The following is a 72089-nucleotide window of genomic DNA, read 5'->3' as shown; positions in this document are numbered from 1 at the left end:
GTTGATTTAAAGCGGGTTGGGAAGTTATGTGGGTTTTTTAGGTCGTTTTAAAGGACTTATTGCTTTAAAGCGATGGCTGTTGCAGACGATATACCTACAGTTTTCTCTTGTAAGTTATTAATGTTTGAACAAGTTTGGGAACAAATCAAATTATTTTATTAAATATTTTGATTTGTGTTTTTTAAGTAGTCACACTACTATATATAAATTAAAAACTGTAATAGATGTCATATATTAAAGAAAAAGTGACGAAGCCCTCCAGTGGTGAAGGCCGGATTCGAACCGGCGTCTTTAGCTATCGCAGCTAACGCCATGAACCCCTAGGCCACCCCGCCACACAGTTACAGTTACAGTTTTTTATTAATGTTTATTATATAACTGAAAATTTGGAAATTGTTCTAGCGGACATGAGACACACTGTAAAATACACTATAATACCTTATTTCAACGGTTCTTTGTACAAATAAAATATATCCATGTCAAATGGCAGCTTTCTAGCACTAAATTAGGTCCAAATATGGTATAGGTCATAGACATAGTATATACAAGTAGTTATAGACGCGCCACCGAGCGACCGGGGGTAAGAGAAAGAATATTCATATAAAATGTATACTACGCAATTTATCCGGTTTGCATGTCCATGTCTTTTCTCTTTCACTCTTATAAATTTCGGTATTTTGCCATCGCCTCCTTGCTATGATGCCATAACCATAAAAAAATGCCAAGTCGGTGAAAAAGACAAAGCATGGCACTATTTTCTCTTTCTCTTATAGGAATCGCAATAAGACGATCTTTCTCTATCAAAGAGTGTCAGGCCCTTGGTATAGGTATCATAAGTGCAGTTCATTCAGCTCATTCAGCTGTAGCACATGCAAAAGCCATACATCAGAACATTACTTGCCTTTTTGGTCAATAAATGAAACTAAAGTCACCGCATTTTCTATTAAATCCGCACTCACTCGTGCGTGTAACTCAAAAAACCCGAAGATTTATGTCGGACCCGAACCCGGGACCGGGCAAATAGACCGTTAATCCTCTAATGGTCCCGACGAATGGGAACACGATTTGTACTAATAAAATAATAAAGAATTTGCGGTTGGGGGTCGATTCGATCCCAAAAATAAACGACTAAACGTTTTAGACACTTAATTTGTGTAAAGCAGCCTTTATTAGTTAAGGCATAAAATAACCAAAATTAAATTTTTAATACTTAAAATAAGCTCTTATCGCGGACCGTACCTACTTTTCTTTCAACGGCTTTTCTTTCAATCCTCATGGATACATTCTACATAGGTTGTTATAATTTAATTATTTATATGATATGTTAATGTAACTTAGTTATAATTATTTTAAATTGATATTATATAATGTGATTGTGTGTGTCGTCCTGAAATGTATTGTACGCCTGAAAAACAGGGCTCGGAATCGGTTTTTTTGTAAAACCCGAAATAGCCCTATATTTTTCATAATCATAATCTTTATTGTCTGTGAAAAATGGGTACATTGCACAGTAATTACTAATGTAACAATTTAATTATTTTATGCTCTTTACGTAGGACTAAATCATGTATTTAGGTAACAACTTCGTATTATTAGATTGTCTCATTAAAAATGAATAATAAACCAAAGAACGAAAAAGAACGTACCTAATAATAACGGTATTTTTTGTATGAAGAAAATACCGATTCCGAGCCTTGCTGTAAAGGTAGAGATTGGTGAGACTACTAGAGTAGCAATTTAAGCTTAATATGTAATGTAACCTATTTTCAACATACATCAATAAATTTCACTTCATTTCATTTCAATAAGAAAACTGTACAAAATCAATCAGTTATTTTACTTATTTTTGCCGTCGACCCATAAAATTTTCCAACGCGTTGAAAATTATCTCCAAACGAGTATTTTACGAATTATTCTCAATCGTAAACTACCCTCATTTTAGAATGATGGCCGTTGTCATAAACATAAAAATAATTACATACTGTCATTCATATTACATTAGCGATTTTTTATACGTCGATGGTGGCAAGCAAGCATACAGCCCGACGGGTTTAAGAACATAGTTTGTTTTATTCAAAGCAAGAGGAACAATGTTTTTCTTACTTTTATCTAACCTTAATTTAACATTTAGTCCATTTGGATGTTTTTGTGTAAAACAAGTATTTAACCGTCAAAAATATTTTTGATACACACTTTTATGTGTCTGTACTTTTTCCTTTTTTCAAGAGTTTCTTTGGTTACCTTCCGAGTGCATCATCAGATCAGCTCTACGTTAGCATATTATTGCATAGTCATCGGAAGTATGCCAAATTTCAGCTCAAGCAGATACAGGGAAGGGGTTAAAATTAAAGTTACAAGATTTGAATAACATTAACATACTTAAATATATACAAAAGTACGCGTTGAAGGTAAATAAAAGTGTGTACTAAGTATTTGTAACCGGATCGGAACCGGTTTTTTTTTACAAAAACTTCGAAATAACTATATATTGCGAATTATTTTATTTATGTATGTATATACTAGCGAATGGTAGCAATTTACACAAAACCTTAACAAATTATACATATAAACCTTCCTCTTGAATCACTCTATCTATTAAAAAACAGCAACAAAATCCGTTGCGTAGTTTTAAAGATCTAAGCATACATAGGGACAGACATACATACAGAGCGGAAAGCGACTTTGTTTTATACTATGTATGTATTTATGAAAGACAACAAATGGTCCAATCAGCGTTAGTTGATCCTAGCCTACATTAGTACTTAATAATAAACATAGATTTTGTCCTTTGACAAAGTTTCCACATCAAAGGACAATCAAGTTTATACTCCAAATGTGTACTCAGTTGTGTTTTTAGGTAACGACTTCGTATTATTAGATTGCCCGATTAGAAATGAAATATTTAACAAAGAACGAAAAAAATACCGGTTTCGTTCCCATACAAAAAATACCGGTATCCGATCCCTGATTTGTACTTAAAATCGCGAACAAAACTTACCTTTAAGTTTAGACCCACAGGTAAAAATGCACCACAGGCAGAGCATGCATTTTGATACTGTACTTACCATGTGTCTGCTTTTTAGGGTTCCGTACCCAAAGGGTAAAAACGGGAGCCTATTACTAAGACTATCATATTATATCCTCTTTGCAATGACAGTACCGCTCTATCCTATTATATCCTCTTTGGTTAAAACCAATGCTGGTGCCATCTATAAAACCATAAAACTAACATTCGTAGCTAATGATTTGTATAGCTCTTTTTCTAAATTTCTGTCAATCCCTGCCATATTGAATACAGGACCTAATATAAGTCCTGGACTACAGACAACAACCGGCTATAAACTATGTGGCCTGCAGACGGCAGCGGAGCGGACACGCCCGCTTGTTCCCTATCACTGCATTGCCCATTACTGTGGTACGAGACTCGTGAGATTTAGCGAATATGATATCCGATATCCTACAATAATGTTTATATCCATGCAGGGCTCGGAACCGGTATATTTTAAAAACCCCGAAATAGCCCAATATTTTGAATTTTTTTATGCTCATTACGTAGGACTTAATCATGTATTTAGGAAACAATTTTGCATTAAAACGTCCCATTAAAAATGAAATTATAAACAAAAGAACGAAAAAGAACGTAATAATACCGGTATTTTTGTATGGAGCAAATACCGGTTTCCGACCCCTGTATCCATGTGAGCATACTCATGGACAAAAGAGGAACGCAAAAAATGGTTTAATTACTGGATACAGCACCTAAAGTAATTTCAACATTAGTAATTAAACTTTTTTTTTCGTTCCGCTTTTGTCCATGAGTGTAGTTTGTTATATGATAGTCATTTTTACAATTCTTGCATTGCTTTTTAAGGTTCCGTACCCAAAGGGTAAAAACGGGACCCTATTACTAAGACTCCGCTGTCCGTCTGTCCGTCTGTCACCAGGCTGTATCTCATGAGCCGTGATAGCTAGACAGTTGAAATTTTCACAGATGATGCATTTCTGTTGTCGCTATAACAACAAATAGTAAAAAGTACGGAACCCTCGGTGCGCGAGTCCGACTCGCACTTGGCCGGTTTTTTTGTAACAGTATTTGTACCAGGGATAAGCAAAGTATTGTTGATCTAAGCCTAAGCAGCCAAGTAACTACACTATTTTACAATATTTATGTTATGGTGCATTTAAAGGCGGGTGAAGTGGCAAACTCGATTGAGAAGTTTTTGCATTAGGGCCTTTGTTGCGCTGACTTGTTCACTTTCACGTCACGCAGACATGTAGGATAACTACAAAGATAGATATAAGATGGATACAGTCTAAGGAAAAAACGTGCCTCGAAAATCACGAAAATTTGATTCTCGATCAGATGGCGCTACTACCTTTGGCCTACACTCGTATAGAGGGCGTTGACGGCTTCGTTTGTTATTTAACAATTTTAACGCATATCAGTGAAAGGACATAGGTCAAATCATATAAAAATAATTAATGCAAATAAAAAAAATCATTTATCCACATTATAAAATCTTCATTTTTAGTTTTAAAGGGTGTGGATATTGTGGATAGATCCTACTATATCCTCTTTGATAACTAGAATGTTTACTAAAAGAAGGCGAGGTATCGTTAAAATCTATCGCAACAAAAACATAAATGTGAAATGAGAGCCAAGTTCAATATTAATAATATGTGTCGTTGTTGACTCGCCGACAAAAAAATTGAGATCTATATGGCTGCCAAGTTTTGTGCTGTGTAGAAAATCCTGAAATTTTAAAACTTTGAGGTCTTGTATTTTTTTAATAACCCCATTTTAAGTTTCCAATTTATTGTGATAAATTGCTTTTTTTCTATCTATTTAACTAGATTTAGTTAAAAAATTCAACATGTGTCAACAAACCTATTGTTTTCCATCGTATTTTCTCGGAAACGTTCATATTTGTCATGCCACTTGAAATAACAACGTACGAACACGTTTCCGTGAAAATACGATGGAAAATAATTATGCACATCTATATTTCCATGTGTGATATGTTTGTGTGCGTCAAAATGAGAATGTGATAATTTTTATATAAATGTGCGTCTCTTCGTGTTTCCACACAGATCCTTTATGAATGTGTGAGTAATTTTTGCAGTTTTGTACAAATACGACATAATTATAACATTATAAGGCTACTGCAGTAATTGTATGCTCCCCAGGTAGCATTTATACGTCATTATAACGTCAGCGACGTTTTTATGACGTCATTCTTACGTCATTATGACGTCGCTAACGTCACTTTGCTACTCTCAGGTCCGAAGTAATATCGAAACTCTTATTTCTTCCCTGTACACTAACATAGTCAATGCCTGTCCCAAGGGAGACATTTAATAGCAAACACAACTCAGTTACTCACCTACACGTCAAGTAACAGCCAAAAAAAATCAAATCAAGACACACACGAATTCCCAACCTCCGTCCATTCATTAAGCAACAAAACCAGTTACCCTCACCTGAATTATTAAACGCCATTTTGGGCCACGGATAGCAATTTCATGATACACCACCCTGGGACTGTGTTATGATGCTGGGAATAAACTATGCATGTTCGTATTGACGTTGGGAGGTTTGATAACAGCGCCGCCTGGTGGCGAGTAGTTGAGGCTGTGGTTTATGGTGTGTGTGGAAGATGGCGTTTTGATTGATGTGTAGAAAATAATTGTTGTAGAGTATAATAAAATTATTTAACAAATAAATTGTTCAATTAACAATATCAAAGTATTATTAGATTTTAAATCTTATATCATAGAATTATAGGCTATCAACATTATTTGTCCGTTTTTACTAAACAAAAAAAGAACTAAATTAAAAAATTTACAATAAAAACTTGTTTAGATAAGCCTCAAGGCTTATCTAAACAAGTTTGCAGCCAATAATTATTAAAACTATTTTTATTTGTACCTAAAAATGTATATGCTGTAAAGTTCAATGAAATTATAAATATTAACTCAAGTTAATAAAATATACTTTTCAAACTTTTATAACGTCCAATTATGACATGTCTGAAACGGTAAGGTTTCTTTACAACAAATTTAACGCAAGAAAAATCTAAACAAAGAGGATATAATAGGAGTTACGGAGTTATATCTATCTTTGATCTGAAATGGGGCATTTTCTATGAAAAGGGACCTTATTGTCGATGGCGCTTACGACGCACAGCGGCGCGCGGCATTGTATTCATATCGGAGCATCGACAATAAGGTCCCTTTTAATAGAAAATACCACAACAAATATACTTTACCAACATGTCAGTTCTGCTATTCGCCACTACGCAGCGCTGCAAAGCGAATCTCATCAATCGAAAGTCATTATTTTACTTTTTAAAAGCATCCCTCGAAATTATTTCTGCAGTTTCAATACGCTGTGTGTATTTTTTTAAACAATAGAGCTTTGTCTCTCTTTACCAGGAAAACGCTTAGGTCCTATCGCGTTCTGCAAAGGCACGCAAAGGTGAGTAAATATGAGGGAACCATGAAAGTAGAGAAATGAACTGACTTTGATATTTTCTTTAATTATTAGCATAGATTAACTATACTAGAGCGGTACTGTCATAGTAAATTTTGTAACCCCAGTAAATTCACTGCCACCTGTCGACACACTTTAAAACTAAAAATGAAGATTTATAAAAATACGATAAAATGTATTTAAATATGGATAAATGATTTTTTTTATTTGCATTAATTATTTTTATGATTTTGACCCATGTTCTTTCACTGATATGCGTTAAAATTGTTAAATAACAAACGAATCCGTCAACGCCATCTATACGACAGTAGGCCAAAGCTAGTAGCGCCCTCTGAACGAGAATCAAATTTTATTGATTTTTGAGGCACGTTTTTTTCTTAGACTGTATCCATCTATTACGGAGTTATATCTATCTTTGTTATTAGGTACCTATAAAATGAATAAGCCGAGAAAAAACTTGTGTGAATCTTTACTATTTCATATCTAGTGAATCTCTAATTGATTTCCCGAATCGCGCCGATATTTGCTTTATTACTTCAGATTTTTTTAGACCGGACCTGGCAACACTCCTTTTTAGGGTTCCGTACCCTCAAAAGGCAAAAACGGAACCCTTATAGGATCACTTTGTTGTCCTGTCCGTCTGTCCGTCAAGACCATCTATCTCGGGAACGCGTGGAGGAATCGAGTTGAAAACTAGGTATAGCTAATAATTATACATTTGTAAAAAATAAAAAACGAAATAAAACTAAGTTTAATTCGTACGGAACCCTGGGCGTGTCCGACTCGCACTAAAGTACAACAAGTATACCTAGCACTCGTTTTTGCTCTGCAACTCCGTAGGCTGCGGTCCCACATAATTACAGCGACCAGACAAACAAGGGGACACCTGTGTTACACTGATTCCGTACACTAGGTTTACATGCAACTTGAACTAAACAGCTCCATTTGTCCTTTTAAAAGGACATTGGGACTTGGGCATACCTAGTACTTTTTGCTCTGCAGCTCGAGGCTGCGGTCCCACATAATTACAGCGACCAGACAAACAAGGTGCCACCTGTGTTACACTGATTCCGTACACTAGGTTTACATGCAACTTGAACTAAACAGCTCCATTTGTCCTTTTAAAAGGACATTGGGACTTGGGCATACCTAGTACTTTTTGCTCTGCAGCTCGAGGCTGCGGTCCCACATAATTACAGCGACCAGACAAACAAGGTGACACCTGTGTTACACTGATTCCGTACACTAGGTTTATATGCAACTTGAACTAAACAGCTCCATTTGTCCTTTTAAAAGGACATTGGGACTTGGGCATACCTAGTACTTTTTGCTCTGCAGCTCGAGGCTGCGGTCCCACATAATTACAGCGACCAGACAAACAAGGTGACACCTGTGTTACACTGATTCCGTACACTAGGTTTACATGCAATTTGAACTAAACAGCTCCATTTGTCCTTTTAAAAGGACATTGGGACTTGGGCATACCTAGTACTTTTTGCTCTGCAGCTCGAGGCTGCGATCCCACATAATTACAGCGACCAGACAAACAAGGTGACACCTGTGTTACACTGATTCCGTACACTAGGTTTACATGCAATTTGAACTAAACAGCTCCATTTGTCCTTTTAAAAGGACATTGGGACTTGGGCATACCTAGTACTTTTTGCTCTGCAGCTCGAGGCTGCGGTCCCACATAATTACAGCGACCAGACAAACAAGGCGACACCTGTGTTACACTGATTCTGTACACTAGATTTACATGCAACTAACCAAATAGCTCCATTTGTCCTTTTAAAAGGACATTGGGATTTGGAGGGCATACCTAGTACTTTTTGCTCTGCAACTCGAGGCTACGGTCCCTCATAATTACAGCGACTAGACAAACAAGGCGACACCTGTGTTACACTGATTCCATACACTAGGTTTACATGCAATTTGAACTAAACAGCTCCATTTGTCCTTTTAAAAGGACATTGGGACTTGGAGAGCATAATTACAGCGACCAGACAAACAAGGCGACACCCGTGTTACGCTGATTCCGTACACTAGGTTTACAACTTTACATAGGTCCACTTGCTTTGACATTATTCGTCTGATCTGACCTGGGCGCGTAGCCAACGTGCCAATCGTTAAAGCTCCGTAGCGTATCGTAGTCATCTCTCTTTATCACACTCTTCCACAATAGTGCGACAGTGACAGTTGCGATTCGTTCGCTAACGTTAACGATTGCACGTTGGCTACGCAGCCTTCTAGTATGAATTGTATTATACTATATTGACATCATTTTGACCAAAGTAAGTATTTGATTTATATATCTCTTCAAATCTCTGAAACGCAGGAGCGGCATGTAAGCCCACCCGGTATCAAATTTAACCCGATTTACTTAGGACGGTAACTTTGTTTGCAATTAACCTAACCTAACAACATATAACACCCCCTTAAAAGCGGGTCACTGCACTATTCTGTAGGTGTTTTTGCACCTATTTCATTACAATAAGAGGTTTAAAAAAAGTTGCATGGACTAGTATAAAATGGCGCATTATGTGTGCCGTTTTCAATCAAAAGGTACCACATTGTCGCTTGCCATACGGACACTCTAAGGAAGTGTCATGTTGTAAGTGAACTTACTACTAAGTTCACACCTTTATATCATAGTTAGTTTCTTTCAAATAAATATTTCATCTTTAAAAAAATTATCCAAATATGTATGCCATTAACTTTTATAGGGGTTTAGCTTGAGGAAGTAATTTTTATATTCGTGATTTGTGTTTGATTTAGTGTACAGCATATTACTTTGTATATTGTATATTTATTTTGAAATAAAGAACATAAAAACAAACAAACAAACATAAAGACGCTCTGACAGGTTATTCGTATAAAGATACTATCCAATTTTGTCCTTATGGTAAGTGACACTGACAATCTACCTTTTGATTGAAAACGTCACATGTGGGCAATTTTCCCGAAAGCTTTGGCTCTTTTACGCTGCGTCATACCAAAGAGGATATATGTAATAGAATAGAGCGATACTGTCATAGTAAATTTTGTAACCACAGTAAATTCATTGCCATCTATCGACACACTTTAAATCTAAAAATGAAGATTTATAAAAATACGATAAAATGCATTTAAGTATAGATAAATGATTTTTTTTATTTGCATTTATTATTTTTATATGATTTTGACCCATGTTCTTTCACTGATATGCGTTAAAATTGTTAAATAACAAACAAAACCGTCAACGCCCTCTATACGAGAGTAGGCCAAAGGTAGTGGCGCCATCTGATCGAGAATCAAATTTTCGTGGATTTTCGAGGCACGTTTTTTCCTTAGACTGTATCCATCTATTACGGAGTTATATCTATCTTTGGTCATACGTAAGCGAACAGCTCGCGAACGCAAAGCGGCGCGGCGAGCCCACGGCGTTCGCGTTCGCAACGAGATCGCCCACATAGGACACTTCTATAGGTATCAAAGGATTGATTCACCCGCGCCGCATCGCTTCGCTTCGCGTTCCCGTGTTGTTCGCTTACGTAATACCATAGAGTAACTTATACTATACTAGAGTGGTACTGTCATAGTAAATTTTGTAACCCCAGTAAATTCACTGCCATCTGTCGACACACTTTAAAACTAAAAATGAAGATTTATAAAAATACGATAGAATGTATTTAAATATATAGGTAGATAAATGATTTTTTTTATTTGCATTAATTATTTTTATGATTTTGACCCATGTTCTTTCACTGATATGCGTTAAAATTGTTAAATAACAAACGAAACCGTCAACGCCATCTATACGACTGTAGGCCAAAACTAGTAGCGCCCTCTGAACGAGAATCAAATTTTCTTGATTTTCGAGGCACGTTTTTTCCTTAGACTGTATCCATCTATTACGGAGTTATATCTATCTTTGGTAATACGCTGTTACTGTACTGAGGGCCGGTTGCAAGTGTTGCAACAACCACATTTAGAAGACTTAGTCAAGTCACACTTAGCCGTGAAGTAATGAAATTTCCCATACAATAATTTGTTCGTTAAATTATTGTATGGGAAATTTAACGGTGACAGATGGTTTGGTGCAAGTGGTGCAACCAACCTTTAGATTTTTAAAACGCATAAGAATGTAAGCGCTATTTTGAAGTCAGCAAAGCTTTAAATCGAGGGACTATTATAATACAATTTCATGCTGCAATTTTAAAAGATCGTGACGCATACCAACAGAAAACTACAGTAGGTCGGTTTAAATAGTCATTAACATCTGGGAGACCATATAAAAACTCTTTTGACATTTCGTTGGGACATCAAGGCACAGATTATATAATAGGGTGTTTAGACAAGATGTCAATGGATAATCTGTCGCACTAATATGGAAGAGTGATAGAGAGATAACGAAGCTACGCTACGAAGCGTGTACGATTGGCATATCTTGTGTACGCACCCAGTTGTCCGCGACCATGACCAGTGAAACCTGCGTCGAAACGACGGAAATAAAGGCCACCATTTTTTTTAGAAATATGTTGTAATATGTTTTTTTAAGTAATATGTATTCAAAACGTGAAAGTTTTAAATGTTATAGACTTCTTCTTCTTCGTCGTCGTTCTCTCATGACTGAGGATCGTGACCAACAACTATATCCCGTCACGCAACTTTCACTCCCCTCGTCACATCCGTCGATGGAGTCTTCGCTCCGCAAATGTCCACCTTCATCAAACATCTCGGTGAAGCCATCGCTGACCGGTGGAACAGATCCCTTAGTGTAGTAATGGGCTGGCTAAGACCCAAAATTATGATTTCGATAATCCGAGCCACCAGCATGTGTATCCGTGGGACACGGCACAGATTCAAATCCATCCGACATTTCTTCGGTTTCAATGACGGTGCAGCCCTACCCAACCCGTCTACCTCTAACCTGTACTAGCGTCGTTTTCTTGTCGTTGCTCATTTCTGTTTTTTTATTTTATAATTTTACATTTTGATCAATAAATGTTATACAACTATATCCCTCCATTTAACGCGATCAAGGGCTATGTGGGCTGCCCTCTGCATAGAAAACCACATGCTTGTTTAATGGAATCCGACCATCTTGCAGGGGCTTGGGGGTTATAGACTTATAGTAGTACAAATGATTTGAATGTACGCCAGCTATTTAAAATGGGCCCAAATAGTCTTGTCACCATTTTCAATAAGTCGAATCAGACCTACTGTATCTATCTCCGCTGTGACAGGAGCGAAGGGTTGCGGAAATTTTTAATGACGCGAAATATTAAATTGGAAAGTTCGTGACACTTTCGCGCCACCATTTTTATTTTAACAATTTTGACGCCTGCCGGTTATTGTTTTATATTTTTTAGGGTTCCGTACCCAAAGGGTAGAAAAGGGACCCTATTACTAAGACTCCGCTGTCCGTCTGTCTGTCTGTCTGTCTGTCACCAGGCTGCATCTCATGAAGCGTGATAGCTAGACAGTTGAAATTTTCACAGATGATGTATTTCTGTTGCCGCTATAACAACAAATACTATAAATAGAATAAAATAAATACTTTGGACCAATGTCATAATTGAAACAAATGATTATTATGTCGAAAGAAATTATATATCTTCGCTGAATCTCGAATAGGGGTCGACTAACACTTAACCGATTGTACAATTTGTATCTTGTTCACTGGTAATAAGGTCCATTTTTTTATTTATAAATTATTTGTGCTCAGCGTCCTTACTTTACGAGAACAAATCTGTTCGAACTAACTGACGACTGGCATACCCTATGTAGTATACATTAAGGTTTATATTTGGTCAGCAACACGAGATATGAGTTCAATTATCAATATTGTGTTGCAGGAATGTGCATTAATGTATAATGGATGCGAGGGTGGGATTTAAGGGGATGCGCGTTGCATTTCTAAAACTTTTTATCTACCTACACTCACAAACATATATCATAAACCCTCACTGATGCGTTCAGAAACCGCAAATTACGTCCAGTATAAAGACAAACTGTTTTTCCCCTCACTAGCTCGGAAAGCCGTCTTTGATTTTATATAAATACATAGACAACATCCATAACTCAGGAACAAATATTTGTGATAACACACACAACAGAAATAAATGCCTTAACCAGGATTCGAACCCAGGACCTCCTGCTTCTAGGATCACTACGGACTTAGGCTTGAAGGCCGTCCATTGCCCAGATACCGGTAATAAACTGACAATAGTTATTTGTGCAACAAGAGAGGAAAGTTGGTTTTTCTTGCAAGTGTTTATTTTGAGTCCCGAGAAAGCGAAAGATTCTAAGTTAAAATCTTGAGCGTAGCGAGGGACTCAAAAACACGAGATGTAAAATAACTTTGCTCTCGTGTTGCACACATAATTTTTCACCTCAGTAGTGAGAACATATTAACGGTTAAAATGTATTTCGAATTACACAGAATAATACAGAAACAAAAAAAAAACTAATTTGTAATAGAAGTATAAAGTGGCAGTTCATGGCCTTCACTAAATTAAAAAACTACTTTGTTTCACTCCCTGGAGTGAGAAAAATCGCACTTTCGTCACTCCCTGGCGTGAGGAAAGCGTGACTTTCCTCCACGGAGTGACGAAAGTAGGCTTGTTCGAGCTGCTGAGGTGAAAACATACATTTCTAATCACTTATTTCACCCATAGCGAATTTCGTGTGAATCTCAATGTGAAATAAATGGAAATAATCAATTTGGTCGTGTGCCCCCTTGAGCTACCCCAGGCACCATGTGGGCCCGCATTTTAAAAGATTGGGGGCGGGTGACTCATCACGACGGACGGACGGACGGATCGGAGTTTAGTGTTCCTGTTATCTTTCTATAATCGATTTCTGGTTAGTATAAGAGCATTTTCAGATTGCCCGATCCGATGTCGGATGGTAAAATGTGTATTACATTTTAGCATCCATGGCCCGTATTTTAACAGATGGCGAGTTTCATCAGCGGGCACGGCACGGTTCCTTTTTTATCCCCTGTCACTATGCCCGTCACTTTCGCACTGACATACTTGTTAGAACGTTTTTTTTTTTTTTTTTTTATACCACGTCGGTGGCAATCAAGCATACGGCCCGCCTGATGGTAAGCAGTTACCGTAGCCTATGAACGCCTGCAACACCAGAGATATTACACGCGCGTTGCCGACCCTTTAAAAACCTGTACACTCCTTTTTTGAAGAACCCCATACTGTAGCCCCTCGGGAAAACCTCGGCAGGGAGCTCATTCCACAGCCGAAGCGTACGCGGGAGGAAATTCCTCTTAAACCGCACAGTACGCGACCATTTAGGTGCTAGGGTGTGAGGATGAACACCCTGCCGATGGCGAGCGGTGCGGTGATAGAAAGCGGCCGTTGGCATCATGTCAAACAATTCTTCAGAGCACAGCCCATTGTACAAGCGGTAGAACACACACAAGGAGGCGAAGTCTCTCCTTAGACTTAAAGGTTCGATACCGCTTGTGAGTTTGGGATCGTCGACGATTCGTACAGCGCGCCTTTGGACTGAGTCGAAGGGTCCAAGCTGGCATCCAGGTGCTCCTGCCCAAAGGTGACAGCAGTACTCCATATGGGGTCTGACTTGCGATTTATATAGCAGCAGTCTTTGCCCCGGAGTAAAGTATCGCCGTGCTTTATTGAGCACACCGAGTTTTTTGGATGCCAGATCAGCCTTCCCTTCCAGGTGGCTACGTGACAGGCATGGTGACAAGCGATAAAAATACTTCCGTGCTAAGCTCGCTGTACACCATATTTTAACAAAACAACACCTGTATTTTAGAATTAAGTATTCTTGCAAATAAAGAATCTTTATCTTTATCTTAAAAGAAAAAATGTTTCAGCACACCCCTCCTAAGGGATTTTTTTGAAGGAACTCCGGACGGATTGGAGTTTAGTGTTATCCTGTTAGTATCATAAAACTTCTATGATTGCAAAAAATTGGATGTTATTTTAAATAGTATTAGAATGTAAACAACCTTTTCATTACACTTGCTCGTAAAAGGTGTTTACACGAAGGCGATGAGGTCCGTAAATCCTAAATTTAGACCTAGGGCCTAACGTCCGAAATTAGGCAGATTTTTTTTCCTTTTTTTCCTTACAAGTGTGAAGAAAAACATTGTGTGTGTCACGGGCGCGGGCGGTAGGTACAGGAATTACGAACCGTGCTGTTAGTAAAGCCCTCGCCATCGGCTTCGGTCTTTAATACACACTCGTTCGTAAATTCTTGTTTACCGCTCTTAATACACAATGTAGGTAATATTCTGAGTATTCTGCCCTAGCGGTAAAACTATGTGCAATGATAAGGGCGAGTCCATTTGACGTGAGGTCATCACACCCTTGACCCGTTACACGCCCATATAGCGCTGGAAATGACTATTTAATTCAATAGTAATTCATGTACATACATATCTTACTTTGACCAGTTCGTATAGGTATGTATCTCTCAGTTGCTTAAGGCCGTTTCATCGGTTTGCCGCTATCACTGTCACATTTCGCAAGAAAGAACGGGAAAGACCATGCGCGTCGAGTGATGATCGAATTTTGACGATTTTTATTTATTTTAAAAACGTTGCCTTACAATATCGAAATTCGAAAGCTGTCAAATTACTATTTAAGTTAAGATTGTTTTTCTACTTTTTTTTGTTTATATTGTCACATAATAAATAACCGAGTAAAGTTTAATTAAAAATCCGAGTTGGAGGTTACTTTGGTGGTGGTGGTTTTGGTTTTATATATTATATATATATTTATATTTAATATTTATTTAGTACTTATGTATGCTAGTACATATTTATTTTATTGTATAATGCTATTGATGTATTTTAGTTATTCGTAGACGTTAATATTGTAGTTTTCCTTTTTAAATATTATTGTACGTTCTGTAAGTTTGTCTATCTAATTCGAATTTTCCACTCATTCACTCTAAGGTTAGCTAGAAGAGATCCCTTATAGGGATAAGCTCGCCTTTGTACCTAAATTTATATGAATTTCAAGTTAACAATTTTTTTTGTACAATAAAGTGATTTACTACTACTACTACTACTTTGGTGCTTTGGGCATTAATTGTATCGAGCGAAGTGTCATTATTCGTGTATTCATTAGCTGTGTTATTAAAGATAATATAATCAAGAACTACATATATTTAATCCACGTCTACGAATATCAACGTCTCTTAGAAAAATATGATCATATAAGGAGATTTTTCTCCTTCTGGCTCAGGGAACGGCCTTAACCCCTCGAACGCCCGTGTCAAAAATTTGCTACCGAATTAATAACCTTGAAATTGTAAATTAAAGTTCAAATTGTCTGTGACGTATACGGGACAAGGCATTCGAAGGGTTAACCTTAGGTATACCTTTTGTAATAAGTTTTACGAACTGTCAGTTAACAGTGTGGGCGATGGTACAGAAAAGACAAATTATAACCAAAATGTGCCCATTCCAGGCCCCCAACATCCATGCGCAGGAAATGCCTGTTTTGTCGGCCAATAAACGCGGGATTGGTTCAGCCCCTCCGCAATTATAGCCATTGCTGGCGTCCACAAACTGTGATGTGTGAATTTTGTATTATTGGGTCATTCTGTCACACCTTTGTGTGCCGTCGTCGTGTCGTTTGTGTTTATGTGTAACGCTGCGTAATAAGCCAGCAAGGTTCACATTTGTCTGTCGTGTCGTGTTGTGTTCGACACAACACAACACGACACGTCAGACAAATGTGAACCGGGCTTTACATAGGCAACACTCGCGGAAGCGAAGTGGCGCGGCACGGCGGGACCACGGCGTTCGCGTTCGCAACGAGATCGCCCAAGTAGAACACATATATTAGGTCTCAAAGGATTGATTCACCCCTTCGCGTTCGCCTGTTATTCGCCTACGTAGTACGCTGCGTAACCGCGACCCTGAGCGTTGGGAGGAGCTTGCTACAGACATGTCATCTTGACGGTCTACCTTCCTTAACCACATCAAACCGTTTGAGGAAAACCGCCTCAATACCTTAGATGCCAACAACGTAAAGAGAGACCGAAGCCCTCCTACGCGAGTACGCGTATACAGGCGTAATCCATAATTGCTGAGGTCGCTGTCATTGAAATCGGTAAGGAGGACCATATACAGAGAGGCTAAAAATAAGTGCATTCCCGTTGCCAGGGAGGTTTTGGGACTATACTGAGCAAATTTTACTATGGGACCAACCACGAAATCGTGAATAAAATTTACCCTCTCATAGAAAATGGACCAGCCAAAATGTATGAAATAGCCAAACTTTTTTTCGCGATTTCGGAGTTGGTCCCATAGTAAAAGTTGCTCAGTATAATCCCAAAACCTCCCTGGCAAGGGGAATGCAGTTATTTTTTAGCCACCGTGTATATGTGTTACTAAACCATCCAAGAAAAATAAAAATGTCCACTTGTCATTCTTTGGTGTGATATTTATGAAGGTAGCAATTAAAGGTGAATATCATAAATATTATAAAAAACAGAGTAAACCAATTTTTATCAAGCAGATACGTCTGCGAGCGATACCCACGACCGAATTTCACCTTCCCATACAAACGGAGTTTCGTTCTCATTTTAAAACTTCGTGTTGAATTGTAATGAAACTGCGCATACAATGACATGAGGATGCTCAAACGAAATAGAGCATAAACAAGTTTTGTATGAAAAACTTAAATTGGCTGTATTTTTTTTACTATGGTATAGCTGAAGCTACATATACTAATTACAGGCATAGATATATTCAGAGCAATCTAGCAATTCGTATTAAAATGAGAGCGTAATAACTACGTTTGTATGAAAAACCGTGCTTCCCTTGGACTTCAAGGAAAAATTTAAAAATTTAACCCTTCCGGCAATAATTTATAGCAATAGAGTAGAAAGAAAGTTGAAAACTAACCTTGGTATTTCTCTTCTAGTCGCAGTTAATTCTTGAAAGTAGGCAAAGGTGTGTTCCTATTGCAATCGCACCCTCCCGCGCTAATGATGTAGGCTTGTCAACAAACTACTATTATTCTAGGCGGCTCTTTATAGCAAGTAAAATCACTAATTATAGTGTGGTATTACAATTATGGTCAACAAATTCAAGACATAATTAAAGGGTTAAACAAAGTTATTAGAGTTAATTTTGGACCATATAATTAGTAGCTTTTGGACTTTAGTTGATATGGGTGGTTTTACGGTACCTATTAGATAGTTTTATTTTTAGGTAATATTCCCTTTGGAAAGTATATATTATTATAAGATATTCCATTTGGAAAGCTTATGTATTATTATATTTATTACATATTATATCTGTTAAACCTATTGAGACAAATAGTCGATGTTGCTATCTAGCTATCTACGCTGTTCGAAAGCGCGTTCTATTTTTGAAATTAGAGGTTTCAATGAGGGCTAACGCGTATGAATTCGCCGCTAGGGGCGCTAGTGTAGATGGTGGTCTTTTCCATAGTTCGAAATGTCAAATGTCAGTTGTCACTTCAATGACTGACAGCTGTTCTTTAGTCTTTTGGACCACCATCAACAGAGGCGCCAACTGGTGAGCAAAAAAACGATAGCCCTCATTAAAGAACGCGATATGATCGTTGTTTTTTAAAGCCTAAAGCTTGACGACCTATAGTTTGTCAAAGGACTGTTTTATTTCAAACATAGACAGAGAGAATCATACTATCTTTATCTTACACTAGTACTAGCACGCGAAAGAAAAGGAAGAGTTTTTTTTGTTCTTATTTACTGCCAATTTGGTTTGACCAACTATAGGTATAAATCATATTCGTTGTAATAGGGACACATCTGTGCCTCGATCACAACTCGATCGCTTCTCGCCTCCGAGTTTGCACGTGCTCTGCGGCCTCTGCGAACAAATAAAAGGGTAAGTTAGTTTTTTGTTTATTATATACAAAGGGCTTGCAGCTGCCGGCTTAAAATAGGCTAAGATGTTTAAAATGTGCGCTTGCACATGCATTTTAACGCTAAACAACGTCGTTTTTGGAGTTTTGAGATCATTGATCATTATAAAAACCCCGAAAATTTGTTTTGAATTTTTTTATTACTTACACATCTAATTAGAAAATGGTATTAAAATTTTAATCAAAAAATTAAAACAAACCGAATTATCTTCAAAATATACTCCTTTTGCTTTGATACACAAACGTATATCTTGTTAAAATTGTCAACAATAATTATGCCGCAGTGAAATTTTTAATACTTACAGCACTTACTTGTTGTAGATGCGGTAAATTTAGCGTTAGATTGAGTTTAAATTTAAGGCTGTTCCCATACCCAAATGAAATCTAAAATCGAGCCCTCCTTACGCCACCCGTCCCAACCCTCGGTACAATGACGATACAACAGCGCCACGTATGAAGTGGCGACTTAAATGAACTAACACTTTTTTCTAGGTGTTACTGTTGACTTAATGTTTAAATTAATATAATAATGCATGCTGTGATTGCCTGTAAGTGGGGGATCAATAAAAAATGTGCCCTTTTTGTAAGTTAATACTAGTATGTAAATTGTATCTTCTGTTGGTGATCCTAATAAACAAATAAACAAATAAATAAACACGACACTGATTTGTAAAACGTTATTACTAAAGACCAAAAAAAAGCATGCTGGATCTCATAGATGGCGTTAAAGTTAAAATTGAATAATAGAATAAAGCATAGTGATTATTTGGAAATTTCTGGACTATTATAGATCTGCTTATGAGCTTAGGTATATTATATTATTAGTATTATTACCTATAATACACACCAAGTATCAAAATCATGTTAGTGAACTGAACCTGCGATTCCTAAATTTTGTCAGCCAGAATGTTGCCATGTTAAGATTTGTTTTTCAAAGGTAAGATTCCATGGCCAAACTATAGATTCGGAGCAAGCTGGCTCTGCATGATATTTGCAATGACAAAATGTGGCGTAGGCATCATTCTCTTCTCTTTTATTATTAATCTAACGCATTTGGTTTTATTGTCTTCGGTTACCGCGATAGTTACTCATGAAATAAAACTATGAAAACGGATTATATCATTTGGTTTTACTATAATAATCTGATATCTGATTTAACATTATTATTGTTTTTTTTATTACATAGTTTTTATTATTTGTGATCCTTATATTAATGTATTATTGTAAAACTTGCCTGTCTAATTTTAAGTTATGTGTGTGTGTGTGTGTGTGTGTACTTTTATTTCTAATATGTATTGTTGTGATCTCTGTTTTTTTTAAATTCTATTTGCATGCATTTTTATGTGTTTGACGCAAATAAATAAAAGAAATGAAAATGAAATGAAATTATATCATTAATATCAAAATTATATGAAAATATGCCGTTTATATAGACACTCCCTCAATTTGTTAGATCCAAGTCGGCAAAAAGTGATTTAAGAGGCCTTGACATAATAAAAAGGAAATAAAAATACTCGGTTTACAAATAACCACTAAAATTCCTTTGACAACAAAAAAGCACAATAGGCACTGTACAAACCCTTAGTACAATGGCTTTAAAAAACAACGATCATATCGCGTTCTTTAATTAAAACCTCTAATTTCAAAAATGGAACGCGCTTTCGAACAGCGTAAATAGCAAAATCGACTTTATTGTATTAAAATTAGGGTGCTATTGAATTTGGCAACGGTTGTTCGAAGTTTAAATTATCTGTCAACTGCCTTGTAATTAAGAGCAAGTTTTTGATGTTGCCAGTGTTTTTGGAGTTTTGATATTTTAATCTGTAGTACATTTTATTTGTGTCTTCGCGTAAATTATAGAGGTTATATTTGTAAATTTTAGTTTTTACGATAATTGACGCGACTTACTGCAAAAAAGTAATAGTTATTTACGATACAAGTGCGGAAAAGAGGAAATTCGAAACGAGTGGCGATAAATTAAAACACGACCGCAGGGAATGTTTTAAATCGACACGAGTTGCGAATTACCTTTTCGCACGTGTATCGTACAACGTTTTACAGTACATATGATATAAACTTTCGACATATGCACAAAAAGTGCTCATTTTCGCACTAGTGCGAAAAAGTAGCACCATATGTACTGTAAAGTCCATTTTACTCTATAATTTTAAGCAGAGTTTAGCAGAGTACTCTGCTCATCTTCATCATCATCAAATCATCTTCTGCACATAAAACCCTAAGAAAGCAGTCAAAAAAATCTTTACTTTTGGTTAATAGTGATAGAATATCTAGTTATCTCGTTCTAAAAATAATATTGAAAATTAATTATTGTAAAAAAAAACAACAACAATTCTAAAAATCCCACGTCAATCATTTAGCCAACTATGAGGTAAATCATTTTTCATTGGTTGAAAACTCGAAATTCCTAATCAACTGTAATTTTTTTTAATATTTGAAGCTAGTAGAAACCCTACTAATATTATAAATTGCGAATGTAACGAAAATTTGGTTCATCACGAAACGAAATACTAAGATTTTTCACTTCATTTCCAAATGCTAAGCAATTACTAACCTTATCAAAAGGGAATAATGTCCAGAATATCCATTAGCACACAATACGGAATATGGGGCGACATAAATAAGAAGAAATGACGTCATTATCGTGACGTAATGCCTCTTGGATCGTCATTTATCATGATTTGCAGGATGATAATGTTTGTTTAATTTTGATAAAAACTTGAGAAGCTTTATGCCTATAGGTTCTGTTGGAGTCGCGGCGCGACTTCGTCTGCGACGATGATGATGATTACTGACAATAAAAACCCGGCCAAGTGCGAGTCGGGCTCGCGCACCGAGGGTTCCGTACTTTTTAGTATTTGTTGTTATAGCGGCAACAGAAATACATCACGGTTCATGAGATACAGCCTGGTGACAGACAGACAGACGGACAGCGGAGTCTTAGTATTAGGGTGCCGTTTTTACCCTTTGGGTACGGAAGCCTAAAAACTACCCCGGACATTAAACGGTCTCCATACCAGGGCTCGGAACCGGTATTTTTTAAAAACCCCGAAATAGCCCAATATTTTGAATTTTTTTATGCTCATTACGTAGGACTGAATCATGTATTTAGGAAACAATTTTGCATTATTAAAACGTCCCATTAAAAATGAAATTATAAACAAAAGAACGAAAAAGAACGTAATAACCCCTGCTCCATACCAAATTCTATCTAAATTGGTTCACCAGTTTAAGAGTCCCTGTCAAGCTCGGCCGAATTTCACCTTCCCATACAAACGGAGTTTCGTTCTCATTTTAAAACTACTTGTTGGATTGTAATGAAACTTTGCACATACAATGACATAAGGCATATCTAATCTAGGTCTGACATTAGTTTATATAGCTCTAGTATGTATATACCTATACAACAAAAGAAATAGAGCAAAAACAAGTTTTGTATGAAAAACTTAAATTCGCTGTATTTTTTACTATTGTATCTGAACCTATACACGGAGCCTAAAAAATAAGTGCATTCCCGTTGCCAAGTACAAAGTTTCAAAGCAATCTAGCTAGTCGTTTTAAAATGAGAGCGTAACTACGTTTGTATGGAGAACCGAGGTTGCCGGGGACTCTTAAGCGTGAATGTGTAACAGACAGACCGACGGACAGTTACTTTCGCATTTATAATATTAGTATAGATTACTAAGTTTTCTAACGCCTGGTTAATACGTCCATTTACTGGCGTGCCCCGCAATGGCTCCTCTACAAGATGGCCCAGCGTAGGCCAGTCCAAGGGACGCATTCACGCGTTAGAGGGAGCAAGTGATATTGCTATCTCATTCCACCGCATAGCTGCGTTCCTTGGACTGGCCTACGCTGGGCCATCGTGTAGAGCCACAAGACCGCATCACTTCTCGGAGCTGAGGGCTTACCGCGAACCACGTTCGTCGTGTTGCCTCCCTGTCACACTTACATACGAATTTACAAGTGCGACAGAGAGGCAACACGTCGAACGTGGTTCGCGGTAGGCCCTCTGGATCTGAGCGACGCGACAGTCAGGGCTGTCAACACCGCTGCTTACTGGGCATCCATCGTATGAAAAAAGGAACCGCGACACGAAAAGAAGTAACGATAGATTCCGATTTATAATAGGGTATTTCATTAGACCCGGGTTTCTATATATGCTACTAAATCATGGCTTACGTTTTTAGGAGGCAAACGAGCAAACGGATCGCCTTATGGTAGGGAATTAACGTCGACCATGGACATCTGTAACACCCAGGGACGTATTTACCCTAAGGCCAAGAGGCCATGGCCGGCAGACAACCGTTCATTTCACAGTTTAACTGTGCCAGGCAGGAAGTTTCTGGAGAAACGCACAGTCGATGACTGCCAACCATCTAAGTAAAGTCTAATCTTTGGGTTTTTAACCCGATTTATCGAATGACAGCGCAATCGCAAGTTCAGTAAGTCCCACAACCACAATTACAGTACATATTTCGTAATAGGAACGCGTCTGCGGCGGACGTCCGCGTTCAATTTGCGCCAGGATGCGACCAATCGCGGCCCCGCGCTTGCGCGCAGGGTACCGGGGACGTTCGAATTTTAAATCTTCATATTATTTTAAAACATAGACATAGTATATACAAGTAGTTATAGACGCGCCACCGAGCGACCGGGGGTAAGAGAAAGAATCATATAAAATTTGGGCAGCATAGGCTGTCCATGAGCTGTCCCGTACAACGCATTTTAGAATGCCTAATAAATAAAGGAAAAGTGGAAATGGGCTAGTGACTAATCTAACCTAACCTAATATAGGGCCGTAGTCACGTAGTCAGATGACAATAGTTATATCGAGAAACGCCATCCGAAAAGTAAAAATTCATCGCGATGACAGATGCGACGAATAATAAAGATAGATTCAAGATTCAAAGATTTATTTGTTCAACAGTGGTTACATAGGTAAGATACAAGATGTTAAATAAATATAAAGAGAAAGATAACGAATTTTAAATTTTCGTGTTTCCCGGTAGGTAGGTACCGTATACCTTACCGCTTGAATACCCGATGAATACCCGATCTTCTATCCATAGTCCATACTAATATTATAAATGCGAAAGTATGTCTGTCTGTCTGTGTGTTTCCTCTTCACGCTTAAACCGCTGAATCGATTTAGATGAAATTTGGCATAGAGATAGGTTGAGTCCCTGAGAAGGACATAGGATAGTTTTTATCCCGAAAATCATCCCTTGAGAAAGTAAAAAGCGGGGTGTTATTGAGATACTTAATGAAGTGCCTGCTAATTTGTGTGCATATTATGCCCAAATTGAATAATTGCTATGATAATTTTTCTATGGCTATACTTACTTTAGCTGCTGTTACTAAGTCCACGCAGACGAAGTCGCGGGCAAAAGCTAGTAACTAAATAATCTTAAAACATTTCGTACATATATGTACCAATATATGTATTAACACTGTATTGATAGTGTAGGTATATTAAAAAAGATAAACTTAATCACAGTTTTTAATTATAAGCCAATGGGTTATCATTATCCAAGTAAATACACAGACTCATTATTTTGATTTATAAGTCTTCGATATTAAAGAAATCTTTCATGATCGTGCACATCATAATATCTAACTTAAGGCTTATTTTGATTGTAATAACAGAGATTGTTATGGATACTGTCAAAAGAGACGTTTCTGGTTGAAAACATGTCAGTTTTAACACCGATAGATTAAAATATGTAGATCAGATCAGAACGGTTTCACTCACTTGTATTTTTAGTCGCTTTTGGCGACATGTTTCGGATTCTTTGGGAATCCTTCCTCAGGCACGAGTCAAAACAACACACATGTCGCCAAAAGCATGTGAGACATGTCGCCAAAAGCGACTCAAAATACAAGTGAGTGAAACCGTTCTAATCTAAATATTTTGAAATATGTCTCACGATAGTTTAAGTTCGATTACCGATAGATTAAATAATTAAAAAATCTAGACCAATTTAAAACTTGTTATTACAATTAGAATAAACCTCCAAAATTCATTTAAATCGTTCTTGTTATAATAATATGATTTAATCAGCCTATTCAAACATAATTTAATTGCATAGGTGCAAATCTAGAGGACCTAGAAGGGTACCTTGCGGCACATACTTTTAAAAGTGGATAAATACACTTATTTTTATAAAAGTTCAAATCCAACAGTCAACAAATAAGACAATAGTTTAAATGTAATGGCAAATCTATTATATTTTAGTTTTAAATGCATATATTGCCAAAGGGACTATATTGGGCCGTAGGTCAATACGACTCAAAAGCCTGTGTAAAAATAGCATCGAGAAACAATTTAAATTTTATTGTGCAACCCAGACTTGCTTATAAGACCACCAGTTTAAAAATAAATTCAAGCAGCCATCAAAAAACAATTTGAATTTCCTATGGGACATTTAAAATCATTGCACCAGAATTATTCACTGAAGAATTTAAATTCAACGGAAAAAACTGTTAACAACTTGATTTTAGATTCAAAACAATTTTAAAAACAAATTTACGAATTTTAACACTGTCTTCATCTATTACAAAAGCAACCGTATTTGTAGACTACTAAAGTCCATATTGAGTAAATCTAAGAAACGTCAACGTCAAAGTAGAACCACATCAAAACGTAGTAAACGCAATTTAAATTAATTCATTTTCAATCTTAAGACTTGGTGTAAAGCGTCCAAAATCGCGGGACGTTTTTTGCCACTTCACCCTTTTTCAAGCGTTTCAAATTTAAAATTCAAATATAGAACGATGTCGTCACCGATAAACAGGGCAGTATTGTGTTCTATTAGGTTCTTTACAGTACACATTGTTGTTTAGTATCTGGGCTTGATTTTTTAAAGGTCTTTTTAGAGAAACGAAACACGTGTAGATTATCTATGGAAATCTGAAGGATATCTTAGTTTTGAATAGATTTTAAAAGTTAAAAGACGAGTTTGTAAAGCACTTTGCTTTAATAAAATACGTATTATGAAATCTAAATAAAATGTTTTGTTTTCTTTTCTCTTTTATAAGTTTAACCAGGTTGGGGAATATAGCCCAAAATCTTTCTAGTCAAAGACTTTAGTTCTGTTTCCAACAGATAATTTGGTTAGGCGTCCTCCTATTTCCTCGTAAGGGCATTTATTTGTGTGATTATTACAAGTATGTATTTTATGTATAAAAGTATTTATGAAAAACATAATCGTCGTCTAGGTACTCACAATATAATCTTTATTGAGCTGTGTTAGGGAGTAGGGACTAGGTTGATCTGTGTAAAATTGTTCTATAATATTTATAGAACAGAATATTCTTCTATTGAGGTGTGTTTTAAAAAGTATTTGTATTGTAAGTATTGTAGAAGTTATACATTATCAAATTAAAAGGGACATGATTTGTGTTAAGCATTTCAATTAAATAACTGACCCTCTAATTATAGGTACAATGGACGAGTTAAATTGTGTCGCCATTTTAGTGATGCCCAAACCAAAATGTAGGTCAAACCATTAGATAAAGATACAGACTGTTATTATTGCTGGCCCTTTGGCAATCATCGAAATATCGGTGAAGAGCGAGTCGGACTTGCGTATTTATTGTTCCCTATCAATTCAGTAGAATTACTCAAAGATATGTAACCGTATAAATAAAATGAAAAATAAATAAAAAATAAAATAAAATTCATTAATTCAAGCTGCAAGGCTCATAATCAGTTTTTACACATGTCATAAAAATAATAAAAACAAATATAAAATTAAAATTGAAATTGAAATCGAAAAATTGGTACCTATTAATAAAACAATAAAATAAATTTAAAGTATAAGATAAATAAAATCTAAACAAAAAACGTGCATCGTAAATCAAGAAAAAGTCAGTCTCGAATAGATAGCGCCACACCTTTGGCCTACCTAAGATAGTTTATTATTAAGTAGACATATTAAAATGCGCTTATGAACGTCAAATAAAGCTACGCCCCTAACCCTACACTACACCTCTACCCCGAGAAGATTTAAATCCCCCCTCAGTTGGAGGAGGGTATCCCAATATGGGACCGACAACAACAACTTCGGCGGCTAGATGGCGTTGACAACCGTTTGATTAACAATTTTACATATCAGTGAAAGAATATTGGTCAAAGTCATATGGCGTTCGAAAAATAATCGAAATTCATATACCTATATATATATGACATTTGATGATATTTTTATACATTTTCATTTTGTTTTGACAGAAAGTAAAAAGACGAATTAGTTTTTGGTGGGGGTGGGCTCCTGTTTCCTAAATTGCGTCCATTAAGTTGTTGCAGACGTTGCAGTCATGTAAATTCCAAGTAATATTGTGCGACCATCCTTAATCTGATTTGTCAACATTTAGCATAATATATTATTCTGTCTTAAACTTATATCTTAAAAATCCTTATTATGTAACTATTGCATAATACTACGATGTTACAATGTAATTTACTTACAGAACCCTACAAACCGTTCGTCGAACACTGCCACAATTTGAATTTAGAATCATATTCGTTATCGGCCGGGTCAGAGCTTCCTATCTTCACTTCCCGTTTTTTGCTGGCCGGTGACAGTTTCTTTTTTTAAACTGTTGAATTCGAAATTCAATTTGAATTTAATTTTAAGTTTTTTGGTGATAATCTTTTTAGGTTTTTTCGGTTCTGGGGTTGTATGCAAGTGGTAAGCTAACAGTTTTTTTAACTGTACATATCCTGCACAATATATCTCATAAATGGGCATTTTTACTTAAAAGTGTACCATTTAAAAATATGTCCCAAAAATATGTCAGGTTTGTTACGCATTTTCACATACTTTTTGTATGGACCGTTACAAAACTGACACCCAAAAGTATAAAAAACTAGGGACACTTTTTTTTCTTTGTCTCATTCAATACTCGTGATTCTGAGTCTAAATAACCCAAAAATTGATGGTTTCTCGAAAAAAAGTTAATGGTAAGTACCATTTTTTCTGAAAACCTAAATGCATAAGTCAATGTTCATTTATTTTACGCCCAAAAACAAAGTTTCCAATAAAACTTTGAAAGTAAGACAAAACCAAGGTGTCCCAAAGTCCCAAGAGAGCAGATACCTTACTTTCTGTGAGAAAAGTTACCTAATAGTGATATGTCTTTTATTGGCTTTTTCTATGTCTTAAGAGTCCCCAGCAAGCTCGGTTCTCCATACAAACGTAGTACAAATACAAAAATATTAAATTCGTTATTTCTTAGTAGAAAAAAACAATCCATGTACCCAAGTAGTCAAGATTTTTCTAATGTCAAGTGTAAAGTTCTCAAAGGAAACCAAAACTATATTTAACAAATAAGTAAATAAAGCTACAAACATCTTCCTAGATTGTATCTGAAGAATTTAACTCCAAATTGCAAGAAAATATCAATCTGATATCTCATATCGAGATTCTGCTACGGACTCCGCCAATCGCTATCTGATGTATTGCCCATTCTAAATTAAATCCGAAATCAAAGTACATAAAGTTCAATTTGGCCAGTTATAAATGTGAGATAGGAGGTTGTAAAAATGGTGGATATAGATATAAGTGTATCGGATTGATACGGTGGAGCTGGGAGTGACAACAATGGATTTTAAGTTAGTTTATCTGTCGTAAGAGAAATTGGAAGATTGGAGGCATGCCGAGTAAATACTTGGCAATTGGACTTGAAAGGTGATTTTATAGATTTTGTCTGTTACATTTAAACTATTATGGGTCATATTGATATTATAAAAATAAAAACCCCGAGCGTTCGCATTTGCGTTAAGTCTATTTTTGTATGGGATTTTAAACAGCGCGCCAAGCGGAACGTTTTGGAAACTCAAAATCCCATACATAATTACACTTAACACAAACGCGTATAGGTACCTCACGTCACGCTATCGAATAAAATTTAAGGGGTTCTGAATATTTTACATATTTAACTTATTTAATTTTTATTTATTTTTGTTTTTATTTTTAATGTATTTACTAACACAACACATAGCTATAACGATGGTACCATAGAGTAACTTATACTAGAGCGGTACTGTCATAGTAAATTTTGTAACCCCAGTAAATTCACTGCCATCTGTCGACACACTTTAAAACTAAAAATAAATATTTATGAAAATACGATAAAATGTATTTAAATATGGATAAATGATTTTTTTATTTGCATTAATTATTTTTATATGATTTTGACCCATGTTCTTTCACTGGTATGCGTTAAAATTATAAATAACAAACGAAACAGTCAACGCCCTCTATACGAGTGTAGGCCAAAACTAGTGGCGCCATCTGATCGAGAATCAAATTTTCGTGATTTTCGAGGCACGTTTTTTCCTTAGACTGTATCCATCTATTACGGAGTTATATATGGTACTAACAATATTGCATGGAGTTTTAAACGTTCCGAAATAAAGATATTTTATTTTATTTATTTAACGACGATGTAGGTACTTTCACACTTTTACTCACCAATATAACCAAACATACACAAGTAAACACACACTACATTAAATACTACTTATAAAAAGATAAATTGCACGATAAGACAATTAGATCATTGTTAGCCGGAATAGTAATCTCATGACGACATTGTTCTGAGTTCTCAGAATGGTTAACTAAGGAATGTTTCAGTTAATATAGGTACTAGCTTTTGTTCATCTTCAAATACATACTCTGATCAAAGATAGATATCTCCGTAATAGATGGATACAGTCTAAGGAAAAAACGTGCCTGGAAAATCAAGAAAATTTGATTCTCGATCAGCTACTAGCTTTGGCCTACTGTAGTATAGATGGCGTTGACGGTTTCGTTTGTTTTTTAACAATTTTAACGCATATCAGTGAAAGAACATGGGTCAAAATCATAAAAATAATTAATGCAAATAAAAAACTCATTTATCCATATTTAAATACATTTTATCGTATTTTTATAAATCTTCATTTTTAGTTTCAAAGTGTGTCGATAGATGGCAGTGAATTTACTGTGGTTACAAAATTTACTATGACAGTACCGCTCTAGTATAAGTTACTCTATGCTCGGATTAACCTGAGACCCAGAAGCATTTGTTTTGTTTTTGAATTTGGAACCCTTAGTTACTCAAAAAAAGTTCAAAATAGATTGTGGAATATGTACAAAAATTTGTACGCGGGGTCTTAGGAGGATGAGTCCCCGGCATGCTCGGTTCTCTATACACGTAGTTTTAAAATGAGAACGAAACTCCGTTTGTATGGGAAGGTGGAATTCGGCCGGGCTTGGAAGCTAAACTTCTAAAAATAATACCTATTGCGGAATCTAGCGGTTTTCCATATATTAACTAGCGAGTGAACCTTTGGCGGTTATAAACGTGCAAGTTAATAACCTCCTTATTATTCAACAACGACGGGACTTAATCGCGTAAAATAAGTTTTAAATTTACCCCCGACGTTTCGAGGACGGCGTTGTCCCCATGGTCTCGGAGAAGACTGGCTAAAGTTGACATCAACATCTTCTAGGCGCACGAGTTTTTCAAACTACCCGCACTTGGTCTTGTTTATTAACTTGAACGTTTTGCGCACTAGGGATGTCACCGGGTCGACACACAACACTCACAATATTCGATTTTTCTACCTTCGATATTTGTTTTCGCTTACACTTACTAATGACTCCATGTGGATGAGATCTTAAAACCTTCGTCTTGATTGAAATTTCTATGTTTTTTGATTTCAATGTCGTTGTTGAATAATAATGAGTAAAAATCGTGAAAGTTTAAATCAGTGTAATAACCTCCTTTTTTAGAAGTCGGTTAAAAAAGCTAACGGTCCTCCAATTTCGAGTGAAATTGATTATTCCTAAAATGGCGATTTTCAGAGTTTGTTCTGAACAGTTGCCATACTAAACTGTTGCCATGTTTAAGCATTTACGTCAAAAATGTGACAGTTACGGAGTTATGTAGTAAGTGGCGCCCTCAATTTTCTACAATTTCGTGTCGGACTATACTGTGCCGTCTTTTATTTAACGACAACGAAGCCAAAATGGAGAGTTACCAACCAAATGACCAATGAGAGTTAGACAAAGATAAGTCTGCAACGATTTTATTAGCACACGCAGTGCAAGTGACACATTATACGTCATAATTCTGTAGTGTGCGCTACGTACGTTACACACACCTTCATACTGTATCTCTATATATTCCGTAGGTTAAGGCTCATATTTCATTATTAAACTATACTTCCAACCAACAAGTTGTATTAATTGACGCCTCACCTCACATGGCGACCTTGCCAGTGCGGCCTCGTGCTGCGCTGGTAGCGCGCTGCGCTTGCCAGTCAAGGACGTGGAAAAATTAAAAATTTGAATTAAAGGATATATATAAAGTAAAATTACATCGGACATTGGTGATTTATAGTGCGTAAGTAGTATTAATTGACGCCACACCTCACAATTCCATAGAAGTTTGACGTTTAAAATAACACTTGCACTGCGTATGCTAACAAAATCGTTGCAGACTTATCTTGGTCTAACTCAAATGTGTTCTGTGTATAATTATTTTATAAGGTGACCTTAGCCATTGGACAAACCCTGAAACATACTGTATTAATCATTGGCAGGTGTTTAATCTGTGTTTTTGACAATTTGTTCTAAATGTGCGGCAATTATGACATTTGTCAAAAGTCAGAAACTTATTAATGACATAAATAAAATAAAAAATCAATAAAGTCGAAGAAGTTTTCATACTATTTATTACCTCAGGAGCTACTTACTAACACATACAGGCTGCTCCGAAGTAAAAAATCGTTATTTGTTAATTTCTTCGTAACCGCTACACCGGTTGTTTTGATACTTTGTATACTGATTCTAAATACCCTAATGCATATGTACATTTCGGCTTTGTGCAATGGCTAAGGACACTCTGTATATGTGTTGCCGTAAAAACCATTTTTTTGCGAAAACGCCTTTTCACTAGTTTTCCGAAACGTCTTGATGAAAACTATTTTTAACGGAGATTTTTCAATCAAAACAAGTTTTCGCAAAATGTCGCAAAACTAATGTAGTACTTGGTTAAAATTTTCAGTGGAACATGCAGTAGATATGACATTTTCTTGAGAATACTCAAATAACACACAATAGTATGTTGTATGTATTCCTCACTTATTTCACTCACGAATTCATCAAATTAGAACACCGGCAAAAAAATTAGCCCCTTAAACAGAGGACGTTACTGTTATTATATCAACACGCTGGACAATATTCCCATGCCGCGTCCCATTTCCGAATATCCAAGATGGCGGCTAAACGACGGCAAACAAGTGAACAATTGACCCCAATTCCCCGTTAATGGCGCGAAACGATGACATTGGTGTTTTTATAACACAAACAAGCATACTGGCCGGTTGATGGTAAGCGGTTAACGTAGTTTGCAAGTCCAGGGGTGTCAAGTCAAAGCTATTACAGATGTCTGATCGAGCGAAGGGAAGGTCTCCCAGTTTAGGCAAAATGCTTCCGTTGGTCTCTAGAAATAGTAGAAATACAAGACGCTTTTTTCAACTGATTGTCGTGAAATTTTGTGAGCAAGTTCGACAATTCCTTAGATTTGTTTTGTCGAATTAGTTAAAAAAAAACACAATGGCAGAGTCATGGGGGTTCGCGAGCTACTCTACGTGAGAGTACCGTACGAGTATTAACATTAATATAATAAGTTTGAAAACTTCTTTGAAAGTTTATATACTTACCTATGATGAAAATTAAAAAGTTGCAAGTCTGTATACTATAAGTCTTAAAACTAAGACTCGTAAGCACCAAGTTTATAAAGAATGGTTGAATTTAAAAAAAATGTGAAAACTAAATAATGTAAGACTATGTTCTCTCGGGCCATTAACACTTAACGGTCAATACTAAAAAATATCGATTCAAGCCTCATGGACTCCTTAAAGTCCTAAAAATTCTGCATAAAAAAACCACAAATAGAGGGTGTTAAAGAGTGGTCGTTTTTGCCATATAATATAGATAGATAAGTGTCTCATATAAAGAGTTAAACAGCAGAAAAACCAATAAATCTAAAAAAAATCGAATCATTTACAAAAAATACCAACGGCACCTCATTATTGAAAGCTCACGGGCACGGCAAGCAAGATGGCGGAACTTCCTAAAACGTTACCCCATTGTTACGAAAAAAAAACGGAACTTTTGTCGAAAATCCTTTGTTACCGGCAGCTGACAGTCTTTGTACCGAGTTTCTTTCGAGTTGGTCCTATGGTTACGCTTTAGGTTCTACAATTGAATTTGAACTTTACTGCTTTGTGTTAAAATTGAGTTTAGCTGGTATTCGTAGCAACGGTTAGTTGTAGACGTTGTAGTTCTGAGTTATTGCCAAGTCAAATTAAACCATAAATCACTTAGTAATAGAGTCGATCTCAGAATGAATGCTGAAAGTGTGGTTTGCTATAATACTGCCAAATCGATTTCAGTCTTAATATACCGTTTATAAGGTTGATATTCACCTGTATTTTGTTTTATATTATGAAGTTAATAATGTAAGGGCAACTACAAGATTAGTGATTTCTCCAGAGATTGTGGGAAAAGTTTTGCACAAATCAAGGGATTATTTCCGGTAGGTTATGTTTCACCTTTTAAGTAGTTTTAATATATTATAGTTATATATAATAACGGTTTCGTATAAGGTTATAAATGTCAAGGTATAAGGTTTATTTACCCGTAAATTTCGTTTGCCTTGCGTTTGGTTAGTTGCGTTTCGTGACACTTTATTTTCACTCATGTTCTTTTAATGTAGTATGTCTATTTCTGTGTGTTTACGAATAAAAACTATTCTATTCTATTCTATTATTATTTTAACACATTGGTTAACCCAAGAAATATTAAAGAACGTCAATTCCAGCGCTTCCACCATATTTTTTTGATCTTTATATCAATTTTAAGTTTAAAGGAACTACATATATATGAAAAAACTTAGTTCTGCTAGTCAATAGGGCCTTGCCTTATTTATTGTAAGTGTACCTAAGTAGTAAGTAAATTCAGTTGCCATTTACAAAAATTATAAGATAAAAATGTCTAGTTTCTAGGGACCGTTTTTAGGGTTTAAAACTTTAAAATTTTCATTGAATTAATTTTATAATAATACATACGAGTATACGAGTTAGAATTTTTTACCGTCAAGTCAGGCTGATCTTGTAAATGTTTTTAACATTAAATTTAAGCATTTAACTTGCAGTATTAAATACATTCTTCTTCTTTTCGCCATCGCCCTACGCGACAACATTACCATCCTCACCACTTAGATGGTTGGCAGTCCTCAACTGTGCGTTTCTCTAGAAACTTCCTGCCTCGCACAGCTCAACCGTGGAATGAACTGTCGCCTGCGGTATTTCCGGACCGATATGACCTTTAAACCTTCAAGAAAAGAGCGTATTCCCATCTTAAAGGCCGGCAACGCACTTACAACCCCTCTGGTGTTGCGGGTGTCCATGGGCGGCGGTAATCGCTTACCATCAGGTGATCCGTCTGCTCGTTTGCCTCCTATTTCATAAAAAAAAAACATAATTGACTTGAAATCTGACAAACTGTTATGCCTCCTACTACGCTAATTTATTTCATGCATAGAAATTGTATGGCGTAGTACTTTATAGTAAAAAAAAAACTCACTCATCCCTTGAAGGTAGAACTTTTAGTCACACTTTTTTTACATTTTATAATACCTAATTTAAACTCAAAGGGCATTAAATTTTTGAATTTAGAAACAAACTGAGCAGTAGTATCGCTTGTTATCGGGTCGTTATCAGCGGGCGAAGGCCGGGCTTATCTGTCTACACATGTTTTAGGGTTCTGTATACTAAACATTAAATAAATCAATTTTGGATTGATTCTAAGGCTGTCTTTCCTCTTAAGTGGAGAAGAGGGAAGATGTTCGGAATTCAAATAATAGCGGCACAGGGCGGACACGCTATACATCAAAAATCACCTGCGTTTCTATGTGTGAACGGCACGTCTGTACACGCGTAGTGTGAGTAAGTTGCTTAAAAATAGTACTGTTCTGTATGACAATACTATTACCTATTATGTGGTATTGGTTGCGATCCAGCGGAGCGGAGAAAAGAACCAATGCTATTGGTTGATTCCACTCTCTGCGTCAATGGAAAGACACCCTAATCCTTAAACTGAACTGATCTGAAATAGATGTCATAAACTAAAGAAAAAGTAATTTAGCCCTCCGGTGGCCGAGCCCGTATTCGAATGTATACAATATAATACATAAACTGAAATATATAACATACACTAAAGAAAAAGAGACCAAGTCCTAGTTGAATATAATACATATTTATAATAATAATAATCCTTGCTTTTAGATTAAATTGTCTTTAATGGCCTTTGCGCTGTTGGCTTCGGCCCCACGCACGCCTCAGAAAGGTCCGGGACCCCATAGTCCCGGAATATGGAAATGACAAACAAATAATAATAATTATAAGGACAATTAGTGTACAATAATAGTAGATTTTACAACAAGGGCATAAAGCGATTACGAACAAAGCGATTAGTGAACTTTACGAGCATGAGAAGTGAAAAGTAGAGTGTATAACTCAGGCATAAATGTCCATTTTTATCCTCGACTATATTGGGCCTCGCTGCGCTCGGACCAATAATTTCCCTTATATGCAAAATGGATTGCTTTACGCTCTTGCTGTAGTAGATACTATTATATGTACATCACACATTGAAAAGGAGAATACACACAGAACAAAAAATTACAATTATGTAACAACAGACGAGACGGTCTTATCGCTGAAACGCGATATTAATTTATTTATGTCGTTTTCAAGCAAAAGGTACCACATTGTCGCTTGCCATAAGGACGCTCTGACAGGTTTTTCGTATAAAGATACAAGCAATTTTCGTCCTTATGGTATAAGCAACAATGTGGTACCTTTTGATTGAAAACGTCACATTTATACTAGTTTTTGAATACTAGTAAAGTAACCCTAAGATATTAGTAAGGCATCGAACTACAAAACTTCATTAAACAATGTTAATGTTGTTATCTCACTGACAGTGTGAATTGTGGCAACATTCACTTTAGATCAGAGAATATGGAATAGAGGGTTACTGTCATAGTAAATTATGTAGGCACAGTAAATTTACTGCCATCTATCGACACACGATTAAAAGTAAAAAGTAAAAATGAAAATGTATAAAAATACCAAAAAATGTAGTGAAGTGATTTTATAATATTTAGGTATATAACCTAAATGTGATTAAACCTACCCGAAAATGTTTTAAATACATCGTGGTTGTACTTACATTTTACAGAATTACGAAATATATGACTTACCCATTTTTGTTTAGATCAATGATGTTTCAAAGTTCCAATCTGAAACAAAAAAAAATACAATTTATTGTTAGGTAACTATTTTCGGAAAATTTGTTGAAAACATATAATAATTATTCTGTTTTAAACAAACATTAATTAAGCTTTTAGATAAGTGATTTATTGAATTAATTGAAAATAAATCTATAATTACCCACGTGATATTAGCGTCTGTCCTAAAGCTAAACCACAGAATAAGTAATAGTATTGGCTAAACTATAGTTATAGTCCAATCAAACAAGTTTTTAAATTATAGGAAAAATGGAAAAAACCGGCCAAGTGCGAGTCTGACTCGCGCATGAAGGGTTCCGTACCATTACGCAAAAAAACGGCAAAATATCACGTTTGTTGTATAGGAGCCCCCCCTTAAATACTAAAATGTACGGAACCCTCGGTGGGCGAGTACGACTCGCACTTGTCCGGTTTTTTCAGTACTTGAGACTCAAATATGAGTCGTTAACTTTTATTGTACTGTCTACAGAAGTGACCTTTTACTAAAATGTGTGAAACTAATGTATTATCGCTTACAACGTATTTAATTTATAAAAAAATCGAATCGAACAAATTGACCAAGTCAGTTTTCAACAAAGTACTTCAAATAGCCACTGTATTAATTATGAGTATGACCATAATGACCCTATTGACCATACATAACTATGGTATGGCGCCATACAAAACATGGTATTATATTACGTCTGGGTCGTCAGCGGAAATAAGATGCAATTTCATAGATTACTGTCAACAGACTCCACATTAAGACTCTTTACTACACATAGACTTTTTTATATGAAAAATGATGATGAGTCTTCTTACTGATTTCGGCCACATTAGACATTTTTATTTAGCGTTAGTAGAGTGCATAGAAAGAAAGAAGAAAGAAAATACATTTTCATCACACTCGCTCAGTAAATGTGGAATTGCACGCAGGCTTAGCGAGAACTATAGAAAAAGCGTTTTCCCTAGGGAGTTATGAAGTTTCTAGTATTATAATTAACAGTTTTTTGTATTTATACTTCATTTTTGTATCACAAGTGTGATGAAAAACATTGTGTGAAACTTGGGGCGTAATGATATTGCAAACTCAAGTATATAAATCGCTCCGGCAAGCCGTCGCGATTTAACTATACTCTCGTTTGCAATATTTAACTTACGCCCCATGTTGCACAATGTACTATTATTTACCGCCACAACAGATTGCATATATGGAAAACACGGAAAAGGAAACATACAGACAAAAAATACATTGGATGTTAAAACAGGACCCCACTCAGCATAATGCCGCGGTAATCCGTGGCGCTGGTTTTCAGTGGGGACCTGACTTAAATCTATGAGTTGGTGTATTTGGTTTAATCTCTGGTTCGTCTTTAGGTGGCTCGCGTATCTATCTTCTTGCTAAATATTCGAGCGCATTTAGGGCACGTTAGCACACCGCCTACTTAAATGTAACGAAATTGTGAGCTACATACGACTTGTATTTTAGTGGGCCCAATAGCGAATTGGGTACGCTGGCGCAAGTTTGGCTTGTTTTTTTAGGGTTCCGTACCCAAAGGGTAAAAACGGGACCCTATTACTAAGACTCTGCTGTCCGTCTGTATGTCTGTCACCAGGCTGTATCTCATGAACCGTGATAGCTAGACAGTTGAAATTTTCACAGATGATGTATTTCTGTTGCCGCTATAACAACAAATACTAAAAAGTACGGAACGCGAAAGTGCGCGAGTCCGACTCGCACTTGGCCGGTTTTTTTACATCAACATCATTAGATTTAAGACTAGATAGAGACGAATAAAAAGTATTATTTGAACGTACTGTGGGACTAGGTTGATTTGAGTAAGATTGTACAATGTTAATTAATTTATTTATGCACCATCTTATAGGTAAGTGGTCTGGTCACTGTTTAGACTGAGGCTAGCCAGAATTAGGAGTCAGCAAATAGCTCTATATGTGTCATCAAAAGGGTACTTATTGTCGCTTGTCAGTAAGGCGCTATTTCCATATAGCTTCAATTAGAAATCAACCTTATCAACAAGCGACAATGTGGTACCTTTTGGTTGAAAACGTCACATATAGTCACATATGTAATCGGTATAATAAATGTAAATGTATTAATAGGTTTTAAACAGGTGTTTGTTTATAGTTTACATAATAATGTTAACAGTTCAAAGGTTCACTGAAAGATATCCCGTAAAGGGATAAGTTCACCTTTGTACTGCCTATCCTGTGCCGTATTTGTGTTTTGTACAGTAAAGAGTTTATACACACATACAATAGGTCGACTTCGGATTCTATGGGGCAAAATTGTATGACAGGTAGGGAGTTTCTATATTGATAAACTTAATTATTTATGCTTTTCCTATATACTAGTGATTGCTCCAAGTTTTGTTTGTAAGTGCAAATACTTTGAATTCTATAAACCTCAAACTATCCTGATACCAAATTTCATCTTAATCGGTTCAGCGGTTTAAGCGTGAAGAAATAACAGACAGACGGATAGTTACTTTCGCATTTATAATTTTAGTTGGGATGTGTCAGATGTGTGTAAGTGTCACTTTAAACGTGTCATTTTTCATAGCTATTCCCTTTTTTGGTGGCGCTCCCATACTCTGTTACATTTTGTTTTCTACCATTCAATTTTCAAACATTACAGAATAAACTTCATATGTGCCGTTTTCAAGCATAAGGTACCACATTGCCACTTGACATATGAACGCTCTCACAGGTTATTTGTATGTAGATACAAGAAAATTTCGTCCTTATGAAGCGGCAATGTGGTACCTTTTGATTTTTATTTATTTATTTAATGGAATGGCATAAAAAGTCACAAATAAATCGAAAATATAGCAGGTGTGTCACAGGTTTATATCCAAGGTTCTCAGCCATTGGGCTGCGTCAGAGGTAAGTGAGAACAGGTCATCGGGGCTTCCAGGGTAGGCTCTGAGGGGGCACTCCTGGACAATATGTTGGTACTTACTTACAGTAAATTTCAGTAACAAATTTTTAATTTTTTCGACTGGGCCTTAGGATACCTCAAAAAGGTGCAATAAACGCAGCTATACACTTCCTCGTCAATCGGATTAGCTATTTGTAAACTCTAAAGTGTCCAAGCTTATACCCACTCGATCCAAATCCTAAAATGGTCGTCTTTGTGATTCGTTTCTTTGACATCCCCGAGTCTTTGCAAGACTAGCTTTTTTGGTGACAAAGTCCAACACACGCTAACCGGGTCGCCCAAAAACATGTTAAAATTTTCTTTTATTTGTGGCTTTCCATTAGAAGGGTCCTTAAGCTTCATCTGGAATAAGGTTTTTTTTTTTTCAGAATTTCTATTGGAATTTGAGAAGGAAACGTGCTTATTGCACTTGAAGCATAAGGACCCTTCTCTGATGGAAAGCCACATATTTTTCTACGCTCTCAAAGTCCTCGTTTATCGGGGTACATTTTAATATTAAAGTGGACCACATATGGCCTCGCCCGTATACTGATAAAATAAAACCAAATTAATTTACTTTCAATTTGTTTCACATTAATATTTATTACCTAGGATGGTATCGCACCCTTCATTACCAACACTTCACAAAATGTAGGTGGTTTGTGAAGTTGAGAGAATTTATATTCACTATTTACGATAATAATATGTGGCTTTCCATCAGAGAAGGGTCCTTAATAAGGACCTTGGCCGCTCTGATATATCTCATGGCAGTGCATACCACTCGCGAACACGAAGCGAAGCGAAGCGAAGCGGCGCGGCGCGGCGGTCCCAACTGTCCCAAGGCGTCCGCTATCGCAAGTATCGTAACGAGATCGCCCAAGTACTTCTATAGGTATCAAAGGATTGAATCATCTCGCGCCGCGCCGCGCCGCGCCGCTTTGCGTTCGCGTGTTGTTCGCCTACGTAGTACCAAAGAGGATATAATAAGATAGAGCGGTACTGTCATAGTACATTTTGTAACCACTGTAAATTCACTGCCATCTATCGACATACTTTAAAACTAAAAATGAAGATGTATAAAAATACGTTAAAATGTATTTAAATATGGATAAATGATTTTTTTATTTACATTAATAATTTTTATATGATTTTGACCCATGTTCTTTAACGGATATGCGTTAAAATTATAAATAACAAACGAAACCGTCAACGCCCTCTATACGAGAGTAGGCCAAAACTAGTGGCGCCATCTGATCGAGAATCAAATTTTCGTGATTTTCGAGTCACGTTTTTTCCTTAGACTGTATCCATCTATTACGGAGTTATAATTATCTTTGGTAGTACCAATAAAGACGTATCTGCTTGGTAAAAATAGTTTAGTAACATACATACTGACAGACAAAAAAACATGCAATACGCACAGCACTCACAGCTAATGTCTTAATCCCTAAAATGGGAGTGCTGGCCACACCCGTCTGTTTGCCGGTGGCGCAAGTTATAAGATTTACACAAAGGCCATGCCAGGATAAGCTAAGTGAATCTGCCCCCAGCGAGTTTCGGCTTACATTTTTTTTAATGATGTGGCTTTCTAATATTAACAATTTAACAAGTATCCAATTTTTTTTTGTATAGCAATATATCCAATAATTGATGCCATATAATTGTCATTACTATACACACAACATACCTACATGACGCACGTCAAAATCGGCTGGCTAGAAAAAAAAATATCGAAGAAAAAACATACTTATACGTTTTTTGAAATTTTGCATACTTGTTACTAGTTGTTACTAATAGAAAGCCACATCATCAAAAAAATTACACGCCAAAACTCGCTGGGGGCAGATTCACTTAGCTTAACCAGCTTATTTGCGTAATGGTACGGATTCCTTAGTGCGCGAGTCCGACTCGCACTTGGCCGACTTTTTTCCGCTTTAAGCTTATAACATGGAAGTTATCGATTGCGGCCAAAGAGATTGTATATTAGGTAGTGCTTTTTACGCGTCGTATCTGACAGGTTTCAGAACTCTGGCGAGATGTTACTTTGTGAAGCTTATCACTTGTCATTCACATGGGTGCAATACTGGTATTATACATATAAACCTTCCTCTTGAATCACTCTATCTATTTAAAAAAACCGGCCAAGTGCGAGTCGGACTCGCGCACGAAGGATTCCGTACCATTACGGAAAAAAACAGCAAAAAAATCACGTTTGTTGTATGGGAGCCCCATTTAAATATTTATATTATTCTGTTTTTAGTATTTGTTGTTATAGCGGCAACAGAAATACATCATCTGTGGAAATTTCAACTGTCTAGCTATCACGGTTCATGAGATACAGCCTGGTGACAGACAGACGGACAGGGGGACAGACGGACAGCGGAGTCTTAGTAATAGGGTCCCATTTTTACCCTTTGGCTACGGAACCCTAAAAAAACCGCATCAAAATCCGTTGCGTAGTTTTAAAGTTCTAAGCATACATAGGGACAGACAGACAGCAGGAAGCGACTTTGTTTTATACTATGTAGTGATTTCATTTTTCCGCTTTAAGCTTATAACATGGAAGTTGTCGATTGCGGCTAAAGAGATTGTATGGGTAGTGCTTTTAACGCGTCGTATCTCTGATAGGTTTCAGAACTCTGGCGAGATGTTACTATGTGGAGCTTATCACCAAAGATCTTTGTAACTCCGTATAAGATTAATACAGTCTAAGGAAAAAACGTGCCTCGGAAATGAAGAAAATTTGATTCTATATTTTTAGTTTTAATCGTGAGTCGATAGATGACAGTAAATTTACTGTGTCTACAAAATTTAGTATGACAGTACCCCTCTATCCTATATATTCTCTTTGGTCATGGTCGCTCGGTAGGGTGCCCAGTAAGCTGGCCGCATTGTCTTGCTGGATAGGAATGCTGATCCGGTGATCGACATATTGGCCAGCCCTCTGGTCAAAAATTGTCAATGTTGAACAATCAAGGGCAGCTTTTAGGTTTTTCTCCAAACTAAATGGTAAGTACTAAGTAGTAGGTATACACAAATAAAGGGGTGTCACAAGCGCATTGCTAGCCTTTTAAAATATTTATTTTGAACCCCGAAATCGCTCAAAATTGTTATTTACTCCTTAGTACACTCACGCTGCGTCTTACGTAAGCGAACAACTCGCGAACGCGAAGCGAAGCGGCGCGGAGATCGCCCACGGTGGACACTTCTATAGGTATCAAAGGATTGATTCACCCCGCGCCGCATTGCTTCGCTTCGCGTTCGCGTGTTGTTCGCCTACGTAGTACGCTGCGTAAGTACCTAATAAATTTAAGATCGTATTTGACATTGAGTACCTCTACACTGTATTCAAATTGTATGTAGTTGTAGGTACCTATGTATATATCTACCTTTGATAAAAGGTACCCTAAGTACACTTAAGAGCCAACAGGAGCTTAGCGAATTCTCAATTTTGAGATTTCAAAGTGATTATTGCCGTCGCGCTGACGGAGGCGGCGCCGCCATATCCCCGTGTGTGTGGTGCACGCACACAGACGCGCACGTCATTTGCGGTCGCGGACCTTGTGCTTGCAAGTCGCGTCGCGGCCCGCTATATAGGCATATCATAGGCTATAGGTACCTAGTTCTTACAAACTTTTTCTTCGGTTAATAACTCGTTAGCTTAGCTCGCTACCACCACTGAGCGTTTACTTATTTCTTGTTATTGTGATTTAACTTCTTGATTTTAGGTAGCTGAATTCAATATCCTTCTACAACCTGCAATCCAATTAACATTTTGAATTTTACAGGAGAGTAAAAAAACAATCGTTTCTTTTCTGATTTCCGTGCGGAAAGTATCAACTTTCGGCACGCTGTGCTATTAGTACCTACATTGTGCAACGAGGGGGTAAGTGAGATTTTGTAAAGGAGTTTACAATATTCTTACCCCCGGAGTTACACACAATGGTTTTCGTTACACTTGTGATGAAAAACTAAATTTTCAGGGAAATAATTTTAAAATACGGTGACATTTCAAACATTCGTCCGCCATATTGTCATTTCATATTTTCATTTTCATATTTATTTATTGCATCCATGGTACACAGGTGTTACATATATAATAGTTTCACATGGGCCCTGGTAGGGCAAGGCAATTATCTTAAATCTAAAGATTAATTTATATATGTACAATATATTTGACAGTGTCTTATTTAACTTTTAATAATTTCATAGTTGTATTATATATTTCTAAAGTCCATAACTGATTTTATTTTACCAAAATTTATAAAATTAAAATTAAATATACAATAATAATATACATGCTTAAAACGATTGTAAGTTTTTATTGACAGGTTAGGCATCTAAGGCACAGACCTTCGGCATTCAGCCGCGATTGTTTTTTTTTGTAAAAATATTTTAAACGGCTATTAAATTAATCCAATTAAATATTATAAAAAAAATACTAAATTATAATTTTTAGTATTTTAGAAGTAAAACTCCCTTACACACCCTTATACTTTAAACAAAGTATTTTACTTATAACTTACTTGGTTCGTACTTCGTATGAATTAGTGACATATCTAATTAAAAAAAGAAAGCTATAACTCCCGCGGGAACAATATAGGCCTTTTCCCTTCAGTACACCTGCATGAAATAAGATCTTTTCGAGCAAGTGTGATGAAAAACAAATTTGCCGCTCTCCGGCTTCGTTGAATAGAAAAAAAGAAAGCCTCAGGTTAGATAAAATTATCATAACAAAGAAATATGTGACATTTCTTACGTTGATGTAATTATACAGTTTTATTAATGGTCCGTTTTTTATTTATGAGTCAGATTTTGATAAAAATAGGTATGTTTGAAGAGCTCCTAATCCTCTTCGGAATAAATATGAAACCCCAATTTGGGACAATAGTCTACAAAACGTTCAAGGTGGTGAAAAATATAGTGCACGCTGTTCGCATAAAAAAACCGCAAATCGATGTACAGGTTAGCCGTTTGGTACACGTATACTAGAGGTCAAAACAAAATTTTTGACCCGCAGTTCCTAAATAAAAAATTCCCTTGGGAGGGGAGTGCTGAAACTTTATTTTGTATAAAAAAAAAATATTTTTTTAAAACCTATCGTATTCTTCTCTTATCTATCATACGAAAGGGCTTTTTGAAGCGATCCTGAATACCACAATTTGTTTCAATTTAAGAAAAATGGCTAAAATGTAATGATGTGGTATACTTTTAATCGCCTCAAAAAGCCGTTTCGTATGATACCACACCACACGATAGGTTATTGAGAAAAAAATGTTTTTTTTCCATACAAAAAAAATAATGTTGTAGCACACCCCTCCTAAGGGATTTTTTTAGGAACTGCGGGTCAAAAATTTTGTTTTGACGTCTTAGTATGCGTGTGCCAAACGGCTAACCTGCACATCGATTTGCGGTTTTTCTTTGAAATTGGGCTTGTACGGCTGCCACTTATAGAGATACTAACAACTCCGAAAAATATGTATGATACCTCATTAGATTCGGAATGCTGTCTAGAAAAATGTATTCGAAGCGTTTATTCCCACATAAAAAAAATTCAAAAGCTATTAACAAAAAACGGCCAAGTGCGAGTCGGACTCGCGCACGAAGGGTTCCGTACCATTACGCAAAAAACGGCAAAAAAATCACGTTTGTTGTTTGGGAGCCCCACTTAAATATTTATTTTATTCTGTGTTTAGTATTTGTTGTTATAGCGGCAACAGAAATACATTATCTGTAAAAATTGCAACTGTTTAGCTATCACGGTCATGAGATACAGCCTGGTGACAGACTGACAGATAGATTGACAGACAGACAGACAGATATTATTTTAAAGGTATTAAATATTCTTTTAAAAATTAGAAAAAAATATGGTGTATTTAAAACATATCATGGAATATACTACGGTTATAAGTTGATATTATGCAGTTATTTTTTCAACAAGTTAGGCAATTATTAAGTAACCACATTTTTCTCGAACTTTCCTCTTTGTTGTAAATTAAAAAAAAGAAAATAATTGGCGTAAAACGTATTTCGCCTCGTGGAGCCCTTTTCATATACATACTCGTACTTAATAAGATCACGTCATAAACGTTTTAATAAAATTAATACTTTGTTTAAAATAAATTTTAGAATAATACTGAAAATTGTAAAATATAAAACAATATTTTAACCAAAGTATTACTAATTTTTTTTACAATCAAATGTATGAATACGTACTTAGAACTGATACTTTTCTAAATAAAGAATAAATTGACTAAATTGTGTAATTAATTTTTAGTGCAAATCACCACAATTTGCTTCTAAAGAGCAAACAGTGACCAAAAATTATATATAATTTTAATGTTTCGTTTATATATTCAGATTTGTGTATAAAAATGTAGAACTATTATTTCTAAAATAAATTATTTGTCCCTAATTTACAAAAAAGTTATACCAAATTTGATCTCATAGCAACAGATATGTAGAAATAGAGGCAAACTGGGGTAGCCAGGACTTAATCTCGTAGCTAGTGCGTCAGCTCAGCTTTGTATGAACCAAGGAATAATAAATCGTGTTAAACGATATCCCCTGAGGCCAAAGTGCATACTCACTTTACTTACTTCGCCTACTAAGAGGCAAATCGCGACTTTGTTATGGTTTATCGATCTTATCACATCACTAGATTATCGACATTCAATGTCGACTATTGCCCATCACTTTTCTGTCTGTGTACGTATTTAGAAACTTGACCCCGCCCCTAAAATTAGTGCGATAAGGACAACTGCAGCTGTGGCGAAAAATCCTGCGTAAAAATCTCAAAAATCGAGGTTTTGTACTCGACTGTTTCCTCCTCCAAAACTTAACCAATCGTAACCAAATTTGGAAATCTAAATGATTATGAAATTGTCTGTGTCGGACTGTTTTGATTTTTTGGCTAATTGATATCAGTTTTGAATACCACGCCTCTTATTGCGGCATAGTCAGTGAGGCCATTTTTGGCCATGTTTGAAGGGCTCTAGCGCCTTAAAAAACAAAAATATCAAAAAAAGCAAAACACACCGACACAGATATTGACAATATTAATCTGTGTTGAAAAAATCATTGCTCTAGCTTGAAAAACCACGGAGGAAACAGTCGAGTACGTTTGTATGGAGAAATGACCACTCCTGTTGGCTCTTAAGGGTCCTTGATCAATCGATCTTTTCAGCCGAGGACCCTTCGCCTATCGATTAAATTCGATTTCGGACAAAAGGTCCTTAATACAGGACCTGCTAATCTGAAGGTGTTTGACTTTGGTAACTTGGATGCTAAATTTAGCAAGTTTTGAAGGAATCTGGCACAAACTATTTACCATACGTTTTAGCACTGTAAATGTTAGAATATTATAAATTATAATATTCTAAAGATCATCGCAAAACCATCAAAAATCATTTATATCTCAAAATAGGACAAGATTTATTAAACTCGTATTATGTACAGTATTTTTGAATAAAATTTCCAGATTATAGTCAAAACTGCAGTTCAAAAGTGTTAATTTTTTTATCCTGATCCATACCATATTTATTTTTACGATAATTTGTCCGAACTCTGATTATAATATTATGCTTCACGTCTAGCATGTTTTTAAATTATGCACCACAGACCACGTATTCTAAAGACATATCATAGTCCCGCTACCCCCTCTGCCACGCATACGGTAGCTTTACTCGATAAATTTTCGAATTTCGAATCACGCCGCCAATCCTACTTCAGTCGGCGCCATGTCTTTGAACGGACCAATCACGGCACAGGATTCGCTCACCTCGTCCCCCGCACCCCTGTATTTTTGGTAGCATCGGTTTCATGTAATAATTGCTCTATACATAGACATAGTTATACAAGTAGTTATAAACACGAAACCGAGCGACCGAGAAAATAAAAACCGGCCAAGTGCGAGTCGAACTCGCGCACGAAGGGTTCCGTACCATCACGGAAAAAACAGCAAAAAAAATCACGTTTGTTGTATGGGAGCCCCATTTAAATATTTATATTATTCTGTTTTTAGTATTTGTTGTTATAGCGGCAACAGAAATACATCATCTGTGGAAATTTCAACTGTCTAGCTATCACGGTTCATGAGATACAGCCTGGTGACAGACAGACGGACAGGGGGACAGACGGACAGCGGAGTCTTAGTAATAGGGTCCCATTTTTACCCTTTGGCTACGGAACCCTAAAAAAACCGCATCAAAATCCGTTGCGTAGTTTTAAAGTTCTAAGCATACATAGGGACAGACAGACAGCAGGAAGCGACTTTGTTTTATACTATGTAGTGATTTCATTTTTCCGCTTTAAGCTTATAACATGGAAGTTGTCGATTGCGGCTAAAGAGATTGTATGGGTAGTGCTTTTAACGCGTCGTATCTCTGATAGGTTTCAGAACTCTGGCGAGATGTTACTATGTGGAGCTTATCACCAAAGATCTTTGTAACTCCGTATAAGATTAATACAGTCTAAGGAAAAAACGTGCCTCGGAAATGAAGAAAATTTGATTCTATATTTTTAGTTTTAATCGTGAGTCGATAGATGACAGTAAATTTACTGTGTCTACAAAATTTAGTATGACAGTACCCCTCTATCCTATATATTCTCTTTGGTCATGGTCGCTCGGTAGGGTGCCCAGTAAGCTGGCCGCATTGTCTTGCTGGATAGGAATGCTGATCCGGTGATCGACATATTGGCCAGCCCTCTGGTCAAAAATTGTCAATGTTGAACAATCAAGGGCAGCTTTTAGGTTTTTCTCCAAACTAAATGGTAAGTACTAAGTAGTAGGTATACACAAATAAAGGGGTGTCACAAGCGCATTGCTAGCCTTTTAAAATATTTATTTTGAACCCCGAAATCGCTCAAAATTGTTATTTACTCCTTAGTACACTCACGCTGCGTCTTACGTAAGCGAACAACTCGCGAACGCGAAGCGAAGCGGCGCGGAGATCGCCCACGGTGGACACTTCTATAGGTATCAAAGGATTGATTCACCCCGCGCCGCATTGCTTCGCTTCGCGTTCGCGTGTTGTTCGCCTACGTAGTACGCTGCGTAAGTACCTAATAAATTTAAGATCGTATTTGACATTGAGTACCTCTACACTGTATTCAAATTGTATGTAGTTGTAGGTACCTATGTATATATCTACCTTTGATAAAAGGTACCCTAAGTACACTTAAGGGTCCTTGATCAATCGATCTTTTCAGCCGAGGACCCTTCGCCTATCGATTAAATTCGATTTCGGACAAAAGGTCCTTAATACAGGACCTGCTAATCTGAAGGTGTTTGACTTTGGTAACTTGGATGCTAAATTTAGCAAGTTTTGAAGGAATCTGGCACAAACTATTTACCATACGTTTTAGCACTGTAAATGTTAGAATATTATAAATTATAATATTCTAAAGATCATCGCAAAACCATCAAAAATCATTTATATCTCAAAATAGGACAAGATTTATTAAACTCGTATTATGTACAGTATTTTTGAATAAAATTTCCAGATTATAGTCAAAACTGCAGTTCAAAAGTGTTAATTTTTTTATCCTGATCCATACCATATTTATTTTTACGATAATTTGTCCGAACTCTGATTATAATATTATGCTTCACGTCTAGCATGTTTTTAAATTATGCACCACAGACCACGTATTCTAAAGACATATCATAGTCCCGCTACCCCCTCTGCCACGCATACGGTAGCTTTACTCGATAAATTTTCGAATTTCGAATCACGCCGCCAATCCTACTTCAGTCGGCGCCATGTCTTTGAACGGACCAATCACGGCACAGGATTCGCTCACCTCGTCCCCCGCACCCCTGTATTTTTGGTAGCATCGGTTTCATGTAATAATTGCTCTATACATAGACATAGTTATACAAGTAGTTATAAACACGAAACCGAGCGACCGAGAAAATAAAAACCGGCCAAGTGCGAGTCGAACTCGCGCACGAAGGGTTCCGTACCATCACGGAAAAAACAGCAAAAAAAATCACGTTTGTTGTATGGGAGCCCCATTTAAATATTTATATTATTCTGTTTTTAGTATTTGTTGTTATAGCGGCAACAGAAATACATCATCTGTGAAAATTTCAACTGTCTAGATATCACGGTTCATGAGATACAGCCTGGTGACAGACGGACAGACGGACGGACAGCGGAGTCTTAGTAATAGGGTCCCGTTTTCACCCTTTTGGTACGGAACCCTAAAAAATACATATTCATGTATTGACAGTTTTATGTATGGCAGCATAATCCTTTTTCTCTTTCACTCTATAAATTTCGGTATTTCGCCATCGCCTTGCTATGATGCCATAACCCGACCATGAAAAAATGCCCGGTCGGTGATAAAGACAAAGCATGGCACTATTTTCTCTTTCCTCTTATAGGAATCGCAATAAGACTATATTTCTCTATCAAAGAGTGTCGGGCCCTTGGCTCTAAGATACGAGTTCTTTAGAAATAGGTGTTCTGTGTTATATACTAACACACATACATACTAACAGGGCGAGTTAAATAAAAACTTGTAAATATACAGCGAGTAGAAGATTTAATTTCTTTGTATTACAATTACTAGCAACTATCCTAATAGCCCGTTCATTTTAGATTATAATCAACTCCCAACCCAATATGGTCCATACACCCTGGCGGGTGCTGCCTCTGCGTGCGTCCCATGATACGGGCAAGGGCAGGTGAAGGGCAGCATCCGCCCGGTGTATAATTATACACCTTAATATTAATTTTACCCCTTAGGTACATTTCATTAAAGTGTCAAAAGGGCTCTACGTGTTGGCTTCGGCTCCGCGAACGCCTCCCTAAAGTCCGGAACACCATTGTTACATGATGGGAAAAACATACAAGAATTATGACATTGAAAAAGACGCGTATAAAACATAGTAGTCTCTGCTCTTTTCACTTTTCACTTTAGGTACCTACTTATAGTACTTATTTATTTAGTACTTAATTTAACTTTAGTGCTTTATCTTCAAGTCTCATATTGAAAAGATGCTACTATGAATGGTATAGAAAGGATGCCAATCTTTTATGGCAGAATTGTTGCAAAAGTGACCGCTTTCAGCTTTAAATAATAGTTCCTAATCTCTCCGGTGGCGCTAGTTAGGCTCTGGGACATGTGTATAACATGAACCATATAAGGCAACAAATAACCCGACCAAATTACGTAGGTTGTTTTTGGTAGTATTTCGGTGTATGGTCGCGCCGCCTAATTACTGTTTTTTGATGGTCACTTTTCATACATAGAGATTTGGCTCCTTTATATAGTCTCCATGGATGCTACTTTTAAAGAATGAAACACAATAGCACAAACGTGTCCGAACTCATGCGAGTTCTACTTTAATCTATTCAAAAATACAATTTTATATTTGCAGTCAGACAAAATTACAATTGAAAATTCACCAAACTAATATTAAGTCTAATATTCGACAAGAACTGCGAACATCGGCAAAAATAAATTTGTAAAAATTATTATTCGATATTCGAAAATACAAATTAACAGATACCGTTGGCGTAACTATAACTGCCCGAGTGTTGTTGTAAAAAAATGTACTGAGTAGTACAAAACAGCGCCGTAACAAGCCGCAAACATAAATTTGTTTTTAATTCTATTCACATATCCTGTAAATACATGCGCACTACGATATGGTTCTAACTGGGATACGTCAAAGCGCGCGTATGGTACTTTATCACAATAGGCCAGCTTCCGTTGTAGAGTGACACGGGTTTGTGGGGTTGGTAGACCGTCCTCATTTTATTAAATGAAAAAAAAAAGTTAATTTCAATAAGAAATGAGTAGATACCTATGTTGTTGTAATAGTTATTTAAGATACATGTGCAAAAAGTATAGGAAATTCGCAACGAGTGGTAAATCGACACGAGTTGCGATTCACGTATGTTCGCACGTGTATTGTACGTTTTACAGTACATATGGCCTTTTAAATTTTCGACAAAGGCACGGAAAGTGCTTATTTACGAAAAGTAGCACCATATGTACTGTAAAGGTTATTTATCGGGCAATAGATAAGCGAATGAACGGAATGAGTATAAATAAATATTAAGTTGAATGAAATAAAAGCGTCGGTCATCGGCCTCGAACATGTAGATAGATAGTATTGCCCGTACTGTGTTTCCAAACGAAAATGCTAAAGGTTATTATGAAAACTCGTTTGAAGAGAAGTACGATATTTTACCTATCATTATAATAATAACAGTTGATCTTAGTGTTTGTATACTAAACACAAATATTGGTAGAATGCCAAGCTAAGAAGTAGTCATAACATGTAGTTTAGACCCAGAAGATGTTATTTTATTTTTGAATTTGTAAGTGTAAGGCCTGAGTGGACGCTCGAGTTGAGCGTGCAGCGGGGCGGGGCGTGCAGCGTGCATGTTAAACAAATGCAAACGTATAGGAGCGGCCTTAGTGCACGCTGCTCAAATCACTTGTGAGCCCGACGCCACGCTTCACGCCGAATCACGCCCCGCCGAACGCTCCGCTTCGAGCGTCCACTCAGGCCTTACGGTAAGTCTTTTTTAATCTGTAAAAGTTTACAATTAATTGCGGAATATGTACAAAAATTTGTACGCAGAGGATAAAATTGTAACATAAAACATCTAAGTACTTGTTACAAACAGACATGTTGCTATATGCTAGAGATACATACGTCAGATTCATTCGTCTGATACACACATTCCCTAGTTTTGATTTTGATCCTAATCCTACAAGTTTTTGAGTTAGCGAATTTTTAATCATAAATATGTATGGTGTATTCCCATTTGTCCCCGCCCCACTTGACCGCCGCCATACATGAAGCGGGACAAATGAGAATGATTTATATGAAGCGCCTATTCCCATCTGTGCATGGCGGGGACAAATGGGAATACACCGACCATATACATAAATAAATAACATTTTTCTACTGAAATTCTAAACAGGGCTTAACGAGGGCAACTTAATTATAAATATCATTAACTTAAAGGAAATGCTCCGGGTCACGGGTTAAACTTGATAAGTTTTTGTGAATTGATTATGTGGAAATATGTTAAGTATAATAACCATGGTGGACTTTATACCATTGTTATAAGCTCTGATACTGGTCAGTTACTGTGTGAATCGAGGCTTCCGGTTTGACTTATCAACATGTGGTTTTGTGGTGTTATACTAACATGTAAAAAATAGTATTTAACTGAAACTAACGGTTTCGACATAAATAAATATGTTACCTAAGCAATATATATTTTTAATACTAGTAGATTATATTAATGCAAATAAATATCATCACCGTATACTTAATTTATTACATTGGGGACTTTATAAGTAAATACATAATTTAAATAGAACAATCTTACTCAAATTAATTCTAAATAGTCCTATTTACATTAAGATTAGTAACGGTTGTATTGTGGATAATAGACGTCAATAAAATAATACATACATAGATAGATAGATAGAAATATTCCAGCAAAGCAATTTTGTCTGTATGAGTAATAAAAATAAACTATGTCACTTATTCGGGATGATAATACTAGTGTAAGAAAAAGAGAGCAAGATTTTCTCTGCATATTCTCCAGTGACAAGTGACTCTTGCCAAACTATAGATTAAGTATCTTAGATACCAAATTTAAATTGTTATACATATTAGTATGAAATGGCAAGGCACGTTTTATTACGCGAACAAACAAATATTTATGTAATATGTAATGAGATCTCTTCAGTGCCGTGCTTGGGGACCTAAGTCAAATGAGAGTTCTTTCAAACTTTGTGTTTATGCTACAGACGTTCAGAACTTCTGTAGCGTACCTAGGAGTAAAGAAACTAACTACACTACACAACAGAAATGTGTTAGTAAAATCTCATACATTTGTAATGCATATGGACGCTGATTTTGGAGGAATTCCTTGCATTTCACTACATAGTATAAAACAAAGTCGCTTTCCGCTGTCTGTCTGTCCCTATGTATGCTTAGATCTTAAAAACTACGCAACGGATTTTGATGCGGTTTTTTACCTATCAATAGAGTTATTCCTGAGGAAGGTTTTAGTGTATAATTTGTAAAACTTTGTGTAACCCGTGTGAAGCAGGGGCGGGTCGCTAGTACTATATAGTATACACATATACGTTTTCGAACAGTCATCGCACTCTTCTTGGTTAAAATTGGCTAGGTTTACCTACTAACACGTGGATTACGATTGAATTTTTGAGTGCTTCATATTTACGATTACACTAAATTGTGATACCGGGCCTAATAATAGTACAAGATATTCCCTTTCTAAAAACAATTCTAGGTAATTGTAATAGAGACAAATAACTTAAATTATAGCAAACAATACAAGCAATACCCAAACCAAACAGTCTCTATCCATAACTTGCAAAAACATAAAAACAGCCGTAAAAGAAAAACAGCGTATCTCAAAAGGCAATTCCATTTAATTGTATCCTTATATTAACAGAAGCTTGGGCAGCCTAGTTAAAAATAAAACTCACGCACATCTGCTCCGCACGTGGTGGATTTGGACAATACCGTCTGGGCTGGGGTTTAGGCCCTGGGAACTGGGGTTGGGTTGCAATTGCCTGTTCAGTAGTAGACAGAAAACCATTATAAGGTGAGCTCTGACTACGTATAGATCTCGAGGCCACGCTTCGCTGGTTTATGTGAGAATATGAATACTATGCGTATGCGCATGCTTTAAGAATATGCGAGTTTTTCAATGGGACTAATTGAAATGGGGCTTATGGGACGACGGGCAGATGTTTGGCGAGTTTTTGATTCTGTTTGACCATTTGCGAATTGTAAAAGCGTGTTTGCATTGGAATTTAAAGGGCATTTTGATTTTTGAAATTAAAAGCTATAGTTTTTGAAACTGGTTTTTAGTTAGTAGTTTGAAGATTTTTGATTTTATGTGATATTTGATTGAACATTTCTTTTTTATAAACCGTATAAAATATGAAAGTAGCAGCAAATTTTCTGACATTAGGTTTTTAGCAAAAAAAATTTAACAACAAAGACTAGACTCATTCAAGAGAAATTCGGTTGTAAGCATCAATAATGATTGTTTCCTCCCACTTTTATAATATGTGAAGGTTGTAAACGTTGAAAGTTGTAGGTAATTCAGTTAAAAATGTTAAAATGTGGGCGAACTAGCAAAATATCACTGACGTACCTATTCGTTAATATTTCTGTGTACATATTTAGAAAGTACATATAAAGAAAATACACATTAATTAAATAATGTTACTCTTTTCTTCGGTTACTTTTTATTAGACGATACCTCTAACATTTACGGGTAATAAACTATTCTGTAAATTGTTTGTAGTGCACACAGTGATTTATAGTGCAAGTACATACTTAAATATATATTTGTGATTATACATTAAGCATTTCAATCACCTTCGGGAATATTTTGGCTGTAGGGTATAGCTTAGGCTTTAAGGACATTCACAGTTATAAGACGCTCGCTTTCAATACCTATACCACTTCTAGAATAATGGCCTACCATTCATGAATATTTGGAATCAACTCACAAACCTGCCACTCCAATTCCCTACTAATATTACAAATGCGAAAGTAAATGTCTGTTGCCTTGTCACGCTTAAATTGAGGAGGATTTAAAAGAAATTTGGTATGGAGATAGTTTGATGCCCGGGATAGGAATAGGACATAATATCAATCCGCCATACTCTCATACACAACGTCGCGGGCAGAAGCTAATATAATATATGTATGTATGTATAAACTCTTTATTGTACAAAATACACAGAACACAGTACAAAGGCGAACTTATCCTTTTAAGGGATTTCTTCCAGTTAACCTTTGAGTAGATGAGAATTGATGAAGAACGGTAGACAAATATAGCACTGCGTACAATAGACTAAAGGAAAATATAATTGCTACTTTTACGTCTAATTTTCATGACAAAAAACGTTTTAATCTCAGCACAGCCGCTTGGAATAGTTCGAACGTCTCTCAAAGCGAGCACGCGAATTATGTGAGGGTTGGGGTTTGGGCTGTTATGTCGCGACCTCGCGACTTGATATAACTGTGTTGTATCAAAATCTAAAACATATCCTCGTAAGGCTATTTTCAAGGCGAAAAACCATTCAGGCTAAAGTTTCTGTTTTGAAAGAACTTTAGAAAACCTTTTAAAAAGCCATTAACCACTCGTGTCGCGATATTTTTTTAGGGTTCTGTACCCAAAGGGTAAAAACGGGACCCTATTACTAAGACTCCGCTCTGTCTGTCTGTCTGTCACCAGGCCGTATCTCATGAACCGTGATAGCTAGACAGTTGAAATTTTCACAGATGATGTATTTCTGTTGCCGCTATAACAACTAATACTAAAAACAGAATAAAATGTATATTTAAGTGGGGCTCCCATACAACAAACGTGATTTTTTTGCCATTTTTTGCGTAATGGTACGGAACGCTTCGTGCGCGAGTCCGACTCGCACTTGGCCGGATTTTTCGCCGGATTGCCGGCTTGGCCGGATTCGCGTTCGCGGCATACGAGCGCTTAATATGAGACTTGCTATAAAATATTACAATATAAATATCTATAATACGAAAGTTTAAAGCCGAGTTTTGGACGTGACAGTATTCATCCTAAAATAAGACGAATACTGTCACGTCCAAAACTCGGAAAGCCCTTTTTATTCTTATTTAAATCAGACAACTAAAAAATCACGCGTTTTAATTATTTAACTACTTTAAACCCCTTTAAAAACGTTTAGGATCAAATTTGCAAGCAAAATTGGACGTTGTGTTATGTTGATACATTTTGATATAACAGTAAGGAGGCACACATACTGAAAGCTGGAAGTTTATCCTCTTAAAGGCGGTTTAAGGACGAAAATTGTCAACGAAAAATCGAATCCGTTCAAACTTAAGCTTGTATATTTTCCATTTTCCTCTCATGTGATACAATAAATATAATAATATAATGTATAATTTTGGTGCAATAAAGAATATTTACTTACTTAAATATACTTAAGAACATTTAAAACGTTCGCGGTTTGAACACATATTAAATCACATTTACAAACGGGCCTACGGGTAAACGGGTCGGGTAAATAAATTCGCGATAGACCCGTTTGTAAATGTGATTTAATACTTAAGAACAGTAATTATGTTCTAAATATCGACCATAACTGGACCATATTTTATTGACAGCTACTAGCCTCAATTTCGCCGGATTTGTAAGTGCGTTAGACCCGCTTAGACCATGGGGTCTATTATATTGAGTTGTAGTATATAAGATGTACTTAATGTGAAAGTACCTACACCCACTACAATGCCACTTATTGTACAATGGTTGTTTTTTTTTTAGTTTCTTGTTGTATTACGGTATTTTAAACCTAGCCATTGAAATTATTACGAGAAATAGCAAAAACACAATTTCCGAAAGTATGTAATAATAAAAAACCGGCCAAGTGCGAGTCGGCCTCGCGCACGAAGGGTTCCGTACCATTACGGAAAAAAACAGCAAAAAAAATCACGTTTGTTGTATGGGAGCCCCATTTAAATATTTATATTATTCTGTTTTTAGTATTTGTTGTTATAGCGGCAACACAAATACATCATCTGTGAAAATTTCAACTGTCTAGCTATCACGGTTCATGAGATACAGCCAGACAGACAGTGACACAGACAGACGGACGGACAGACGGACAGCGGAGTCTTAGTAATAGGGTCCCATTTTTACCCTTTGGGTACGGAACCCTAAAAATTGTTAAATAAAAAATGCTTAGAGTAGTATAGTACATTGAAAACGAGAATAACAATTATCTGAACTACAATTAACTTAGACTACATTTTCACTAACCTGACGCTTAAAAAAATGAGAAAAATTAAATATAGGTATTTGGAGATATTACATAGTTCAATGTCGTGCTGCAAATATCCTAGAAAAACTTGCCAAAATTATTGATAACCTAGTGGCAAAATTTAAGTTATTTTTGCTTCAAATTTCGCGTCTTATAATAAAAATAAAATAGGTTTTTATCAGTTAGTTTAAAACTAAGTAAATATATATATTTAAATTATTAATATATTCTATTTTTGTTTAAAGTCATGTATGTATTACAGGAAATCCTTCGAAATAATAAGTAATAACAATATCTCACCAATATTTTCCTTACAGCGTCATTTTCAACGGTTACAGGAACGCACTACGAAAAAACACCCAACTCCGCCATTTTTGCGAAACTCCCGAATACAATTTAAAAATAGAACTACGCGCCAAAACTACTCGCGTCACACCAAAAACGTTATCAAAAGTGAAACTGAACTTTTAATACCGATAATAATTGGAATTAAAACTGAAATAGTTTTTAAATGTATATTTACGTGAAATTGTCCTCAGACTTCGGACGCTAAAATCACACTGAATGAACATGAACCAAGCGAGTGAGTGACTGGCAGAAATACTGAAGGGAGGAAATTAGCATCACCCTATTCAGCGCTTCAAGCGCTTAAACAAAACTGTTCTCTATTTTACACGTTTTTTATTTATAAAATCGACTGTTAAGTGTATATGAAAACGTTTAAAATATTATTCATAATTTATATAAGGTTTCCAGTGGTTAAAAAAGGCGTGATAAAGAAAAAACAATGTAAACTAAATGTAAAAGATAGTCTGTTGATTGAAGTGCTGTGCGGTACAAGATGGCGGGACCGTGCAATAGGCGCGTACGGAACCGACCAATGGCGTGACAGCGTTTTGATGGAACGATCAGCGTAAGGGCGGTCAGTGGCTCTGAAACTTTTTTATACTTTTTATTTTAGAATTTTTAACGATGTTATACAATTATCTGTCGCTGTTTTCTGTTTGTAAAGTGATATTGTCATGTCTGAGCGTACTCCTTTTTTTATTAAAAAGAGGTGATGTTTTGGAAAAGTAAATATTATACATAATATATATAGTTGGTCAAGCAAATCTTGTCAGTAGAAAAAGGCGGCAAATTTAAAAAATGTAGGCGCAAAGGGTTATCGTCCCATAGAAAATTTGAATTTCGCACCTTTTTCTACTGACAAGATTTGCTTGACCAACTATATATTATTATCATGTTTCTTATATATATAGAGTAGGTAAGGTATCGAATCGAACGCATTATTCGTAAATTATATAGACCGACAATTATGGTAAAATTCCGTAAAGTAAGTCATTGGTATTTATTAAAATGTGCAGCATTTTGTGTCTCCCACTGTCTAAAAAACACCATGTGTAAAATACGGAACTTCACATTTATAATATTTTTATTTGTTTGTTATAAATATATTTAAATTATATTTGTAAATATTTGTTTTTTTTTTTAATGTACACAGTTAAGTGACAAACTTAAAATCGTTCTATAATTTTCTGAAAAATCCTTTATAAAACAAAATCCTTCCAAAAAATGTTGTTAAAGTGGGTAACAGACGATGTCGGGTTAAAATAGACTTTTTTCGCGTTGGCAACATTTAAGTGTCTTCCATTGTCGATGGTGCGAACTTTTCTAAATCTTTTTTTCCGTTAATATCTTAACTTTTGCGGTTAGGGAGTTCTTGAGGGAATTTTGCAATTTTATAGAAAAATTGTCTTTCCAGACCAGACTGGTTGAGGATTAATTCCTGATAATCTGATATGTTAAATCTGGTCTACTGCATAAGGCATATTACACAGTCGAAGAGTATATTAATGATAGATGCATGGCCTTCTATAAGCTAGAATGAATTATGAAATGTATTTGTATTGGTAGTAAATTTTAAGTGTTGAATTTTGTATTTTGTTAGCTGTTGTTTATTTTTTAATTTAGTTGTAATGTAATTTTGACGATTCAAAAGAGGGTCTATATCGCGTATATTGAATTTATAATACATCCCGACGTTTCGAACCCTTTACAGCGTTCGTGGTCAACGGGTGACTGAGGAAAAATTACAAAGTGCAAAAATACCCACATACTAAAAATAATGAACAATCATAGACTATAAACTTTAAGGCTGGTTGTACATGCAAAATCGGTTCATAAGGCTAGTTATATATAGATTTTGCATGTACAACCAGCCTTAAAGTTTATAGTCTATTTTTATAGTTCATTATTTTTAGTATGTGGGTATTTTTGCACTTTGTAATTTTTCCTCAGTCACCCGTTGACCACGAACGCTGTAAAGGGTTCGAAACGTCGGGATACTCGGGATGTATTATAAATTCAATATACGCGATATAATCCGTTTTCATAGTTTTATTTCATGAGTAACTATCGCGGTAACCGAAGACAATATTAGATTCAAAAGAGATTGTAAAATCCTATTTGATTAAATGAAATTCTATTCTATTATATTCTGAAAGAATCTTTATCCTAAGTAAATGTATCCAGTATATTAATGTGCTAATTTACTATAATTATACGAATGTGTTATTAGGTAATTTTGACTTTATACTCTGCATGGCATTTGAATTGACAGTGGCAATTAATGTAAACTTTGAGGGATTCTATGAAAATATGAGGCTTATAATGATTTTGCGGCAAGTGCGGACTTTGTTCAAGTCGTTGCAAAGTGAGCTAAGGCGATCCCTAGAAGTAATAACCCCTAAAGACATGTGATATTTTCTTTTGCACGTGTCAGTAAAATGTACTCAACTCATTATCACTAATCTCCGTAAGTCGGCTAAAAACTACCAAATCCTTGGTACATTAGTGTATCAGGCGCATCAGCGTAGAGACAAAGCGGCGCGTTAAAAGATCATATCCATTGTGAGATGATGTAGGTCGGATGTGTAGGGACTCATTTAATAAGCGGCAGCGAATTCCGTTGTTCAACCGCGAACACTTATGGCTCCTCTATACGATGGCACAGCGCTGGGCCAGCAAGATGGCCATGCGATGGTTATGGCTCTTATACACAATGGCCCAGCGCTGGACCAGCGAGATGGCCATGCGATGGTTGAGAGCACGCATTATGGAATGGGCCACGTGTAGGAGCGTACGCAACATCGCTGACCCACCTTCGATTTGCGGACGAAAAACCGACACCGTGGCCATCCCATCGCCATCCCGCCGCGCCATAAGCCAACCGACACCACTACCCTCTCTACACGCTGTCCCATCTTAGTAGGCCAGTATCATCATACTTAAATCGCTTACCAACAGGCGATTAGCCTGCTCGTTTGCCTCCTATATCATAAAAGAAAAACAATTTGGAGACTTCTTATCTTGCCTTACCAGGCCCAAACAGGAGGGGCAAACCAAGGCAGCTGTAGCGTAATGTCATCGCCAAAGATTTAAACGCCTGTGGGTTAGCGGAAACCGATGTCCAGGATAGAGCGAAGTGGAAGGAAAAAAGTAGGAAAGCGTACCCCGTCACAGTACGGGACAAACGCTAGGAGGATGAATTTGGAGACTTCTTATATTTTTGTATTCCATCTGGCATATCTGTAGTTTAAACTAATGCTAACTTATGCCGACTTTCAATAGTTTCAATCCGCAAATTTAATTTAATATTTTTTCTTGTCTTTGGTATCACTATGAAGCGCTACCGCTTATGCCTTGGCCAACGCTCATAAAACCCGAGAGTGTAATCACAGACTCACTTTTCGCTCCCAACACTGTATTTGCATTACTGTGGGTTTTGCTTTGGCTGAGCAAATGATTTTAGGCCTAATGGCCAGGTTTGTTTTGCCTTTTAATCTATAATAAACTGTTCTAATAAACATTTTGCTTTCAAGATAATTTACATTACTAAATAAATTTATTTTTGTAGGCTACTAGCTTCTTCCGCGACTTCGTCTTGCTGGAATGATGATGATGATTGAAAAACTATTATATGTCCAAAGAGGATATAATAGGATAGAGCTGTTATAGTAAATTTTGTAGCCACAGTAAATTCACTGCCATCTATCGACACACCATTAAAACTAAATATAAAAATATCAAAAAATGTATTTATATATTGATAAATGATTTGTTTCATTTGCATTATTTTTATATTATTTTGACATTTTTGACCCATGTTCTTTCACTGATATGCGTTAAAATTGTTAAATAACAAACGAAACCGTCAACGCCATCTATCCAAGAGTAGGCCAAAGGTAGTGGCGCTATCAGATCGAGAATCAAATTTTCTTAATTTTCGAAGCACGTTTTTTCCTAAGTTTGTATCCATCTAATACGGAGTAATATATATCTCATCAAAAACATTACATGTAAAAAGATGCAAGTCTCGCAACGCAGTTCTTCTACTACAAAAAAGTTTTGAGATGTAATGTGAAACCAAGTCGGTTATTTTAGTCAGTGCCAGGGGGTGTTAAAACCGTAATAATATTAGATACCTTTCTTTTTTTAATACTTATTATGACTTGGTCATTGCTATGTCCTTCCTCAGGCCTCACACTATCTTCATACTTAATTTCATCTAAATAGGTTCTGCGGTTTAAGCATGAAGTGGCCGTAACCGACTTTCGCATTTATAACATGAGTATGGATAAGAAGGGATGGTGGTATGATTCGCTTGATGGTAAGTCTTTCCCATATAGAAACCTTTTCTAAATATCAGATAATATGAAAGTAAATACATAGTTTTAACTAACAAGCTACACTGCGATATTAAACCCGTACCGTAATAAGAATATATATACCTAAAATCAGCCAGTATATATATGTACCGTAATACCTACCAACTATAGTCCAGTACTGCAACTATAGATGCTTCACAAGTTCAATAGGTATTTAAGTACCAATACTTATGTTCTTTTTGTTATGTATGAGTGTTTATTTCCATTTTTGTAGAACTATATTGCCTTACAATATAAAAAACCAAATAAAAGTCACACCTGAACGAAGATATTAGCGTTAAATTTGAACCATAGGTAGGTTTACGGTACTTAAAAATATAATTACATGTTACTGCTAAAATCATTTCGGCAATATCCGGAAATAAAATAAAAATAGTAAAAATACCCAAGAAGAAACACCAGTCGCAAAAAGCAAGCCATTTGGATCAACCTAAAACAAAAGATCTGTGTTTCTCAAACTTTTATTTTGATACCGCTTTGAAGTATATCCGGAATATTGGAATCTCAAATGTAGGTCACAATATACAATAGCCGTTTGTGTATAATACGAATTTAATACTCTCGATATTATTAAATTAAGGAATATATAAAGTAATATGATAGAAGATCCGAAGTTTCTGTTTTTTTTTTATACGTCGGTGGCAAACAAGCATACGGCCCGCCTGATGTTAAGCAGTCTCCGTAGCCTATGTACGCCTGCAACTCCAGAGGAGTTACATGCGCGTTGCCGACCCTAACACTCCTCTCCCTCGAGCTCTGGCAACCTTACTCACCGGCAGGAACACAACACTATTAGTAGGGTCTAGTGTTATTTGGCTGCGGTTTTCTGTAAGGTGGAGGTACCTCCCCTGTTGGGCTCTGCTCTAGATCTGGAATGACATCCGCTGTCCTGTGCCCTACCACACAAAGCGAGATGTCATTCACAGTGCCCATACCTCTCTTTTGGACGTAGTTTAAGGACATAACCAAAAACAACTTTAACAGTAAAATGTGATTGTTTATTTGCTATATGTATTATCGTTTTTACCAAGTAGATACGTCTGTGAACGATATTTTTTTGTTATTAGAGGAAAAAGGAAAAGTTCCTTTAATAAAAAAATTAAGATACCGGATTTTATCCTATTAGGGGTCGAAAAGGGGAATAACTAATCCTACGTCGACGAAGTCATGAGTAAAATATAGTAATATTATAAACCGCTTCCTTGCCAGTTTATTAGATTAACAACGTTAATACCTAAATAAAAAAAGCGCAAAACGTTCTCCGTAAAATTTTAACTAACATAACTAAAAAAACATCTAAAAGGGGTTCCTACATCCCTCGCTATGTTGTACGTAAGCATTGTATGTAAAGGGGGAAGGGGGAGTGGAAAATTCCAAAAGCTTACCAAGTCGAAAGTTCAGGGATCCAGGTTTGTTAATAACAAAACTTCCGTGAGACTAAGACAGACTAAATAGAATTTTTTATATTAAAGGAAAAATGAAAAAAATTGTACATTTTTATGTTATTCCTACACAGAATCACGAGCTCTTTCGATCCTTATAGGAGAAAAAAAGTGGCCCTGAATTTTTGAGTTAGGCCAAGAAATGCCATGTATTGTGTTGCCAAATGGCAAAACATAGTGAAACATAAATTATTGTATAAGAACTATATTTAACCTATGTTTACAAATAAATAAATTTTGATCTTGATTTTGATTTTGATTTTGATTTTGAAAATTGCAGCGATTTTGACAGCATAGACTGTGCAAGCAATTTCGTAGAAGTGTGACGTTTAAAATAACACATGCACAATGCACAGCCTATACTATCAAAAGCGCTGCAGTTATATTGGTCTACTCGACTCCAGTTAACCAATAGGAACCCGGCACCAGGTAAGGGAATTTCATTACAAGTCCGAAGCTTTGGCTTAAGTAACGTTAATCTAAGGTTATGAGCGAGAGCGTGCGTTGATAAATTGGCCGGCGAGTTATTAGGTGTAAATTCCAGCGGTTTTGGTTTTAATAATAACTAGCTCTTGCCTAGCCTTTGCCTGCAACTTTGCGTGGAATGATGATGATTAATCAAAACAAAACTATCCTGTCCTAGTCCGGATCTCAAAATATAAATGATTTAAATGATTTATGATCAAAATATCTCCGTACTAAATTTCATCTAAATCGGTTCAGCGGTTTAAACGTGGAGAGGTAATAGACAGACAAACAGGCAGACAGTTACTTTCGCATTTATAATAATACTAGTATGGATTATGGTTAAGTTATGAAAAATAAAATAATAAGAAAGACGTTTCCTTTTAAACAAGTTTCTTATATATTTACACGAGAAAGATAACTGGACACAATAGTACATTTCGATGCTAGTGCGGAAAGTATGTCATTACTCCATGAGTACCGAGATATCTTGCCACGAGCCGCAGGCGAGTGGCAAGACTCGGGACAAGTGAAGAATGACATTTCCGCACGTATCGAACGACGTTTTTTAATACAGTTACGAAAAAATAAGAAAAAGAACAAGTAAAGAATTCGAAACTTGTATATTATTAATTCTATGACATCATTGACATTGACATTATGAAGAGGTGTTTTTTTAGCTGGGTGTTATTATTATTGAACCCACTTCAATGAAAGTTTTTTTTTTTAAATGCATGTTCTATAAGACATAAACAATTGTAAATATAAAACATTGTACTATTATTACCCAAATATCGTTAATTACGATTATTTGTGTATCGTACATTTATAAAACAATATCGAATGTTGCCTTTGGAAACTTAAAGCAGAAAGAAACAACGCCTCTTCTTTGACAGGCGTTCCGTTCCATTCAGAGAACTTATTAAGAACGGTTTGTCAATATTGAATATTAAAAAAAATTGGCGTGTTATAATGATGAAGAGGTAAGTAATAAAATATGAAATATGTATATTTTTCGTATTCTTACATTAACAGTAGGTTTTTATGTTGATTATGACGTTTAAAGGAAACTAATATTAACACTCATCGATCGATCGATAAGTAGGTAGTCATGAATTGGAACAAGAATAAATTTAAAAAAATTGGATAAGTAAAAAGCACTAGTTCGCGAAAACCAACTTTCTGCACGCTAAACAGCTACGTAAAGTAGCACTTTTTGAGCAACTGTATTAAAAAATAATTTTCGGGGTCTAAGTTTAATATGAACAAAAAGTGCTTACTTTTTGAGGTCGCTATGTGATTGTTTCATGGTTAAGTTTCAATACATTTAAATAAATTAGTCACTAAACTTACTGCCTACCTACATTTTATTTTATCTTTCTAATTCAATTTTTACACTTTTATCTTAACCATTTTACCGTAAACCAGCGTTTCCCAAAGTTTACGCGCTATGCGGCGACACGTCCGTTATTAGGGTGCGGATGAGATAGCTGTAATGGCGGGTTTACTGTATAGGGTTTTGTGTGGTTTTGTTTAGGGTTTTGTATATTAGCGATGTAGTAGGTGATTAAAAATGGTACAGATAACTAAAAGATTTTTTTGTCAATATTTTTTATATACTTTTATTTCTACAAAATTATGTATAAAAAGACGCTTTTTGCTACAAAGCGGATAAATCATTAAGTTAATTATTAAATTTGTAAGTTTTTTAGCTTATTACAAATAAAAAATAATAAAAGGACGTTCAACTACTAATTATACTTTTTCTTTGTAATACGTTTGTATGAAATGTAGTTTGCCATGAATAAATGAATTCTATTCTATTTTTTTATTCAAAGTATTCCAATTTTTAGAAGTCAATAAATAAAACAAAAAGTATAACATAGTAATTGTGTAAATTTATTTAAATTAAAAATCTAGAATATTCTGAATATTATGGTGTAGCCGTCTGAAGATAAACACAAGTATGTTTATAATATAATATATCATTTCCGTACACAAAATATGATTAAAGCGTGAATCTTGTATATACAATCGTTTGAATACAAAATTGACGATCCATCCATCATGGCCGTCAATACACCGCCATTTTGTGGTTATAATCAATTTGTCCGCTTTTTATGACTGAAAGCATATTTTGCTTCAATATCTGTTTATGAGATAAATATTATTTTATGCCTGGTTAGTTAAATATTACGTTTTCGTTAATAATCTAATTTTCTTTACATTTATTAGTTTTGACAAGTTCGACAAATGATTGAATGACTTGCAAAATTTACTAAAACAAATTGGGTTGAAAAAACACCTGTACCCCTAGTCTAAATTTCATTCGATAGCATGACGTGACGTCATTATGTATAGGATTTTAAGTTTCCACAACGTCCCGCTTGGCGCGCTGTTCAAAATCCCATACTAAAATAGATATAACGCAAACGGGAACGCTGGTCACGCTATCGAATGAAATTTCCACTAGGGATTCTTGTACGTACTATATTTAATAACTCTTTATTAATGTTAACAGCAAGATATCCTTTTAGTCTCAAAACTGTAGACCTTGTAACTTTGCCCGGAAGCGACGCGATTACGTGCGTTATACGCGGCCAAAGTTGCCAGCTAATTATTACTCCCCTGAGCTCGTCGTAAAAGCATGGCCCAATTTCGGTGACAATTTTTGTAATTTACGTGTTTTAATTTTAGATTAAATGTAAACTAAAAATATGTACGATACGAGTATCATTGATTTTAATAATATAAATATTATTTACGAAATCTGCTTGCAAACAATTGCAATTATGTGTCTGTATTTATTCGCCTTTGTATAACATCCTTCATTTATATTTACAGCAACAATTAAATTTACGAAAAATGATTGCACACAAAATACCGGCACCTATTCTTTTCTACTTACAAATTTCCAAAGAAACGAATGTTTCCCTAGAATTAAAGATAAATCGTTCATGATTTTTCGCCATCTTGAAAACTTATTTACATAATGTATAAAGATACCGTGTATCCGACTAAATTTAAAATTTTCCTTACGCTTTCTCTCGCATTTCGCATCAACCACTTTGAAGTGGACCCCGACGATATGGCGTAATAATGATTAGGGTTCCAAACGCCCAAAAAGGCTAAATGAAAATGATAATATGACGTGACACGACACAGCTACGGCGACAATCAGTTTTTATGAAGCCGTTTAAAACGTGTTTGAAACGTTTCAGTCGTTTCAAACTGAAGAGCATTGTTTTCGCATTTTAGGGGAGTTGGGTTCATTGGCGGAAAATGGGGAGCCACAGATAACGAATTTTATATATGTTTAGAAATTTGGAGTGAGGTGAATGATGAACGAATGCAATGATACATACAAGAGAAATGCCTTATCTCCATACTGTTTTTGCATGGAGATAAGTATTTCAAATTTAAAGTAGGCTACTCACCCTGCAACAAGTCTCACGCAATTTTTAATACAATAGAATTCGTTGAACCTACTTAGCCGAATCGCAATTGTTGCAAGGTGAGTAGAAGCCTCCAATATTAATACCTACTCCAAACATAAAGTAATTACATTTAACCAATAATGTAAACTATTATCTGGCTTATTTCTTTAAAATAAAAAATAAAAAGTCATTGTCAAAATAGCCTGAAATTCTAATAAATTATTCGATCTTGAAAACTAATTATAACGAGCACTCTCCATGACCAACATGAAACATGGTGTAAATATTTCTATTTTTAAACTTACCCGTCGACAACGCCTTTGCGTTGTTGCGTTGTTGCCTGTAACAAAAAAAAAATTGTTAGTCAAGGGTGGTCAAGGTTTATTTTATAATTTCCATAGACACATTAGTTTTATTTTTAAACAATTTGTTTTACGTTATTTTGGTTTGGAACCTCAGTTTAGGACTAATATGTTTTTTTTTTCATGAAATGTGAATAACAGACTGGCTGCCACAAGTGCCACAGTAGCTGTATTTGTCGCATGATTATGATACGTTGTTTTTAATATATCCCTAAAATTATTTTCTGTAAGCGTGTTATAATATAGATTTAGGTTACTTATCTCATTTAATTATGAACCTCAAGAAATTATGCCTTGGAAGGAAACAAATAACAACCAAAAACATACTCTGTCATGCTTATTTTATACATATTTTGTGAAATCTTCAACTGTCTAACTTTTATGATATACAAGCCCGCAGAGCAACAGAACTTAGAAAATAATAATTATAACATTTTGAGTACAGCTACTCCCACCTCCCCATCATATTTAATTTAATTGTATTTTTTGTTGTTACAGTGCCATTAGAAAAATAATGTAAGAAAAATTACCTGCCTAATGGACAGCTTACATAATAGGGTTCCGATTGTCACCCTCTCAGTACGGAACCCTAAAGAAATATAAACAAAATGCTTGCTTTCTTAAATCGAATACATTTTTAATATATTATATCTCAAACATCTATACACCGTGAATTTAGCAGAAACCGTAAAACACGCAGCAAAGCCGGATGAAGCTTATACCAATCCGATTACTGCGCTCGCGGAATTAAGACTTAATTAAAAATGCTTAATATTACAATTGACAAATTATACTAATTAAAGAAGAGAAGTATCTGTAATTGACCGAGTTTTTAAGATTTTGCTACTGTTTTAGATGAGGATATTTTATATATTAATCCATAGGCATGGCAGTTTGAGATTTTTATGTTGTAATTATTTTTCAGTACATTTTAATATACCTAATTAAAGTATTTATAGCTGATAAAAATGGAAAAATTACACCTTTTTGATGCTAACAGCGGGACTTAAATCCAGCCGTTTTCGTAGTTTACTTTGCTATAAATATAACTATATTTAATAATAACTTATCGTAGATTAAATCGTCGCCTACCTTAAATTAAAATGATATGACCATATTCGTATAACATTATTAAAACAGTGTGTAATGTTATTTACACTGAATATTTTAAGAAATGCAGGCTTAGAATCTATCGGGTTATTGAAGTTCACGATGTATACATATATGTATACGGTCAAGTAATTTAATTTCACAGTGACATTATATGAGGTTCCTAGCGACTTTCATATTGATTGTGACTGTGACAAGGTACGAAATGGTACTTACCAAAATTTATTTCTATGACTGTATAATAGTTTTGAATATTTCTGATCTGTGTTTAAGCTAAAGCGCCAGCTATACCCAATTTTATCGGCTATTAGGTGAACACTGGTAGTTAACGAAAACAAACCTATTAGGCAGATGTGGTTTGCAAAATACGGGTGATTACCAAATACAAACATAGTACATATTAGCTTAATACTTTGGAGCAAACTTGTTTGTTCAAACTCGTTACGGCACTAGGTACTATTTCATCCAATATGTGTACTTTTTTTCATATAATTAATTAAAACTAAAAAATGTTAGCAGGCTGTCAAAGAGAAGGCAGAGGACCGCGAAACATGGAAATTGCTTCACCGACAAGAGACTTTTAAATATACGATGATGATGAAAAAATGTTAGCAAAGGCTCCATTGTAATAATGTTTAAAATATGCGTACATTGCCGTAGAAATAATTGTACTTATAATCGCGCTTGCTCGCAAAGACAAAAACCACAAAAAACGGTTAAAATTTACAGTAGATGTGCTTAGCTGCGATTATCAAGAGCAGTTTGTACATGTTTTAAGATGCCAAGAAAAACTCGATGCACAAGAATTCAAAATGTAATATTATTTTCTTGATAACGTTAAAATCCAATGAAGGTAAATACCTTAAATAACAAGAAAGTAACAATAAAATATACGCAGATAACAAACAGGTAATTCGTATTTTTCAACAAAATTGCAGAATGAGACCTGCTGAAACTGCTTAAATCAGGTTCAGAATGGCCTTTAAAGAGTTTAAAGTGTATGCTCATAAGTCGTAACTGTCTACCTCTGTCCGATGTCAAATTGAATTATATTTGTAATTTTCAAGTTATTGAGTATTAACACTCTTTTTTAATAACTCATTGATTCCACTTATTAGTAATTCCTTTAACCTTATATCGCTAAAAACGTTTGTGAAAACATTCACCTCAAAATTACATTTCATAATCTCTCAAACCGAGTAAATAATTCCCGTTCCCATCCCTGCATTAACTGACAGATAATAAACCGCCATAGTCCGTATTTTGTTAATAACCTGCGGTCAAGTATAACCACTAGGGCCGGACTCGATGGCTTTTGAAGTTACCAGTATATTTTCAGTATTGCCAACTTAAGGGCTTACTAGATAAGGGCTGCGGTCGGCTTTGTCATAGAGAAATTTTCTCTATGGCTTTGTAGAGCGTTTTCAGCTTATTTAATAGTAGTTTTGTTAAGTTTTACTAACAGAAATTTTGCTGTTTTACTATTTGACATTGTTAGTAAGAGATTTACTACAATTGTAGCTAGAGTTAGACCAAGAAAAGTCTGCGACGATTTTGATAGCACACGCAGTGCAAGTGTTATTTTAAACGTCAAACGTCTATGAAATTATGACGTATAAATAACACTTGCACTACGTATGCTACAGATTACGTCAAAATGGTTGCAGACTTTTCTTGGTCTAACTCTATCAGATATATCGGAGCGCCCAAGGTGTTCAGATAAATCTGAAAATGCATTGTAACGACTTGATAGTTAAGGATTTGTTCAGATAATTGGTTTGTTAATATTTTGGCAGTTCCGATATATTAGATGACGGTAATACTGTTACTATTCTATTTATAATTATAACATATTCTGGTATTGTATTAATCGATTGTAGACACTTTTACTATTTATAAGTCAGGGTCTGTTGCAACAAACCTTATGTCACCGTTAAAGCATTCGCTAAATTTTATTGTATGAGAAGTTTCATAATTATATGCTGCGTGATGTTGATCAGTCTGTTAATTGTGGTTGGTGCAACTGGCCCTTAATCTCAGATTGATCTTACATTCTACACAACTGTTCGTATGAATTATTTGATACCTAAGAAGTGTTTGTATTTTTTTTTTCGATTACTTAACAGTGTTTTTTGGGGTTTCGTAGCCAAATGGCAAAAAACGGAACCCTTATAGATTCGTCATGTCTGTCTGTCTGTCCGTCCATCCGTATGTCACAGCCACTTTTCTCTGAAACTATAAGAACTATACTATTGAAACTTGGTAAGTAGATGTATTCTGTAAACCGCATTAAGATTGTCACACAAAAATAGAAAAAAAAAACAATAAATTTTGGGCGTTCCCCATACTTGGAACTGAAACTCAAAAATTTTTTTTCCATCAAACCCATACGTGTGGGTTATCTATGGATAGGTCTTCAAATTCGTAATTAAGAACTGGTTGAAAGGTCTTAACTATAGTCAAACTGAAATGCTGCTGAAGGTCGTCACCTAATCACTTACGTATGCTAACAATCTCTGTAGCCTTAATACATGCGCAACCCAACACACACTCACACACATACACACACACACACACACTTACACACACATACACACACACACACAGAGACAAAGTTTTTCTTTAATTTTCTTTCTTTAAATTACTTAATTTCTTTAATTATTACTTCTATTAATGTCACCTAGTTTTTTACTTAACCTTTGGTTGTTTAATGCGAACCCGGCTACCACGTGACAGGCATTGCCTAGTGTGGGGCCACTGGATATTGTCGAATATTATTAAGGTTTTTTCTTTTAAATAAATATATTCTTATTCTTATTCTTATTCTTCTTAAAATGATATTGAGATTTCTAGTATAATTTTTTTCTAAACTGAATAGTTTGCGCGAGAGACACTTCCAAAGTGGTTAAATGTGTGTCCCCCCCCCATGTAACTTCTAAAATAAGAGAATGATAAAACTGAAAAAAATATATGATGTACATTACCATGTAAACTTTCACCAAAAATTAGTTTGAACGAGATCTTAGTAGTATCGAGGTAAGTAGTTTTTTTTTAATACGTAATAAATTTTAAACCGCAATTTACCCTTCACTCACGTTTCACATAAAAAATACAATAAAATATATAGTATATAGTATAGATATGGATTAACACTCTTTTTTAATAACTCATTGAATCCACTTATTAGTAATTCCTTAACCTAATATCGCTAAAAACGTTTGTGAAAACATTCACCTTACACACATCTCATAATCTCTCAAACAGACTAAATAATTCCCGTTCCCATCCCTGCATTAACTGGCAGATAATAAACCGCCATAGTCCGTATTTTTTAACAACCTGCGGTCAAGTATAACCACAAGTTAAAATTATGTAAAAGAGATAACAATACAATCATTCAATTCAAGTATTAACTAAGATTATTTGAAATCATCATCACATCAGTAAACAATTTTAGCCTAAAGGTTCCTAAATATTAAATGTAAGTAGCGAAACGAGTATGTTGACTTAGTCGTATAAATTACCTCACGTGAGAATAATTAATCTGTAACGAGTTCCTAAATAATTAAATATCCTAAAAGCGTTGTGAAATTTTTCACAAAATTAACGACAAAAAATACAGGTATGAAACAGCAATAATTAAAATCACAATGATATGCCTCAAAAGCACAAGTCCCCACTGTTAAGCCGGTTTCGCCGGTTTCAACTAGTTAGCGAGTACTTAAAGTTCTGGAAGGGTTAAAAAAGCTGTTTTTTTTTTCTAAAAACTGTCACTAATTGGCGTTCGAAGTTGAAAGTTAATTTGGAAGGAATTTTCGAGGGCCGTTTTATTTAGTTTTGGATTGGAAAATTGTTCAGTTGACATTGGTTTTAGGTACCAATTGATTTTGATTTTATTATTTAAAAACGAATTTTATACGCTCATAGTTAATCTTGAATCAAGTTATCAAAAATATTCTTCAGGGAAATACTTAGAATAATTATCATAAATCACAAAAAATATACCC

General features: G+C 35.7%; 1 long non-coding RNA gene across 1 annotated transcript; it reads right to left on the bottom strand.

Moving 5' to 3' along the window:
- Positions 1-18257: 18257 nt before the first annotated feature.
- LOC134752937 (uncharacterized) lies at positions 18258-57073 on the bottom strand. Its single transcript, XR_010128780.1, has 3 exons — positions 56840-57073; positions 35740-35778; positions 18258-18332 (listed from the first exon to the last, which is right to left on the bottom strand). It is a non-coding gene; the product is annotated as an uncharacterized LOC134752937 (long non-coding RNA).
- Positions 57074-72089: the final 15016 nt, after the last annotated feature.

This window comes from Cydia strobilella, chromosome 25, assembly GCF_947568885.1.
Source record: "Cydia strobilella chromosome 25, ilCydStro3.1, whole genome shotgun sequence".
Classification (NCBI taxonomy): domain Eukaryota; kingdom Metazoa; phylum Arthropoda; class Insecta; order Lepidoptera; family Tortricidae; genus Cydia; species Cydia strobilella.
Note: the sequence above shows the minus strand (reverse complement) of the source record. Positions and strands in the feature narration are given on the sequence as shown.